This window comes from Mustelus asterias, chromosome 16 (assembly GCF_964213995.1).
Source record: "Mustelus asterias chromosome 16, sMusAst1.hap1.1, whole genome shotgun sequence".
NCBI lineage: Eukaryota > Metazoa > Chordata > Chondrichthyes > Carcharhiniformes > Triakidae > Mustelus > Mustelus asterias.
This window is the reverse complement of record NC_135816.1, coordinates 31,437,819-31,509,907: the sequence shown is the minus strand read 5'-3', so window position 1 is coordinate 31,509,907 and position 72,089 is coordinate 31,437,819.

The following is a 72,089-nucleotide window of genomic DNA, read 5'->3' as shown; positions in this document are numbered from 1 at the left end:
CAATGAGGCTCCAGATTTGGTCAGAAATTATGCTGGAGCCATCGGCAGGATTCACTCCATTTCTTTCACCAGAACAGGTACTTTGCCAAATTCTGGTAAGATCCCCCCTCCCACCTATTTGGTCACACCTCAGTCTTCAATTTTCAAGTGGAAAGAGACCCAATCTGTCTATTCTTTCCTGATATATATACTTACAAATTTCTGGTATTATCCTTGGAAATCCCCACGATCAACATCCTCGGGCTTACCATTGACCAGAAACTGAACTGGACTAGTCATACTAATACTGTGGCCACCAGAGCAGGTCAAAGGCTTGGTATCGTGTGATGAATCCCAAATCCAGTAAAATGAAAAAAAAATCTTATCTCAATGCCTCTTGATCCTTTTTATAATATGATGACCGGAACTGCAGTCAGTACTCCTAACCAAGGTTTGATACAGATTTGGCATAAATTCTATCCTTCTAAAAGTAAAACCTACTGCTTTGTTTGCTGTTTTTTAAATCATTTATGGGATGAGGGGCTAAGGCCAACAATTACTGCCCATCCCTAATTGTACTTCAGAAGGTGGCGATGAGCTGCCTTCTTGAACTGCTGCAGACCCTGAGGTATAGGTACACAACCCACAGTTCTGTTAGGGAGGGAATTCCAGGATTTTGACCCAGCAACAGTGATGGAATGTCAAAATATTTCCAAGTCAGGATAGTGAGTGGCTTGGAGGGGAACCTCCAGGTGATGGTGTTCCCAGGTATCTTCTGCTCCTGTCCTTCTAGATGGTAGTGGTCATGGGTTTGGAAAGTGCTGCCGAAGGAAAATTGGTAAGTTCCTGCAGTGTATCTTCAATGCTGCTACCGGCCATTGGTGGTGGAGGGACTGAATGTTTGTGAAAGGGGTAGCAATCAAGCAGGCTGCTTTGTCCTGGATGGTGTCAAGCTTCTTGAGCGTTGTTGGAGCTGCACCCATCCAGGCAAGGGGACTCCATTACATTCCTTCATAAACTTGCTAACCTGTAACAGAACTTTTAGTGATTGATATATTTGTAGTCCTGGGTCCCTTTGTTCCTCAACCCCACCTAGATTTGTACTTCCAAACAATAAGTGACTTCCTTATTCTTCCTACCAAAATGTACCACTTCACATTTATCTATGTGTCAAACTTCATTTTGCCAATTCTTTGCCCACTTTGCAATGCTGTCCTGTAATTAATTACAGTTTTCTTCAATATTGACCACCTTCCCCCCAATTTGATGTCATCCACAAATTTAGAAGTTGTCAAAGTCTAAATTGATAATTTAAATTGTGATCAGCAGTGGTCCCAGTGGAATACCACTTCCCACCTTCTGCCACTCTGAATAACTACTCTTTCCTCCCACTCTCTGCTTTCTCTCTTGCAGCCAGGTAGCAATGCATTCTGCCACTAATCTCCTGACTTCACATTCTCTGACCTATACATTGGTCTGTTATGTGACATCTTATCAAAGGCATGTTGAAAACCCAGCTGAACCACATCTACTGCGTTACTGAGGTCGTTCCTAATTTCACTCCTAAATAGCCTTGCTCTAATTGTGAAATTGTGCCCTCTTGATCTGACGTTTATTTATGGATTGTTGAATGTTGAAGGCCAAAAAAGGGGAAAAGAAAGAAAGAGTAGCCCTTTAGGAGGGAGGGGCTTACAAGCATCAACATGTTAAATCATTGAGGCAGGCATTCCATTAGCAATTTTTGAAAGTTGCATCCTTTACACCACTGGAGTTCCAATTATATTGTTGAAGGTTTCCTTCGCTTAGAGGTTTACAGCATGGAAACAGGCCCTTTGGCCCAACTTGTCCATGCCGCCCTTTTTTTTTAAACCCCTAAGCTCGTCTCAATTGCCCACTTTTGGCCCATATCCCTCTATATCCATCTTACCCATGTAACTGTCTAAATGCTTTTTAAAAGACAAAATTGTACCTGCCTCTACTACTACCTCTGGCAGCTTGTTCCAGACACTCACCACCCTCTGTGTGAAAAAATTGCCCCTCTGGACACTTTTGTATCTCCCCCCTCTCACCTTAAACCTATGCCCTCTAGTTTTAGACTTGAATACATTTTAGAGCCTTAATGAGCATTTTGTGTACAAATTTTTTGTGCACAATATTTTTGTGCAGATTCTGAGCTTTGGCAATACTTTGGGCGCATAGTAGTGGTGGAGGGTGGGGGCAGGGAGCTGAGTTCATCATGTTTGTGGTAGGCCTCAAGCCTCCCTGCAAATGAAGGCCTCCACCAGGCACATTATCAACCCTTGTGTCTTTGGGACGAGTAGTTTCTCATGTCTTGTGTCCGCTACACATGAGGAATCGTACGAGACGATTTACATCCCATGAGTTGGTTGACCTGACAACTCACAGGTCAGTTGCCAGTGAGTTACGGTCATCACCGCAAACAGGAAACAGATCACATCCCACAACTCTTCGACTCTCATTCTCTTTACACCACAGTTTAGTCAGAAATATCAACCAACAGCTTACACGCAAGCGAAATGTAGCCTTTAAAGGATTACAATAAAACTTTTCAGAGGTTTACTGTAATAACACTGGATTTATACATCAAATGGCAGGAAGGTACAACATGGAGACTACTTGAAAGGCTGTTGCCGTTTTATTGTAGGGTACTATTCATGCACAGGATTTTCACTCTGAATCTGTGGATGCCTTAAATATTTATACATTTTGGAACTCTGAATATTCATATCAATTTTAATTTTGCAAATGTGATGGAATTAAAAAGTAATGCAATTATCATCTTACTGTTGGGCTGGATCGATCCCCTGACTAAATCCCTCTATTCTGCCCCTGAGATCTATTTGAAGGCTCAGCAGGTTTTGCCATTAATGAATTTGTTCAGACATTGTACTTTCTCGTTCTAAATTGCAGCTTAAGTCTGTGGTTGTTAATTGCTCCATGTATCCAGGCTAAAGTATAAAAAATTGAAAAGTAAATGAGGAGATTTTAGCTTCACCTTCCCCGGTGGAAATAATCATGAAAATTGAGCGGCCAATCCAAGGAGATTTTCGTGGCTGGTTGAGGCATCCACTTAAGTCGGGAAGATAATCAGGGTGCTATGACTCAGATAGGACCCCAAAGCAATTTGGACAGCACAATGCTCAGAGCGACTACTGATGGCATAAGCACCAGATATCCTTAAAAGGTAAATTTAAAAGAAAATCCTTGTGAGATGGGGTAATCTTTGAGACATACGAAGGAAAGTTTGGGCCTTCTGCAGGCCCAGGCTTCCTATCAGAAGAACTCTATTGAACTCTCTCACTGCCCAGCTACTGCCACACAACTGTCCATAGCATAGAATCATAGAATCCATACAGTGCAGAAGGGGGCCATTCGGCCCATCGAGCCTGCATCAACAATAATCACGCCCAAGCTCTATCCCCTTAACCCCACGTATTCACCCTGCTAATCCCCCTGACACTAAGGGGCAATTTAGCATGGCCAATCAACCTAACCCACAAATTGTTGGACTGTGGGAGGAACCAGAGCACCCAGAGGAAACCCACGCAGACAAGGGGAGAACGTGCAGACTCCGCACAGTCACCCAAGGCCGAAATTGAACCTGGGTCTGGGCGCTGTGAGGTAGCAGTGCTAACCACTGTGCCACCATGCTGCCCTCATAAAATTTGTTCCTCATATGACGTGTCCCTCACATCATATGATTTATCTCAGTGCCGGTAAATATATTTGTGCAATATGATCATTTATATTGTTTTTCTTTTGACCTGAAGCTGGAAACTCAAAATCAACTTCAATCTGCAAACATCCTTCACCAAATTGCAATTAAACTCTGATTAACTCTGGGCTATGTTAATTCAGCTATCAAGCCTGAAAGGAAAAGAGCTATTTAAACACTGGATTCAATAAAATCCCGATGAGTCGAATCCCTCTCCTAAATTCCAGTTAAATGGAGCTTTGTGACAGCTGTGGAGGCCCCATTCACACGCGAACACATCACCATGTATGTAACACGATATGCCTACGAACAGAGTCAATGTCAAATACAATAGGTCCAAATGCCAAATGAAACCCTGGTAATGCAGTCAATGTGTGGAAAAGTCTTTGTTCCATTTGTTCACACCTTTCATTGGCCTGACCTTGGAAAAAGCTGGAACTCTGCATTGAAAAGTGTTGGGAGTTCGCTCCAGGAAAACTCTGTAATCTTTCTCTGTAGCGTGCTGTCTACAGTTCACCATTTCATCAGTGCCGTCAAAGGTGTTTTTGGTATTTTCGTGCCACAGCGTGAAATCTCAGAGCATCTTGGTGATATCGGCCAGGAAAACAGGCAGGTGAGCGACCAGGCATTCATTTGATTCCTTGAGCTTCTCTGTTGAAAAGTCTATGATTGCATCATCTGTCAGTTCCATTGTGCAGCTTAGGGCATTATCCACCTCTGTGTAAATTTCTACAGTTGTCTCTGCTGGAATTTCCATGCTGGCCTCCTGCAGTGGAGTTGCTGGCGTTGGACTGGGGTAGGCACAGTAAATAGTCTCACAACACCATAGAATCATAGAATCCTACAGCGCAGAAAGAGGCCATTTGGCCCATCGAGTCTGCACCAACCACAATCCCACCCAGGCCCTATCCACATATCCCTACATATTTACGCCTAACCCCTCTAATCTATGCATCCAGGGACACTAAGGGGCAATTTAGCTTGGCTAATCAACCTAGCCCGCACATCTTTGGACTGTGGGAGGAAACCGGAGCACCTGGAGGAAACCCACGCAGACACAGGGAGAATGTGCAAACTCCACACAGATAGCGACCCGAGCCGGGATTCGAACCCAGGTCCCTAGAGCTGTGAAGCAGCCGTGCTAACCACTGTGCTACCGTGCCGCCCAACAGGTTTATTTGGTAGCATGAGTTTTTGAAGCTCACCTGATGAAAGGGCAGTGCTCTGAAAGCTTATGCTGCCAAATAAACCTGTTGGACTTTAACCTGGTGTTGTGAGACTACTTACTGGGTCTCCCGCAGGTGACTGAAAAATGCCTCATCAGTTGGTTGGCCAGCAAAATCCAGAATTAAGAATTTACTGATGACCATGAAACCGTTGTTGATTGTCGGAAAAACCCATCTGGTTCATTAATGTCCCTTAGGGAAGGAAATCTGCCGTCCTTACCCGGTCTGGCCTACATGTGACTCCAGAGCCATAGCAATGTGGTTGACCCTCAACTGCCCTCTGAAGTGGCCTAGTCAAGGGTAACTAGGGATGGGCAGTAAGTGCTCGCCAGCCAGTAATGCCCATGTCTCACGTTGCATGGAGAAGTTGGCTGTAATGATGACAAACTTCCTTCACTTCCACTGTTTTGTCTACTTTCCTGATCCATGGCTCACAAATGCATCGGTGATTAACGGTTTTGTTGGCCTCAGACTATGTAGGTCGTGTCTTCACAATCACAAAGCAATGTAGCTTCTCGAAATTTCCTATCACAAAAAGCAGCCACATGACGGTGCTATCCATGTTGGCACAAAACATTGCAGCGACTTGCTCCTTCCTCCACTTTCCACCATTATATCTTTCACCTTTGAACATCAAAGGGCAGTCTGGCAAAAGATGGTAAAACAGTCCAATTTCATCCCAGTTAGAAATGTCTCGTTGTGCATATTCATTCAAGACCATTTTGAAGCCAATCATCTCTCATTGCTGCCGTACCTGCTGCACCCTCACTGCTCAGCGTGTGGAAGAGGATGACGTGCCTTGTCTTGAATTGGTTTAGCCATCCATCCGTGCAAGTTGCCCGGCTTCTCTGCCAGAGCGGCACCCCTCTCCTGCAGGATTGGACTGAGATTGGAACATGTTCTGCTCAGGCTGCCTTGAAACACGCCAGAAGAATGTCTTCAACATTGGGATCGGCAGATGGAGAGAATGCATGTTTGTCGAATTGTTCCAAGGTCTCGTGTTTCACAATGGTGGACAATCTCGATGGTGGACTCTGCCACTTCTTTGTGATGTCCACTTTCTGCTTTGTGCCAGGGTTTCCCATGTACCGCATCAACTTCACTACCTCTCTGATCGACAACAATTTTAACGTTCTCATAGGCTTAGTCATACTCGTAGGTTTTGTATCTCCTTTCACAGGGGGATCTCAATGTTAAATGATGGCCAGTGCTCCAACTCTTCACGCTCTTGAGTGGTCAAATTCCATTCTGAATGGTCAGTGTGATCACATGACAATTTTGATGAATCCAGAGTTCCAGTGCGGAATTTTGGCATAATATGGCCATCCTTCTCTGGGATTTGCTCATCTGCCGGTGGGAATGGTTGATAACCTCAACACCACCAGACTTTCATGTCATCCGAATCTGACTCATCATGATTTCACTGTGGGCGGCATGGTCGCACAATGGTTAGCACTATTGCTTAACAGCGCCAGCGACCCGGGTTTGATTCCAGCCTCAGGTCACTGTCACCCACACAGGCACTATCTCACTATGTCTGTGTGGGTTTCCTCTGGGTGCTCCAGTTTCCCCCAGCCACACAAAAATGTGTGGGATAGGCTGATTGGCCATGCTAAATTGACACTAGTGTCATGGTATTAGCAGAGTAAATATGTGGGGTTACAGGAATAGGGTCTGGGTGGGATTGCGGTCAGTGCAGACTCAATGGGCCAAATGGCCTCCTTCTGCAATGTAGAGATTCTACGATTTTCTATGAATATCCTGCATTATCTGTAACATCCTATCATTCTAAAACAATGTCTCGTTCACATTTGTGAATGTTGTGCATCGCATACTTCCTGCAGGACACATGTAGAGACCATACCTATGGTTGTGTAGGTCCTAAACTCTAGAGTTCCTCCCCAAGCCTCTTTAACATAAAGTTTATAGTTTATTAGTGTCACAAGTAGGCTTACATTAATGCTGCAATGAAGTTACTATGAAAATCCCCTAGATGCCAAACTTCAGCGTCTGTGGGAGTACACTGAGGGAGAATTTAGCATGGCCAATGCACCTAACCAGCACATCTTTCGGACTGCGGCAGGCAACCAGAGAACCCAGAGGAAACCCACGCAGACAATGGGGAGAACGTGCAGACTCCGCACAGACAGTCATCCAGGCCGGGAATCGAACCCGGGTCTCTGGCACTGTGAGGCAGCAGTGCTAACCACTGTGCCACCGTGCCGCCCATGGCAGTCTCTCCTCCTTTAGGAATTTGCTTAATTTATTTGACCAAATATTTGGTCACCTGTCCTAATCTTTTCTTTATCGGCTCAATGTCAGTTTTTGCCTGTTCACATCCCGGGGGTCTTTATTCAAAAAGGGAGGGAGACAGAACGCAGGAAACTACAGGCCAATTAGTCTGACATCCGTCATAGGAGAAGATGTTAGAAGCCATTATTAAAGATGTTACAGCAGGGCAATACGAAAAAGCAGGGCACTGGTTAACAAGATGTGTAGAGTGACATGCCACAGCGATCAGTCCTGGGGCCTCAAATGTTTACAATTTCTATCAATGACTTGAATGGAGGGACTGAAGATATGGTTGCAAAATTTGCTGATGACACAAAGATAGATAGGAAAGTAAGTTGTGAAGATGACATAAGGAGGCTAAAATGAGACATAGAGAAGTTAAGTGAGTGGGCAAAAATCTGGTAAATGCAGTATTTTTATTTATTAGTGTCACAAGTAGGCTTACATTAACCCTGCAATGAAGTTACTGTGGAAGTCCCCTAGTTGTCACACTCTGGCGCCAGTTCGGGTACACTGAGGGAGAATTTAGCATGGCCAATGCAGCTAACCAGCATGTTTTTCAGACTGTGGGAGGAAACTGGAGGAAACCCATGCAGACACAGAGAGAATGTGCAAACTCCACACAGAGTGACCCAAGCTGGGAATCAAACCCACATCCTTGACGCTGTGAAGCAGCAGTGCTAACCACTGTGCCACTGTGCTGTATAATGTGGAATAAGTGAAATGGTCCATTTTGGCAGGAAGAATAAAAATGAAGCATATTATTTAATTGGTGAGAGATTGCAGAGCTCTGGGATTCAGAAGGATCTGGGTGTACTAGTTTGTATGCTGATATAGGAATAAAATTGATTTGATTTGATTTGCTTTATTATTGTCACATGTATTAGTATACAGTGAAAAGTATTGTTTCTTGCGCGCTATACTGACAAAGCATTCCGTTCATAGAGAAGGTAACGAGAGTGTGCAGAATATAGTGTTACAGTCATAGCTAGGGTGTAGAGAAAGATCAACTTAATGCGAGGTAGGTCCATTCAAAAGTCTGATGGCGGCAGGGCAGAAGCTGTTCTTGTGTCGGTTGGTACGTGACCTCAGACTTTTGCATCTTTTTCCTGATGGGTTGGTGGGGTCCTTATTTATGCTGGCTGCTTTGCCAAGGCAGCAGGAAGTATAGACAGTGTCAATGGGTGGGAAGCTGGGTTGAGTGATGGACTGGGTTTCGTTGACGACCTTGTGAAGTTTCTTGCGGTCTTGGACAGAGCAGGAGTGATACTAAGCTATGATACAACCAGAAGAATGCTTTCTATGGTGCATCTGTAAAAGTTGGTGAGAGTCGTAGCTGACATGCCAAATTTCCTTAGTCTTCTGAGAAAGTAGAGTTGTTGGTGGGCTTTCTTAACTATAGTGTCAGCATGGGGTGACCAGGACAGGTTGTTGGTGATCTGGACACCTAAGAACCTGAAGCTTTTGATCATTTCTACTTCATCCCCGTTGATGTAGACAGGGGATGTTCTCCACTACGCTTCCTGAAGTCAATGACAATCTCCTTCATTTTGTTGACATTGCGGGAGAGATTATTGTCGCCGCACCAGTTCACCAGACTCTCTATCTCATTCCTGTACTCTGTCTCGTCATTGTTTGAGATCCAACTCACTACGGTGATGTCGTCAGCAAACTTGAAAATCGAGTTGGCGGGAAATTTGGCCACATACTCATAGGTGAACAAGGAGTATAGTAGGGGGCTGAAAGCATTGCCTGTGGGGCACCGGTGTTGAGGATGATCGTGGAGGAGGTGTTGTTGCCTATCCTTATTGATTGTGGTCTGTGGGTTAGGAGATTCAGGATTCAGTTGAAGAGGGAGGAGCTGAGGCCCAGACCACTGAGTTTGGAGATGAATTTCGCAGGAATAATGGTGTTGAAGGCTGAGCTGTAGTCAATAAATAGGAGTCTGACATAGATGTCTTTGTTATCTAGTTGTTCCAGGGTTGAGTGCAGGGCCAGGGAGATGGCATCTGCTGTGGACATGTTGCGGCAGGCAGGCGAACTATAATGGATCCAGGAAATCCAGGAGACTGGAATTGATTCATGTCATGACTAACCTTTCGAAGCACTTCATCATGATGGATGTCAGAGCCACCGGATGATAGTCATTAAGGCTCGCTGCTTGGCTTTTCTTAGGTACCAGGATGATGGTCGTCTTCTTGAAGCAGATCTGGACCTCAGATTGTTATAAAGACAGGTTGAAGATGTCAGCGAATACCCCCGCCAGCTGATCCGCGCAGGATCTGAATGCTCGGCCAGGTATCCCACCTGGGCCAGTCACTTTCTGTGGGTTGACCTTCGAGAAAGCTGCTCTGACATCTGCAATGGTGACCTCAGATACATGTTCATCCAGGGCTTCCAGAGTGGAGGGAGTACTCTCTGACCTCTTGCTCAAAACGGGTGTAGAATGTATTGAGCTCATTGGGGAGGGGTACATTGGTGCGATTTTACATGCTTTCATCTTGTAGTCTGTTATGTCTTGTAGACCTTGCCATAGTCGGCGGGGTCCGTGTGGCTAGCCTGAGACTCTAGCTTGGTCCGGTACTGTCTTTTGGCATCTTTGATGGATCTTCTTAGATCATGTCTGGCTTTCTTGTATAGGTCGGGGTCGCCTGACTTGAACGCCTCAGACCTAGACTTCAGCAGGCAGTGGATATCCCTGTTCATCCATGGTTTCCGGTTGGGAAACACACAGATTTGCTTCTTTAGCACACAGTCTTCTACACACTGACGAATGAAGCAAGTGCAGCAAGTAGTGAAGGAAATTAATAGAATGTTATTGTTTATTGTGAGAGGAATTGAATATAAAAGTAAGGAGGTTATTCTTCAATTGTATGGGGCATTGGTGAGACCACATCTGGAATATTGTGCACAATATTGGCCTCCTTATTTATGGAAAGATATAAATGCTTAAAAAGCAATACAAAGAAGGTTTACTAAACTAATACCGGGAATGGGTGGTTTGTCTTATGAAGAAATGTTGGGGAAGTTAGGTTTGTGCCCATGAGAGTTTAGAAGAGTAAGAGGCGACTTGATCGAAACCTTGAAGTTTCTAAGGGGTATTGACAGGGTGGATGTGGAGAGGATGTTTCCTATTGTCGGAGAATCTAGAACCAGCAGTTACTGGTTGAAATTAAGGCGCTGCTGGTTTAAGATGGAGATAAGAAAAAATATTTTCTCTCAGAGGGTTGTGAATCATTGGCACTCTCTTCCTCAAAAGACAAGAAGCAGAATCTTTGAATATTTCTAAGGCAGAGCTAGGTAGATTCTTGATTAACCAAGGAGGTGAAAGGGTCAGGGGTAGGCAGGAATGTGGGGTCAAGGTTACATTCAGATCAGCCATAATTTTATTGAGGGGCTGAGTGGCCTACTCCTACTCCTGATACGTATGTTTGTATGTGTGTTCGTATGGTATCATTTTGCAACGACAGAAATGCAAGTTGTTGTTGTGATGTTGTTGTTGTTGTTGTTGTATGCTATGCCTCCATTTTACTGATCCATCTGAATACCAGCAAGCAATGGCCATCCAAGTTGTGCCCAAGGTGGCAATGTCCCCATCCCTCCCTATGCCACAGCACCCCATCCTGGCACAAACTCCTCCTTGACTTTCCACTTATGCAGCTAGTGTTTGAGAAGAGGCATAGGCAAACATCACTGCTGATGTTTATTTTCATTCGGTGGGATGAGATCGTAATATCTGACAATGGTCAATTGAAATCACATTAACTCTGTATCAGTCACGGTAATTGACACTGAAGGTACACAGCACTGTTGGGCTCTGTTAAAGATTTGACCAGCGAGCCTGGCTTACTGATACGAAATGCACAGGTTCGAACAAGACTTCTTCACCGCACAGGACCTTCAACCGATGCTATACACTAGATACATCGATGAAATTTTCTTCCTTTGGACTCATGGTGAACAATCACTGAAACAACTATATGATGACATCAACAAGTTCCATCCCACCATTAGACTCACCATGGACTACTCTCCGGAATCGGTTGCATTCTTGGACACACGCATCTCCATTAAGGATGGTCACCTCAGCACCTCACTGTACTGCAAGCCCACGGATAACCTCACGATGCTCCACTTCTCCAGCTTCCACCCTAAACACGTTTAGGAAGCCATCCCCTACGGACAAGCCTTCCATATACACAGGATCTGCTCAGATGAGGAGGATCGCAACAGACATCTCCAGACGCTGAAAGATGCCCTCATAAGAACAGGATATGGCGCTCGACTCATCGATCGACAGTTCCAACACGCCACAGCGGAAAACCGCACCGACCTCCTCAGAAGACAAACACGGGACACGGTGGACAGAGTACCCTTCATCATCCAGTACTTCTCCGGAGCGGAGAAGCTATGACATCTCCTCCGGAGCCTTCAACATGTCATTGATGAAGACGAACATCTCGCCAAGGCCATCCCCACACCCCCACTTCTTGCCTTCAAACAACCGCACAACCTCAAACAGACAATTGTCCGCAGCAAACTATCCAGCCTTCAGGAGAACAATGACCATAACACCACACAACCCTGCCACAGCAACCTCTGCAAGACGTGCTGGATCATCGACACGGATGCCATCATCTCACGTGAGAACACCATCCACCAGGTACACGGTACATACTCTTGCAACTCGGCCAACGTTGTCTACCTGATATGCTGCAGCAAAGGATGTCCCGAGGCATGGTACATTGGGGAGACCATGCAGACGCTACGACAACGGATGAATGAACACCGCTCGACAATCACCAGGCAAGACTGTTCTCTTCCTGTTGGGGAACACTTCAGCGGTCACGGACATTCGGCCTCTGATCTTCGGATAAGCGTTCTCCAAGGCGGCCTTCATGACACACGACAACGCAGAGTCGCTGAGCAGAGACTGATAGCCAAGTTCCGCACACATGAGGACGGCCTCAACCGGGATCTTGGGTTCATGTCACACTATCTGAAACCCCCACGACTTGCCTGGACTTGCAAGATCTCACTGACTGTCCTGTCTGGAGACAATACACATTTCTTTAACCTGTGCTTTATGCTCTCTCCACTCACATTGTCTGTACCTTTAAGACTTGATTTAGCTGTAAAGACTCGCATTCCAATCATTATTCTGTAAACTGAGTTTGTGTCTTTATATGCCCTGTTTGTGAACAGAACTCCCACTCACCTGACGAAGGAGCAGCGCTCCGAAAGTGAGTGGCATTTGCTACCAAATAAACCTGTTGGACTTTAACCTGGTGTTGTGAGACTTCTTACTGTGTTTACCCCAGTCCAACGCTGGCATCTCCACATATTGATACGATCCAGAGGGACTAACACTCTTTCCAATAGACCTGAAATAACTTGTCGAATCAATAGTCGTCTAATCAATAGTCTAATCAAAGGTTTTGTGAGAGGGAGGTCATGCCTCACTAACCTGGTGGAGTTTTTTGAAGAAGAGACCAGAATGGTTGACGAGGGAAGGGCCGTGGATGTCGAATATATGGACTTTAGTAAAGCGTTTGACAAAGTCCCTCATGGTAGATTGGTGCAAAAGGCTGGATCTCATGGGATAAAAGGGGAGGTGGCTAGATGGGTGGAGAACTGGCTTGGTCACAGAAGACAGAGGGTGGCAGTGGAAGGGTCTTTTTCCGGCTGGAGGTCTGTGACTAGTGGTGTTCCGCAGGGCTCTGTATTGGGACCTCTGCTGTTTGTGATTTATATAAACGATCTGGAAGAAGGTGTAACTGGGGTGATCAGTAAGTTTGCAGACGACACAAAATTGGCTGGACTTGCAGATAGTGAGGAGCATGGTCAGAAGCTACAGAAGGATATAGATAGGCTGGAAATTTGGGCAAAGAAATGGCAGATGGAGTTCAATCCTGATAAATGCGAAGTGATGCATTTTGGTAGAAATAATGTAGGGAGGAGCTATACGATAAATGGCAGAATCATAAAGGGTGTAGCTACGCAGAGGGACCTGGGTGTGCAAGTCCACAGATCCTTGAAGGTGATGTCACAGGTGGAGAAGGTGGTGAAGAAGGCATATGGCATGCTTGCCTTTATAAGATGGGGCATAGAGTATAAAAGTTGGGGTCTGATGTTGCAGATGTATAGAACGTTGGTTCGGCCGCATTTGGAATACTGCGTCCAGTTCTGGTCGCCACACTACCAGAAGCACGTGGAGGCTTTGGAGAGAGTACAGAGGAGGTTTACCAGGATGTTGCCTGGTATGGAGGGGCTTAGTTATGAGGAGAGATTGGGTAAACTGGGGTTGTTCTCCCTGGAAAGACGGAGGATGAGGGGAGACTTAATAGAGGTGTATAAAATTATGAAAGGCATAGATAGGGTGAACGGTGGGAAGTTTTTCCCCAGGTCGGTGGTGACGTTCACGAGGGGTCATAGGTTCAAGGTGAAGGGGGGGAGGTTTAACACAGATATCAGAAGGACATATTTTACACAGAGGGTGGTGGGGGCCTGGAATGCGCTGCCAGGCAAGGTGGTGGAGGCGGACACACTGGGAACGTTTAAGACTTATCTAGACAGCCATATGAACGGATTGGGAATGGAGGGATACAAAAGAATGGTCTAGTTTGGACCAGGGAGCGGCACGGGCTTGGAGGGTCGAAGGGCCTGTTCCTGTGCTGTATTGTTCTTTGTTCTTTGTTCTTGTTCTAATACCCTGATTAATAAGAAATTCCTAGATGGACAAGCAGTGGAAAGTTATTGCTCTACACTGGCAAGCTGGTTATACTGGTCAGCCCTGCGATATTAGTTGACTAAATGCAACATGACGCCTTTGATTGCTAGTTCAGGTGTTCCACAGTCTTCACTTTTGCCAAACTTTGCCTATATTCTTGGAGTTATATTAATGGTGTCCGTCCTATTGCAGAGCTTGAACTCCATGTCAGACAAACGGAACCATAATAATGGAGATTTTATTTCTAGTTAGGCACTTAGTATAATGCTAAGTAACATAATGATAAATTTTATTATCCTATACCAAGATGGGCAAAAATAAAGTCAATGATTGAATTTCTCAGAGGGATAAGCAATGTATAAGCCCCTGAAAATGAACAATGAAATGCCATAGCGTGCAACGCTATGGAAGAGGCACTGGAAGACCTCAGAGGAGACAATGAAGTCCTTAGGGAAGAGGCAACAGAAGACATGGAAAGCGGGCACTGCAAAACCCCAAGAGAGGGCAACACTTTTATTGGTAGTCTTTAACCATGTACAGTTCCAAATGTAGTCTTGCATGGAACTCTTCTATACGGGGCTTGCTGCTTACTGAATTCTGTCTTAGACTGTTCTTTGGCCATGTGCCTCCATTCATCACTCTGTGAGCAATGTCACTTTCCAGTTCCACAGTGAGCCTTACTTTGTTGAGCACCTCACATTATAATGCATACAGGCATACATCACAATATAACACAATTTTATGTCTTGATAGTTCGTCCACAATCTCGGTCTGTCACATGTGAAGGAATGGCTGTGGTACTCTGTGTCTGGTACTTAGGTTGTGTGATAAAGTATGTTCTCTTTCTGGCATTTCAATTTGGCTTCATTATCATCGATCATTTTATTATGTTGGTTCTTGTGCTTTTCTATTCAGGTGACCATTTCAGCAATCTTGAACTTCTCAGAGGGATAAGCAGTGTATAAACCCCTGAAAATGAACAATGAAATGCTATAGTGTACAAGGCTGTGGAAGAGGCAATGCTTATTGAGTTCTGTCCTGGACAGTTCTCTGACCATGTGACTACGAAAGACCCCAGAAAAAGAGCGAAAGAAGACAATAAGTGACCAAATGAAGGACAATGAGAGAATTGCAGATTGGAAACAAGTCAACACTTAGTCAGACACAGACCTAACCAACAGTGAAGCTGAAAAATTGCTTTGACTGAAGTTAAGTCAAATAGAAATGAAGATTCGATTTGTGAAATGTGTATGTCCAGTAAGAACAGAATGGACTCACCTCAAAAGAAACATAGAAATGAAAGACCTCAAAACAAACTAGGAATTATTGAACATAAAAAGGAATCGGCAAAAGCTCCAGAGAATACATTAAAACAACAAGATGAAGACTGACAGCAAACTTGAAAACAGAAGTTGCAAAAGACTTCACAATGAGGTTAAGTAGAAAGAGAATTTAATGGGACAATGTAGGATAAGCTAAATTCCATGAAAAACAACTCAAAAATAAGAACAAGTCCAGTGAAGAATTGAACCAGGAGAATAAGAACTTGAAGAAGGAAGCTAGACAATGGGAAATGAATTGAAGAGGTAAAAGAAATTGAAATTGACAGCAGAATCAGCAACTCAGACAGAGAAAGAAACTGAGATTACATGCTGAAACAAGATGGCTGAAATGGTCACACGAATAGAAAAGCACAAGAACCAATATGATAAAATGATCGATGATAATGAAGCCAAGTTGAAATGCCAGAAAGACAACATATTTTATCACACAACCTAAGTACCAGACACAGAGTACCATTCCTTCACATGTGACAGACCGAGATTGTTGATGACCTATCAAGACATAAAATTGTGTTGCATTGTGATGATGTATGCCTGTATGCATTATAATGTGAGGTGCTCAACAGGGCAAGGCTCATTGTGGAATTGGAGAGTGACATTGCCCACAGAGTGATGAATGTGGTCAAATGGCCAGAGAACAGCCTAGGACAGAACTCGGTAAGCAGCGAGCCCGTATAGAAGAGTTTCATGCAAGGCCACATTTGGAACTGTACATGGTTAAAGCCTACCAAAAAAGTGTTTATGTTTGGACACACAAGCCCCAAGATCTCATCAATGAGCCATCAAGGAATGTGAAATATTTACAAGTGAAATTTAAGTTTGAAAATAGTGTCATCATTATGCTCTGAAAGTCTTATATTCATGGAAATGGTGTTCAGCAGTAAAATTGTGGGCATGATGCTGATCCTCCATTTTTCTCTTGGTTCTGGTCCCTCTTCAGGTTCCTCTGTTAAAATGGTTAAAATTCCAACCTTAGTCTCGGTAATTATAAAACCCAGCTCATTCACTAATGTCCTTCAAGGAAGGAAACCTGCTGACCTACTTATACTCACAGACCCACATTAATGTGGTTGACACTTAACTGTCCTGTGAAAACGCCGAGCAAGTTGTATCAAACTGTATCAAATTTTACAGAAACATCAAATAAAAGCAAATGGACTGCCTGGCATTGATCTAGGCACCCAAAATGACAAGGACATACTCAACCAGACAATCCTGCAAAGCACCCCTCACTAATACCTGGGACATGCTAAAATTGGAGAGCTGTCCCACAGACTAGTGAAGCAACAGCCAGACATTATCACACTTACAGAATCATACCTTATAACCCTCACAAAAGGTTGCTGCAGAAGATTGGGGTACACGGAGTTAGGGGTAAGGTGTTGGCATGGATTGGGGATTGGCTATCTAACAGGAAGCAGAGAGTTGGGATAAATGGGTGCTTTTCTGGTTGGCAGTTGGTGACCAGTAGCGTGCCGCAGGGATCGGTGCTGGGCCTCAATTGTTTACCATTTACATAGATGATCTGGAGGAGGGGACTGAATGTAGGGTATTCAAGTTTGCTGATGACACGAAGGTGAGTGGGAAAGCGAATTGCGTGGAGGACGCGGAAAGTCTGCAGAGAGATTTGGATAGGCTGAGCGAGTGGGCGAGGATCTGGCAGATGGAATATAACGTTAGCAAATGTGAGGTTATCCACTTTGGAAGAAATAATAGTAAATTGGAATATTATTTAAATGGAGAAAAATTACATCGTGCGACTGTGCAGAGGGACCTGGGGGTCCTTGTGCACGAATCGCAAAAACTCAGTCTGCAGGTGCAGCAGGTGATCAAGAAGGCGAATGGAATGTTGGCCTTTATCGCGAGGGGGATAGAATATAAAAGCAGGGAGGTCTTGCTGCAACTGTACAAGGCACTGGTGAGGCCGCAACTGGAGTACTGTGTGCAGTTTTGGTCCCCTTATTTGCGAAAGGATATATTGGCCTTGGAGGGAGTGCAGAGAAGGTTCACCAGGTTGATACCGGAGATGAGGGGTGTAGCTTATGAGGAGAGATTAAACAGATTGGGTCGGTACTTGTTGGAGTTTAGAAGGATGAGGGGTGATCTTATAGAGACATATAATATAATGAAGGGGCTGGATAGGGTAGAGGTGGAGAGATTCTTTCCACTTAGAAGGGAAACCAGAACTAGAGGGCACAGCCTCAAAATAAGGGGGGGCCGGTTCAGAACAGAGTTGAGGGGGAACTTCTTCTCTCAGAGGGTAGTGAATCTCTGGAATTCTCTGCCCATTGAAGTGGTGGAGGCTTCCTCGTTGAATATGTTTAAATCACGGGTAGATAGTTTTCTGATCGATAAGGGAATTAGGGGATATGGGGAGCAGGCGGGTAAGTGGAACTGATTCGCTTCAGATCAGCCATGATCTTGTTGAATGGCGGGGCAGGCTCGAAGGGCCAGATGGCCTACTCCTGCTCCTAGTTCTTATGTTCTTATGTTCTAACCCCAAATGCCTACATCACCATCCCTGGGTATGCTGTGTCCCACCAGCAGGACAAACCTACCAGAGATGATGGAACAGTGTTGGGAGCGGGTGAGGCGATGGCATTAGAGGTATTATCATTAGACCAGTAATCCAGAGACCCAGGTTCAAATCCCACCATGGCAGATGGTAATATTTGTAGATACAAATCTGAAATTAAAACCATGTCTATTGTAATTAAAAACTCATCTGGTTTCATTAACATCCTGGTCTGACTCCAGGTCCATGGGGATGATTAGTGATTACTAATAAGTTGTTGTCCCTTAGATGAAGCACTGAATGCAGCAAAGGGGACAGAATTTACTCTGGGTGGGGGGCTTCAACATCCATCACCAAGAATGACTTGGCACTATTGGTGTCCGAATCTGGAAAGACATGTCTGCCAGACAGATGGTGAAAGACCCAACAAGAGTAAAAGACTTACTTGACCTTCCCTCACCATGGGGCATTAAAAATGGGACAAAGATGTTCCAATTCACAGCACTAACATATTCACTTTGACAAGCATGCAAATTCATCCCAAACTACAGAAAGCGAGTTAAAACAGTAATTTCATTGCCAGTTTCTCTGGAGTTCATTAGCGACTTTAGCTTTGATCTGATGATTTATCACTGCATCTGAACCTCTTGATCAGTTGATTGACTTGTAAAACCCTTTAAGGATAAATCCCTGTATTTTCTTCTTAATTTCTCTTCCAATGTTGCTGTTTCAACCATTGTCAGAAGTCTCACAACACCAGGTTAAAGTCCAACGGGTTTACTTGGAACCACAAAATTTCAGAGAGCCGCTCTTTCATCAGGTGACTCACCTAATGAAGGAGCAGCACTCTGAAAGTTCATGATTCCAAATAAACCTGTTGGACTTTAACCTGGTGTTGTGAGACTTCTTACTGTGCCCACCCCAGTCCAACAACCGCATCTCCACATCATGGCAACCATTGTCGATTGTCAGAAAAACCCATCTGTTTCACTAATGTCTTTTAGGGAAGGAAATTGGTCATCCTTACCTGGTCTGGCCTACCTGTGACACCACAGCCACAGCAATGTGGTTGACTCTCAACTGCCCTTTGAAGTGGCCTAGCAAGCCACTCAGTTGTTCAAGAAGGCAGCTCACCGCCACCTTCTCAACTCAGGATGGGCAATAAATGCTGGCCAACCACTATGTCCCACGAATGAATAAAAGAAAACCTTTATGATGTACAGAACAGAAATCCTATGCAACCTTGCCCCTCATTCTTTGATTTTTGTTTCTCAATGCACCTCGCCCTTCTGTTGGCCTGATGCCATTGAAGGCATCAAGAATTACAACTTAAAGGCAAGGGGAATTTCAACTTGCTCCCACTGCTTCACCATACAGTATCGCGGTGCTCCCATGTGCGCTACCACCAAGCTTCCGATACACTGCTATAACCTTTCTAGTCACTTGGTGCAACCCACCAAACACCACTCCAATTCAGAATGGCTTTGAAGTGGAAAGTAATCACACAGTACCGCTTCAATGGATCCTGAACGTCTTTGTAGTGCAAATTCAAAGAAAGAAAAATAACATTATAAATGGTTATGCAAGAAAGAAAAAATGCCATAATTTGTAAACTATTCACTAACTCCATTAAAAATGAGGAACAAGTTAAACATGCAGCCCACACTGTTATTCTATTTTTGAAGTTCAGCATATTATCCAAAATTACATTTCAAACGCTATATAAGCTTTAGATATTTTGCACAGACATCAAACACTGAAATCACACATTTTGCACTAAGTGATATTGATCTTTCTGCTTCTTGTTGCTCACAGTGGCTCAGTGGATCAAGGCGCATCTAGGGAGGAACCTTGAAATGGCTGCGGAGGCAGAACCGGAGGTGGATGGGCCCTAACACTCCCAACACTGCCTGGTCTCCTGCTCCCAGTTCCGGGCCCTTTTTGTTCCAGGAGGATTGGGGGGGTGCTGGGTAAGAGTTGGTGACAGTTACCTGCTCACAAACAGCGGGAAGTTCATAAGACCAATTAAAGTCATTCTGTAGAAGCTGACCGGAGTTTTCCAGTGTGGGTCCCCACTGAAACTGAAAGATGGCCAGGGAATGGAGGAGGCATGCTAGCAGCAGACACCGGCAGGGGTGGGTTGCTTGCTCACATTTCTTCCTGACAGCAGATAGGGGATCCACAAACTAGAGTTTGGCTGCTTTTGCATGCCATACAGACCAGAAATGAACCTAACTTCAATCCCAAGGTGTGACGGCCTTCTTTAGTTTTCGTATCTTTAATACTTAGTGGCTTCCTCGCTTACACTTTCTCCTCTTATAAGATACATGACTTTTCACTGTATGTTAATACATATGACAATAATAAATTAAATCAAAATCTTCTATTTCCTTCAGTTAGAATTTTTTTAAATGCAGATTACATATCAGATACATGCCTGACTGCCTGTCATAAAAGGCCTTCTAATTCTTCCCTACCTCCCACCCGCTAAAGTGAAAAAGGCTCCAATGTATGTTTACAGTTGCAAAATCATAAAATGTGCTCTAAATGTGGTCAGCAGTTTTGGTCTACCAGGCTATGTTGTGATTCAAGGCAACTACACTGAACTTTTCCACTTGTGCCTAAACCTGTGTGATTGTAACATTGGCTGAGAATTTTCACTCCAGCTGATGGCGGGCTTTGTTGCAGGCGAGACAGGAAAGTTTTGAGAGCAGTCAAAGCTCTCCAAATTTCCCTGTCCTGCCCACAACAATGCTCGACTGAAAAACCCTGCCCCCCATTATCCCCATTTTAAGCCCGTGCCAACGTTGAAAGCTTTGGTAATGGAATCTTTTAACCACCATCTGAGCAGGCAGGCTGAGCTTCAGTTTAATGTCTCGTTCAAATGATAGAACCTCCAACGGCATAGCACTCCCTCAGTACTGCACTGGAAATGGGTTACAGGCAGTTTGTTCCGACCCCCTCTGTGGCGTGTTTTCTGGTAGTGGAGGCAGCCCGCTATTGGCCGATGGGTGGGATCTTCCAATCCTGTGATGTCTACGGCCTTTTGCATTGTTCGCCATTGGCAAGACCGGACGAACCTGCTGGCTGTAGCAGCTGGAAAATTCAGCCCTACATTAACAAATCTCTAGAATAGGGTTCTAACTTGTAACCTTCTGCCTTACTGCTTGGGATGTTTGTACTAACCCAAACCTTGAATCTGTGTGAAGCTATTGTGCAAAAGCTCCTTCTCTACTCAATGCAATCTGTGTTTTTATAAATTCTTTCATGTGATGTGGACATCGCCACCAAGGGCAGCATGTGTTTCCCATCCCTATTTATCTTTGAGAAGGTGATGGTGGGCCATCTTCTTCACCACTGCAGTCCATCTGGTGCACGTACAACTACAGAGCTGTTAGGGAGTTTTATTCAAAGTATCTTTGTGTGCCCTGACTGAGATTAACAATTTAAATCGCAATTTTTCACTGCATTAGGTACAGTTTTATGCTGCATATTTGTATCAGTAAGAATTACAAATAGTTAAACTAATTTCATGTAGGATCTTGACTTGGCAATGAGAGAGATCACGTACCAACCGACTCTATAATAGCTTCTTCCCTGCTGCTATCACTCCTACCTCGCATTAAATTGATCTTTCTCTACACCCTAGCTGTGACTGCATCACTAAATTCTGCACTCTCTCCTTTCCTTCTCTATGAATGGTATGCTTTGTCTGTATCGAGCGCAAGAAACAATACTTTTCACTGTATACTAATACATCTAACAATAATAAATCAAATCAAATCAAATCAGAAAAAGATAACTTTCACCCCAATTTTCTGGGCTACATGAACTATCATGAACTGTGATTGAATATATCACTGAGTGTCGGTTTAGGTATTTTTACGCTTCTTGTGTCCATCTTTTACAGGAAGAAGGTGGGGGAGAAAGACAGGTGGGATTCTCTGGAGCTCAGATCGGAATCTTTTACACAGAGAATTTCTTTATACTTTAAAGAATGAAATGGTAACAAATCATCTCAAAACATTGATCATGTGAAGTGTGGTCACCTTTTTATAGAAAGACTACCATTCTTTTTCCAAGCAACTTTTAAAACACAAAGTGGTCAATGCTAATCACAGCAGTTTTAATACATGGACTTTATGGAACTGTCACTCAACAGGGTAAGTAGAGTCCCTGCAAGTGCAATGGCCCAATGTGAATGTAATACATCTGCACCTCACTGTCCAAGGTACCAAACATTCCAGCATCCCAAAGGGACCATTCCCTCCACAACACACTGGCCCATTCCTCTATCAACCCTAATACCCCATCCCCCTTTCACAGCACCTTTCCATGCAAGCGCAGTAGATGCAACACCTGCCATTTTATCATGTCTTGACTCACCGTCCAAGGCCTCATTAGTCACTTTACAGTCATCTAGGCTCAACATTGAGTTCAATGATTTCAGACTGAAATCTCTGCCTCTATTTCATTTCCATTTCTTTATGGTTCGATCTTGGTCTTGCACCGTAAACCTCTGACCTCGTCCATGGCTGGGATGCTCCGGTACTGCTTCAGTGAATGGATTTTTGGCTGAGTGCCAAATTCTCTGTTCTCACTGACGGTGGGGTGGGAATGGACACGATCAGAGAATCTCGGCTGTTTTTTTTGTCTTTTATCTTTGCTTTTGGATGGCAACTTTTCATTAATCTGCCACTCACACCTCCTCTACGCACAACTTTTGCTTTGCTAATGTCCCATTACTACTCCCTTTGGCCAAGCCACAGCAATTTTTCTTTTGTCACTTAATGACTCCAATCTTCCACCCAAACTTTCCTTGTCTCCAGTTTCCACCTTCCCACATTTGACCTATTTAAAACCTATTGGATTGGATTCTCCCAAAAAAGTGTTGAATTTGTGTAAAAGCTGGAGTAAATCCTGCTGGTTTTTCAGTGGGAGTTTCAAAATGAATCTCCCTCACTCTGTGCACTGCAGAGTGCCTCAGTGTGAATAGCATTAACAATCAGGGAGCGGGGTCGATTCCCGTTGGAGAGGTCGGCATAGTGCTGAGCGGGCAACTGCACATACGTCGATCTGTCAAAGCGCAGGTTAGTGCATAGGCAGTAGCTCCACACTGCCGGCCTCCTTATCGCTAGCCAGCTCAATCGCTGGCTAGCCCTGCGACCCCCATATTGCTGGCCCCTCCGAACCCCCCACAGCCTGATCGCTGGCCCATCGGATGTGTCCAGGCCATCCCTGACACCACCCCCCCAACCCCCTCCCCTGCCCGCCTTGATCTCCCCCATCTCTCCCCGCCCCACTGGCAGCCCCAACCATCCCCCCCAGGTCCTGACACCCCCCCTGCAACCCTGCAACCCTGACCCCCCACAGCAGGCCGCCCCCCCCCCCCCCCCCCCCCCACCCCCCACCCCGATGGCCAGCCCCGATTGCTGGACTCCCTCCCTTTGTCAATAATCTTCCTGCAGAGTGGCAGCGGGACCCCCCACCCCCACCCCACCCCCACTGATCTCCCCCACAGAGGCCCCACCCCCCAATGAAGCCCTGCCCCCTCTTGCCCTGCCCCCTTGGCATTGCCCAATGCCCGGTGTGCAGTGCCAAGGTACCACCGGGCATTGGCACTTTGCCCCTTTGGCAGTGCCGGGGGCAGGCTAGCACTGCCAAGCTAACAATGCCCAGGAGGGCATCCCCCTTACCCCCTACCTCCTGATGGGCCTCAACGGCTCCCCCTTCACTCCAGCAGGGCCGGGTGCCAACTCCCTACAAGTAGGGAGCTGCTGTAAACCCCACTGGAGTGAAACACTCCTGGTGAGGATGGAGACACGAGCGGGCCCAGGGACTTTAGTCCTGGGCCCGCGAATGAGATGCAAATTTCCATTATCATAAATTATATAGCTCTGCACCAGAAATTGGCGCGGAGCTGACAGCGCTGTAAGTCCAGTGGCCGGAGACTCACTGAGGCCGTAACGTCCAGTGGGGAGCCCACATAATGGCCTCCGCTTGAGGCTCTTGGCCCACTGCGCTAGTAAAGCCCACATTATCTTTCTAACTTTGTCCAATTCTGACAAATGGTCAATTTTAAACATTAACTTTGTTTCTCTCTCATGATGCTGCCTCATCCGTTGAGTATTTCTGATTTTACTTAAAATGAATGGCTTGCTCGCTAAATAAGCTGATTTGACTGATTCAAAAATATCCACACTTCTGTCAATTAAACACTATGGTAAGAGTAGTAGACATTCATAGAATTATAGAATGGTTTTGCACAGACGCAGGTCACTTGGGCTCCTGTGTCTTTGCCAGCTCTCTACAAGAGGGATTCAACTAATCCCAACCTCTGAATTTTTCTTCTAGCCCTGTACTTCTATTCAAATGGGCAGCACGCTGGCACACTGGTTAGCACTGCTGTCTCACAGCACCAGGGACCCGGGTTCAATTCCAACCACGAGTGACTGTGCGGATTTTGCACCTTCTCCCTGTGTCTGCGTGGATTTCCTCCGGGTGCTCCGGGTTCCTCCCAAGGTCCAAAGATGTGCGGAGTAGGTTGATTGACCATGCTAAATTGCGCTTTAGTCTTGAAGATTAGCAGGGTAAATACATGGGCCTACGTTGTCGATGGGCCTAGTGGCCTCTTTCTGCACTCTAGGGATCCTATAATTCTATAACTTTCCAATTCCCTTTTGAAAGTGAAGATTGAATCTGTCCCTGCCACACTCTTCAGGCACTGCATTCCAGATCCTAAACATTGGCTGTGTAAAAAAGGTTTTTCCTCAAGTTGCCTTTGGCTCTTTGGTCCTTCAGTCAGAAGGTACAGTGTTTGAACTCTGCTCCAGACAGTTTCTGTGGTTAGAGACTGGAGCTCTGATTCTGAATTCTGGATTGACATTGAAGTGTGTCCAGTTTTATGGGTATGGAGCTTTTGTTCCCCCTCTTCATCAAGGTTTGAGAGCCCATAAACCTTTCTATCTCTAGGACTGAGCACCTATTGCCTGGTGTAACAGTGGTTATGACAGTGGAAGGAGTGTGTGCATTATGACCTGTTCAACTGAAATTCAGAACTTCAGTTGGATATAAATTTACTCAGTGGGCATGTTCTGTTATCTCAATATTACTTTTCTTCCATTCACCTCCTCCTTATACCTTTTGAGAGGTATTAGCAAACATTATCCTTCCCAGGCCTGCTACTGAGACTGATCCCGAAGCAATGAAAATTCCAGTGCGATGTTCTCACTTTTTCAATCAAGATTTAATCAAAGGCTTCTCCACCTGTACAGGTGGATATAAAAAATGTATCACTTTTTGAAAGAAGAGAAATTAGTTCTTCTTAGTGACCTGATAAAAACTATAATTCAACTAATAGTAGATGAGCAGCTCATCTCGTTGCTGCTCGCAGATGGCAGAGTGTGCAAGTTGCCTTGTTTACCTTGGAAACTAAAGAAACCACACTGCAAAAATAACTGATTGTGTAACACTTTAGAGTGTCCTGAGGTCATGAGAAAGGCAAAATGTTTGGGGAGCAAGCAAATGCATGGGCAGAAGCAGAAGTGGTTTCGCACAGTACCTAGTCCTCCAACAGCAACTTAACATCTATCAGGACATTAACTGTTTAGAATCGTAGAATTATAGAATCCCGACAGTGCAGAAGAGGCCATTTGGCCCATCGAGTCTGCACCGACTCTCCGACAGAGCATCTTACCCAGGCCCAACCCACCCTTTCCCACTGCACTATCCCTGCAACCCACGCATTTACAATGACTAATCCATCTAACCTACACATTGGACACTAAGCAGCAATTTGCCATGGCCAATCCACCTAATCTACACATCGTTGGACTGTTGGAGGAAACCAGAGCACCTGGAGGAAACCCATGCAGACATAGGGAGAATGTGCAAACTCCACATAGACAGTGACCCAAGACTGGAATTGAACCCAGGTCCCAGGTGCTCTGAGGTAGCAGTGCTAACCACTGTGCCACCAAAGTGTGGCGAGATCTTTGCTCCCATCTGGGGAGGACGCCATGCCTCTGAAAGTTGCCGGTCAATCAAATGTCGGGCTGGTTTCTGGTCCCAGCAACTGGGAGTGCTTCCTGTGAAGATCATTGCTGGAACCGCATGGGAAATTAAATGGGATGTAGGGATGCGTTATCATCAGGGTTCGGCTTGCAAGCTTCAACAAGGACAGTGAGGGAGATCGGGGGCTGAGTTAGAAGGGAAGGGGTGGATGGGAAAGACGGGGTGATCAAAGCATTTGGGGGCCTCCAGTGGAATCAGAGAACCAACAACGGAGGCACACACTCCTTCCTCCAAATGCTCAGTGTTATCTGCCATGTATCCCACCTCATGAAATAGTGGCGGAGGCTTTTAAATGGACATTAATTGGCCATTAAAGGTCTCCAGTGGCATAAGAGTGGATGCTGCATCTGACCCCTCCCAAGCCAAGAAAGGTACCCATGACATTCTTCAGCCAACCACATCCGCTCCCCCCTCCCCAATAAAACAGCTGACAGGAAAGTGTAAAATTCTGCCCCACATAAATTTAAGTTCCTTTGTTACTTTTCAGAATGCCTAACCTTCTCCCACAATGAACTCACAAATCACCACATGCCAAATCATGGATAGGAACTTGCTTCCTACCTCCCATGCATTATCAATGTCACTTCAACAACCTATTCTTGTGTACCTTGCCAATAAGTATTTATGCGGTGTACTTGAAAGCATATTTAAGTCTTACAGGACACAATATCCTTCCATTTCATTGGTAGCGGTGGTGTTGTTATGGGAATGTTTATGAAGTCAAACCACATAACGTTTGAGATACAATCTACACTGTGCTTTAAATTTAGATAGTAATCTAATACCCCTACATGAATACAAAATAATCTTACTAAAATTAGATCTCAAGGGTATTATCTGATGGCTTGAACAATGCATTCCATCATATAAAAGCAGAATATGCCATGGATCAGTGTGAAAGACCTATTTATGTTCACTGGTCGGGTCAGCTATAGAAATCCATTGTGATGTGTCACTCCTGAGTTATGAGGCCATCCTCCGAAGGCAATATGAGTGGATATTTCATCTGGTCCACTCCAGCCCCTCTGTCAGTGATGATTTCTGTATCTGGAAAAGTGACAAAAAAAGTGGCATTAGAAACAGCATCAAAAATATTTCCCAACTACAGTTAAAAGAAGCTATGGACATATTCCAGAATGTTTGAATGAAATTAAAATTTTAAACATCATTGATACTTTTGAGTTTCTTTTCCATCATTCACAAACCTTTATACAACATCTCCATTCCAGTTGTCTTCAAGACTTTATGGGGTTGTCATGTTTGTGGCATGAAATACATACATACATAATGCTACATTTCATTATGCATATATGCATGATGGCACAGTGATTAGCACTGCTGCCTCACAGCGCCAGGAACCTGGGTTCGATTCCCGGCTTGGGTCACTGTCTGTGTGGAGTTTGCATGTTCTCCCCATGTCTGCATAGATTTCCTCTGGGTGCTCTGGTTTCCTTCCACAGTTCAAAGACACGCAGATTAGGTAGATTGGTCATGTTAAATTGCCCCTTCGTGTCAAGGTGACCAGCAAGATAAATACATGGGGTTACGGGAATAAGGCCTGGGTGGGATTCTTGTCGGTGCAGACTCGATGGGCTGAATGGCCTCCTACTGCCCTGTAGGAATTCTATGATAACCATCTCTTAAAACTTGTAACCTGATTTCCCATATATAAGGAAACCTCATCAGTATAAACTGATGAAAATCAGCAAGGCAGTTCCTATAGTGTTATTTAGAGGAAATATTTGTGCTGTGCACTGTGCTGCTGGTAGGTTGGACGGACAACTGTCCTAAAACCTTGATGATCTTATTCCATAACTTGCTGCTTGTACAGGAGTGCATGGCTGTCTGAGTGAATTATATCTCCTTTTTGTGGAGAAACTTGTCACCTGTCACATCAGCATCACTCAGTTATTTCCTGCCTCATCTGCATTCTTTGTTTTCTCTGGGCTCAGTGCATCTTCTTCAAGGTCTCGCTGCGATGAGTGATGGAGGACAAGGAAACAACAGAGTTGGAAACCCATTTATCAACGTCATGGGGTCAGCTTCCTGTTGGAGGCAAACGATTTGTGAATCCATTGCGGGAGTAAACATGCATTGGCCATAATGCACACTTATTGGACTCTGGGAACACTCCAAGCAGCTCTGTTTATAACACATATCACGTGTAAAATACCCAAAATTAGTTTCATTCTGTGATGCAATGAACACTTTCTGTCGAAAAAAAAGACAATCGTTGTTTCAAAAGCCTGTGAATAAACAAATACACAAACACAGTTAATACTCAAGATTGTTGCCGCCTTGTTTGAATTGCTAATTAGCAATTTTCTGAGGTCAGACATTGGAAAATGCTAAAAATTGGTGGCTTTCTTGTTTGGCAGAGTGGAGGTTGGATCCTGGTGCATGTGAGGAAAACAATGAATGCACAAACACACTATAAACGATCACCAACTGTCCCAGCAGGACTGCAGAAAACTATGACTGAACATACTTAGCGATTATATCTGTTTAGTCCTCAATTGATTAAAGTGGGTGGAAATGGATAGTTTGTATTTTTATAATTTGTAATGTTACCTGAGGTTGATTGGCCATGCTCAAAATTGCCCTTAGTGTCCTGAGATGCGTCGGTTAGAGGGATTAGTGGGTAAATATGTAGGGATATGGGGGTAGGGCCTGGGTGGGATTGTGGTCGGTGCAGACTCGATGGGCCGAATGACCTCTTTCTGTACTGTAGGGTTTCTATGATTCTATGAGATTTTGTCACTGTTTTCCTCGGATAGGAATGATATGAAGACTAAAATTAGACTTTTAAACCGGTGGCAGTAAGTATTAGAATGAAAAACTGATTAGGAAAGTGATAATCTATATATTGCTACATGACCTTATTGGGAGTTTGCCTTTGGAAGTCCAGCCAATCTGGACTTCCCAAACTAAGTCTGGAAATCGAATTCCGATCTTGTTCATTGCCTTGCCTTCGCTAAAGCACTGGAGACAATAGGCGTATAATAGCAATCTGCAATACTGCAGGGCGGGGTGGGGTGTGGTGGGGAGGGGGTGGGCAGGGGGTGTGCGGGGGGGGGGTGTGGGGGAGAGAGAGAGGGAGAGAGAATGTAGATACTTAGTCCATCTCCAGATGATTTGACTTGTAACATCACCACAAACAATACATGTATATCCCAGAGCTGCGTCACAATGGATTAGATGTCTTTCTCTCTCCCTATTTGTTAAATCAGGAAAATGAGCATCTGATGATTGGCGAGGGACCGGGAAGCTTCTCGACGACTAACATGGGAAACCAGTGCAAACTTCCTGTGCTTGGGCCACTAGCCAATGTCTGCCGGGAAAATAGTTCTAACTACTAATGGCATCCATTTCCACTCTTGCCATTAAAGACAGAAAATATACATTGGAGTAATTCAAAGGTGCACAAGACCATCTATAAAAGGCATCCTGATATTGAAACTCCCTATTTAAATACTAGGCTATGAAAGCACAGTGGTTAGCACTGCTGCTTCACAGTGCCAGGGACCTGGGTTCAATTCCTCCCTTGGATGGCTGTCTGCGTGGAGTTTGCACGTTCTCCCTGTGTCTGCGTGGGTTTCCTCTGGGTGCTCCAGTTTTCTCCCACAGTCCAAAGATGTGCGGATTAGGTTGATTGGCTGTGCTAAATTGCCCCTTAGTGTTGGGGGGCTAGCAGGGTAAATAAGTGGGGTTACGTGGATAGGACATGAGTGGGATTGTTGTCAGTGCAGGCTCAATGGGCCAAATGGCCTCCTTCTGCAGTACAGTGATTCTATATCCCCAAGAACTTCCAAGTTCCCCTTACCTTTGCTCACATAAGTTTTTCCCCCAGGAGTATAAACTTTGGCTGACTGTTCCACTCTTTAGCCTGGGGACACCAAGGCCAATCAGGGCATTCTAATTTATGGCCTCGGCCTGGCAGAGTTGGCACCATTTAGCTCGATGGCTCATTTTACATAGGCAGGTAACTTTCATATTCATACCTGACCCAAAATTCTGGCACAAAATCTTTTCTATGAACCCTACCCAAAATATTTCTTTAGAAGTGTAGAATATTGGAAAGAGAACAAAAGGATGAAAGAAGCCGGAGAAATATGAAAGGAAAATGCAAATTAAAAGGAAAAGAGAGATACATCCAGATTAAGGCAATTTCATTTCAACAAAAATAGAGGCATGGGAAAAAGCAAATGAAGAATTAGGTAATTGAAAACAATATTTTCAATCTTTGTGAATTTGCCGCCTTTGAGGAAACATTTTCTTTTGTTTCAGTGACTTTATTTCCATAGCTGATTCGATAAATGTCTGAATACACTTAAAAGTCACAGGGGGGGAAGTAATTCTTACCTATACTGTGGGCAAGCTGTGGTAAATGCACAGAAAAAGTTTAAGCGCCATTCTTGTGAAGGCTCGCACATTGTAAATAGCCTTGCGTGTTCAAAAGATTTAGTGTACCTCGAGCCTTTTAGGTGCCATTTTCTGCTTTGTAAAATCAGTGTGAGGGGTGCTCAGGTGCCATGCCTGTGGGTTCTCTGATGTCTAGTGTCAGTGTGAAAAGTGTGCACTATGCTTCGATTGGAAAGACCTCTGATGTCTCTTGTCCATGTGCGAAATGTGCAGCACATCTTTGAGGGGAAGATCTCTGATTTATAATAACTGTGAGAACCGGTGAGGGAAAGTTCTGTGATTAATTATGTGCTTTTCTAAATCTACAGAAAAGCTCTACGTGCACCATTTTGTGAGCTCTGAGTCATTCCAGTGAGAGGCCTCCTAACATCACTAAAACCGATCAACTAATCATTTACCTCCCTTGCTGTTAGTGCCACCTTCCTGCACATAAAGTGTCTGTTGCATTTGCAATGAGTGAAGTTCAGAAATAATGAACTGTTGGTGGAGCATCTTGTGACATTCTGAGGATGTGAAGGATGATGAATAAATACTTCTTTCTTTCCCTTCTCCTTTTTACTTTCGACTGTCCTGGAAGAAAATATCTGGTTAATATGTGGCACCTCCCATAATAATATAGCTGAGACCGTGAACTTAGCAACTGGATGAGGTGAAGGGAAGAGAAACTGAACCTCTACCCCTTTGTCCTTTCATGATGCTATTCTGGGTAATGGGGTAAAATTTCCAGTCCTGCCCACTGTGGGAATCATTGCAGGTGGGACAGATGATTTGATGAACGATTTAAGGATCTATTGACCTTGGGCTGGAATTTCCAATCTTGGATTGGGTGCGACAGGAAAATTCCATCCAATGTCTCTAAACCAACAACATCAGTCTCTCCAAATCAGAGTAAAGAACACAACTTTTAGATACTGCTCCATCTTTATGGAAAACAAATTATTTAACATGTGTTTGTCAGGAATAATAACTGTTTTACTTCCGTGAGAAGGCTTGTGGTTGTTTTTCGGTGATCTCATGGTGTAAGCAGTAGTGGAGACGGCATCTTAACATGACCAATGTCCTGACAGCAAAAATGCACTTCAGCATTTGGCTGCTCTGCGATCGGCCATTGGTTGTGGACATATGGTTACACTCTTGGTTGATGCTTTATTGGAAAATTGCCATGTGTTAGGTTACAATTAGTATTTTTCTGAATGTTGTTACCATATTTTTTTTAATTTTTTCATGAAATGTGGGCGTTGTTGGCTGGGCCAGCATTTATTGCTCATCCCTAATTGCCCCTTGAACTGAGTGTCTCGCTCGGTCATTTCAGAGGGAAGGTCTGTGGGTCTGGAGTCATGTGTCGGCCAGGCCGGGTAAGGACGCCAGATTTCCTTCCCTAAAGGACATTAGTGAACCAGATGGGTTTTTCTGACAATCGACAATGGTTTCATGGTCATCAGCAGACTTTTAATTCCAGGTTTTTTTTATTGATTTCAAATTTCACCATCTGCCAGGATTCGAATCTGGGTCCCCAGAGCATCACTCTGGGTCTCCAGTTACAATACCACTATGCCACTGCCACCCCCTTAGCAATTTTACAATAGATTGAACTTATACTGATTTGCAGTCCATTCCAATTGGAAGCCAACATAAACAGACTGGAGGGATAGACACAGAAGTAACCTGCACATGGGACAAACAGCAACAGTAACCAACGAGAAGTTGGAAGCATGTGTAATTGAAAGAGGAGTTCAATATGGTTGTTGTTTATCACCAGTCCTCTCCAATGTCTATGCAGAAGGAATGATTAAAGGAGTGTTTGAAGACTAAGAACCTGGCATTAACTAAAGTGAGGCGTGTGAGAGAGGGGTGTGGTGGGGTGATGGTGGACTGATAACAGTTTTATGCTTGTAACAGACTTGCACTTGTAGCAAGCACAGAATCAGAATCAGTAGGCAGACTAATAACAGGAGGTATGATCTTTTGGGATGAAAGTGAACATTGGTGAAACCAAAGTGATGCACATCTCAATATCGCGAAAAAAATGTTCATAAAGGGAATTAGAACAGGTGCAAGAATTCAGCTACCTTGGAAGCATGAAATCTGCAGATGGAAGGTGCACCAAAGAAATTAAAACCAAGGATAGCAATGGGAAAGGCTGTAATTGCTAAGAAGCGATGAATGCTAACCACAAGCTGAATAAACAGTTCATGTAGCACCTTGTAAAGAGCTTGATTTGAAGTGTGAATTTGTATGAATGTGAAACTTGGACCTTACAGTAGGAGGGAGACCAACTTACTAAATAACTTTGAAATGTGGGTTAGGAGAAGAGTAGAAGTGACCAGCCAGACTGAAAAAACTAACAAATGACAAAGTGCTATGGAGGATGAACAAACAAAATAATTTGATGACCATAATTAGGAGATTCGTTGTAGGGCAGCTTTTAAGAGGAAACAGACTTGTAAGAGACATTTTGGACGGAAGATTTCAAGGAAAAATAGAAAGGAAGAGAATTGATATTCTCTTGGCTTGAAAATTGAAGGAAATTCTTGGTGAGCGAAAACACTGGCACAAGAAGAAGGGACAGCCTGTTCTGAAAGCGAGTGGCTTTTGCTACCAAATAAACCTGTTGGAATTTAACCTGGTGTTGTTAGACTTCTTACTGTGTTTACCCCAGTCCAACGCTGGCATCTCCACATCATGACAAGATAACGAGACATGGAAAAACCCCACAGTGAGCCAAGCAGAGCCCACAGAATGAGAATAATGTTGACTTATAATTAGTTTCCTTTTAAATACTGACTGAAGAAATTGATTAACTGTTTGACAGGAGAGAAAGATTGTGTTGTAGTACAGGCAGTCCTCGGATCTATAATAAAATTTCATCCTGTTGTAAGTTGAAACATAGAGAGCAGGATCATGAGGCCACACTCACTGTGCATGGGAATGGCGGTGTGGGCACAAAAATGCGGAGAGTTTGAGAAAACATGATTCTCGCTGGTGAGATCACATTTGCCAATTTTTAACTAACCTCGCTGGTGGAGTGATGTGGAAATGCAAGGGAAGAGCAGGAAACTCATTTGAGGGCATCAGCATCTCATTAGTGGGCACTCGCTCTGAATATCGAGGCCGCACTGAATATTCAGCTGGCGCTGATGCTGACATCACGTTGGCGTCATTTACCACAGCTCTACATAAGTGTGAACCTGGCACATTCGCCACTAAGGGGGATATCAGAGGGTCACCTTCCCTTCATATAGGGTTGCCCCTGACTCCAAGTGGATGTGTGGGCATTGCTTCCCGGTTCCTCCATGTTGGGTTAGTGTTCAAAGTGTAGCTGAGTGGGTGCCCTTCCTTGTTGGGAGCTGCAAACTGGGTAGCTGGTGGTCACAACTGAGGGACAGCATTGGGTGTGACTATGAGGTCCTGTGGCCAGGCTGCAAGAGCAGTGCGGGGTTACCAGTGATGCGGAGTTACCCTGCCTCATAAGGCATAAAGACCCTCTCACTGGGGGAGGGGGGAGCACGAATACAGCTCACTCTGTCAATGGTGTGAGTCCAGAGCCTGGCAAGGATGCTTAAATCCACTTCTCCACAAACACTGACTCAATTTTTTTTTAACGATTTGGTGAATAGAAGTGTGACTTGAGTAACTGCACTCCAAAGCCTTCTTAGCACTTGGGTTTGTTTTAAAAGTGGCAGTTTGCTGAACACACGATTGATGGAGCGCAAATGATTGAAACAAACAGAACTTACGTTGTGCAAACAGTAAATAGAGTTCACAATGATATCCAGTGTTTATAGCAGCACTGTGAGGGTCACCATAATATTCCAATCAATCTCATGACTAAAATGTACAAAAGTACATTGTTCAAAATGGACTGGTTATTAATTTTCAACCATTTGGGCACCCTGACCGATTGGGCATGTGCCAAGAATATCACCTGAAATAAATGGTGTGCGACAACATCGTCTCAAAATTATAAACGCTTTGAAATAATAATTAGGCATGCATTTCATATTTTAGCACAAATACCATGAAATGACTAATTGTACCAACGTTAGATTAGACATTAGTCCTCTCTGATCTTTGCCGATTGTGCAGATTGTTGTTTGAAATTGGGATGAGCATCAGAAACTGATGTTAAAACAGATGCGCAGTACTGTGCTGACCTCAATCCAACGCCGGCATCTCCACATCAAAACAGCTGCATACAGACATTTTCCCAACATCTGGATGTATAGGATGTCGAGTGCAAGGCATCGAGAGAATGAAGGAGAGGCATAAGCAGAGCTGAACAGTTCAACATTTTGGATATAACCTGTAAGGGATTTTCTTTTAATCCACATCAGCTATTGCTAAAATAGTTCAATTGATTTTACAAAGGATGAAGAAATCTCCCAGGAATCTCCAAGCAATTTAGAATGCTGATTGGAGTTGTACAGAAGTTACAGCCAAGAAACAGACCTTTTGACCCACTTGGTTTATGTTGGCGTTCATATTCCACGCCAGCCTCCTCCCAAGTGGGTGGCATGGTGGCATTGTGGTTAGCACTGCTGCCTCACAGACCCAGGTTTGACTCCAGCCTTGGGTGACTGTCTGTGAAGAGTTTCCACCTTTTCCCAGTATCTGTGTAGGTTTCCTCTGGGTGCTCTGGTTTCCTCCCACAATGCAACGAGCCATAGAATCATAGAGCTCAGAAAAGCCCATCAAGTCTGCATTGACAATAACTACCACTAAAGGTGGGTTAATGTGTAGGTTAAGTGGATTGGCCTTACTAAATTATCCCTTAGTGTCCAAAGATGTGCAGGTTAGGTGGATTAGCCATGGTAAATGTGTCGACTTACAGGGAGAGAGTTGATGCAGACTCGGTGGGCTGGATGGCCTCTTTCTGCATTGTAGAGATTCTAAATAAATAATCCCACCCTGCGGCCAAAACCCTCTATTCTGTTTAGCCTTATATATGCATCATGCCTCTCTTAAATGCACCAATGCTGGCTCCTTCAATGGTTCCCCGTAACACAGAGATTCAGAGTCTCACCCACACTCTGTGCAAAGAAATTCCTCTTAAATTATTCTCTTCATCAATTATATTCTCTTGTTCCGTACTCAGCTACAAGCAGAAACAGATTTGCTATCCACCTCTTTATAATTTCATAGATTCCTGTCAGGGTCTCCTCTTACCTTCGCTTCTAGCCTACTCAGGCTTTCTTGATTATTGAATTCTCTCATTTCCGGTCAGATCCTTGGGCTGGATTTAATGCAGCAAGGTCCAGTTCATCATGGGAAAGGCCCCGCATCAGTGTGTCAGTGCCAACAAGACCTCTCCCAGTTAAATGGGAGAGCAGAAGGGGCTGACAGCAGATTGCGAGCTGTCGGCAATAGGATGTCAATTTGTTTTATTAATGAGCAATTTAGTGATGGCTCGGGGATAAAATGGGGGCTGCATGGCTTTTCCAGGCCCTCAGAAGACTGCCCAGCAAAACCCTTTCCAAACCCCGAACCGCTTCACTCAGTGACCCACATCCCATCCTCAGTCACCTTTGGCCTAGTTCTCAGGTGAGTGGAGAACTGCCAGCAGTCCCTGATCCCCCCCCAGCACTGGTGCCAAAGATGAACTGCTGACACCACAAGGGGTTGTTTGGGGACCATACCTAATTGACATGGGAGGCATGAGGAGGATCTTTTGAACTTATCTTTCAACAGATTCCCTCATGCCGACTATGGTTCACGCCACCTTTGAACTGCACCTCTTTGAAAGCTGGCCCAAGTCCATGAACATTGTGGTGGACTAGGGCATGCCTATCCCCCCAACATAACCCACCAGGTCGGGAGTGCAAGGTGTGGGATTTTGACCTGAACCAGCCGTCACTCTTAAAAGGCACTCCCAAAAATTTGAAACCCCAGGAATGGGGTCAGAAAACCAAGAATCAGGCCCTGCCTGCCATTTCTAAAGGGCTCCCGAGTCACCCCAACTTGCCAAAAAATCCAGGCCGACCTTCCTGCTTATGTACTGTATTCCTCTAGAAATTAATCTCTTCTGTATCCTTTACGGCTTTATCAACTTGCACTGCTAAATTTAGAGGTTTATGTATCACTGTTCTTAGTGCTCTGTGGCTCAGTTGACATGCTTGTCTCTCAATGACAAGGTTCTCGGTTCAAGTTCCACACCGAGGCTTGAGCACAAAGGTCAAGGTTGGAATTTTACCGGCACGCCCGCCCGAGGCTTGTAAGATCGCGCCCGAGGCCAACAGAGAATGTCGCTCTCCGAGCCTCGAACGCCTCGACTTCGGGGCAGGCGTGCCTGTAAAATCGGGGCCCAAGATTCCCTCTGCAGTGCAGTACTGCACTGTTAGGCACGCTGTATCTGATGAGACATTAAACCAGGGCCCCATTTACCTGCTTGGGTGAACGCGAATGATCCTGTGCACTATTTTGAGGAAGAGCGGGGGGAGTTCCATCGCGGCCTGACTGATATTTATCCTTCAACAAACATCATATAAAGCAGATTACCTGGTCATTATCACACTGCTGTTGTGGGAGTTTACTGAGTGTAAATTGACTGCTGTGTTCCCTACATTACATCAATGACAACTTTTCAAAAGGTACTCGATTGGCTGTAATTTGAGATAGCTGGTGGTCGTGAAAATATATAAATGCAAGTCTTTTTCTTTCTTTAGATTTCTTACTTCTCTATCCCATTTAGTTTTTTTTGTCTCCGCACTCCTTCTACCCAAATGAGTCTTACACTTTGTTACATTGATTGTAACTTGCCATTTACCCACCCATTCTTCAAATATTCCACTCATATAAAGCCTGGCATGTTTATTTTGACATGACTGCTGGCTGCACAAGGTGAGGGCCAAGGCCCAAAGACAATATAAACCAACTTCTTCTTTTCAAATGGCTTGTGGTTTGGAAATATCGTGCTGCTGTGTACTTTGAAAGACTATAGCCCCAGTAGTAGAAGGCGATTCAATTAACACAGCTATTGAATGATAAATCATCACTGGCTTTGGCAATTGTGCTAGATTTTAACTTGGTGTAAGTGATGTGAATTAAGTAAAATTTTGCCCTGCATCTTACCCAGGCTTTCTCTCCTGCCCTATCCCCACAACCCCGCACGTTTACTATGGCTAATCCCCCAAACGTACACATCTTGGGATACTAAGGGGTAATTTAGCATGGCTAAACCTGCACATCTTTAGACTGTGGGAGGAAACCAGAGCACCTAAAGGAAACCCACACTGACACGAGGAGAACATGAAAACCCCACATAGTCACCCAAGGTCAGAATTGAATCCAGGTCCCTGTGAGGCATCAGTGCTAACCACTATGCCACCGTGCCACCCCTGTGCCACTGTACCAGCCTATCTATAAGAGTCAGCCTCCTTCAAACCTGATTGTATCATCAGTTTATACTGAGTAAGATTATAAAAAATGGAACCAGACTGCACAAAGATGTGCAAAGTTCATTCTGGTGCATTGCAACTTTAATGTCTTAACAGTGAGACTCCACTTTTTAAATAAAATCCACAAACTCCAATGCTCAAAAACGAATTCACCCAAGAGGGTGTGGAAGTACCATGTCCCAGCAGAAAATATCTTCAGTTCATTAAGTGAAGTACAAAACGTGGGATGGTTTGCAAGTTTACTTCTGGACCTGTGATTAATTTGATCTACTCCATATCCATTTACTATTCCAATGTATAAGGTTGCAAAGCACCTGTTGGAAATATAACTGCGGCTCAATTGGCAAATCAACTCAGGAAACGTTAGACAAATTAAAACCTAGTCTAAAATTTGGGTAACAACAAAAGCCTAGTTGTCACCTAGTCAGCCCCCTAACCCCCTTACTACCCCTCCTGACACCCTCACCCAACCACCCAATTATGCCACAATCTGATCACCTGACTACCTGCCCCATCCCAACCCAATCCAACCCAACCACCCCAAATCCAATCAGACCAATTAAAACCCTGAAGCAACCAACATGACTACCCATCTATGCCCTACCTGCTGCTACCTACTCAGCCACCTCATCCACCTCATCCACCTCACTCAATCACCCATCTACCCAACCTATGCACTTACCCACCTCACCCACTTACTCATCTCACCCACTTACCCACCTCACTCACTAGCCATAGACCAACCCTATCCACCTCACCCATTTACCTACATCATCCGCTTCACTCACATATCCCTACTCCACCATCCCAAGTCACCCACCTAACCATCGCACCCAACTACCCACATCAACAACCCATCAGCATTGCCACCTCAGCCCCACTCACATACCCACCCTACTCACATATCCACCTGCCTACCTCACTCATTTACCCATTTACCTATTCATCCATTCATCTGGTGATCCATTCATCCATTCACTAACATTGAAGCTGGAACTTGACACCATAAGGCAGCCAGAGCTGCATAAAGGGGCCATTTCTTCTGCACTGATCCTCTTCACGGGCCTCTGCATGGATTTCTCTGCTGAAGGCATTCTTCAGGAGGTTGCATCGGAAGCCAGGCCCTTTTAAATGTGACCAGGTAGGTGCACAGCTTTCTGACTGGTCAACGTTGAACGCCGCGCTGATCAGAAACTTTGAGCTCAGGCTTTTGGTTCACATCCCACTCCAGGAATTGAGTGCAAAAATTACAGCTGACAGAGTGTGGTATTGAGGGAGTGCTGCACTGTTGAACATGCTTCATTTTGGATAAGTCACTAAACCAAGGCCTCATTTGTTTGGTCTGCTGGATGTAAAAGGTCCCATGTGGCACTATTTTGAAGATGAGTGGGGGAGTTGTCACCGGAGTACTGACCAGTCAGCATCACTGCATGAAAAACAAATTATTGGGTCATTATCATTATATATTACTGTTTGTGGGAATGTTCTCTGCACAAAACTGTTACTAATTTTCCTATATTCCAGCAGTGACTACACTTCACAATACTTCACTGGCTGTGAAGTATTTTGAGAGGTCAAAAGAGCATTTAAATGCCAGTCTTTCCCTTTAATGATAGGGCACAGAGGGCAGGATTTTCTGGTCCCACCCACCACCGAGATCGTCCAGTCCTCTCAATGGATTTTTGGCTCAATCCCCGAACGTCCTGCGGTGGATCCCACCACAAGGCCAGAAAAACCCCACCGAGGTTTTTCACACAAATCTAAAGCCATAACTGCTGAAAAATAAAATTTCTGGATGTGATCCCCAAGAAAGGGCTAAATAATCTGGAGTTGCGTGGATTAAAACCATGATTTTACCAATAGTCGTGATAATTCTGGCATTTGCATGTGCAGAGTTGTATGACTGTTGTCCAGAATTGGATATAAATGAGATGCAACTTCCTGTTCTTCAAAAGGTGCTGGAATCCCACTTGTATGTCACTGGCATGCTTCAAAATTATTTGTGTGGTATTCATTAGCTCCAGCCTAATTTAAATTTGTTTACCTATCTGTGCCCTTTATCAATTTAAGAAGACAGGCTGTGAATCTACTTCTTCAAGGCTTGTTCACCATCCCATCAGCAGTTCCCCTTCAGTCAGTTTCTATGAAGCATATTAGAATGGTTAGGAGGAATTACAGCCAAGATCAGGGTTTGTGTTGGATATAAAGCCTTGGGCGAGATTCTCCGGTCTCTCAGCCACATGTTACCCGCCAGCGGGAGGTGCTGCGTTGTTTGCTAGCGGCGGGATTCTCTTGTCCCGCTGCCATCAATGGGAATTCCCATTGACGTCACCACACGGTGGCGGGAAACCCGCAGGCGGGGTGCGTTGCCAGCAGGACTGGAGAATCCCGCCGGTGTGAACGGCCAAAGAATTCCGGCCCATATGTTACTATGCTGTAGCACAAATCATTTGCTTATAGCCACCAGAAAGTGAATCTCTCCTCCCTCTCATTACATAATTTCTCTACACAATATCATAGAAGCCCTATAGTGCAGAAGGAGGCCATTCAGCCCATTGAGTCTGCACCAACAACAATCCCACCCAGACCCTATCCCCGGGTATTTACCCTGCTAATCTCCCTAATCTACACATTTTGGGACACTAAGGCCAACTTAGCATAGCCAATCAACCTAACCCGCACATCTCTGGACTGTGGGAGGAACACAGTAAGAGTTTTAACAACACCAGGTTAAAGTCCAACAAGTTTATTTGGTAGCAAATGCCATTAGCTTTCGGAGCCCTGCTCCTTCGTCAGATGGAGTGGAAATCTGCTCACAAACAAGGCACACAGAGACACAAAATCAAGTTACAGAATACTGATTAGAATGCGAATCTAAGAATGTGATAATAATTAGAATGTGGGAGGAACCCAGAGACCCGGAGGAAACCCACGCAGACACAGGAAGAGTGTGCAAACTCCACACGGGCAGTCACCTGATGATGGAATCGAACCCGGGTTCCTGGCACTGTGAGACAGCAGTGCTAACCACTGTGCCACCATCATCCATTTTCTCAGTTCCCTCTTTCAAGACATATATATTCAATGGGGCACCAACTTGTGTGTTTTCATTCATTTAGAGGTAGACAGGAAGTCAACTTTGTGTGATAGCATCATAATAAATACAGGCTGCATGTCTTATGCTTCTCCTCTTTGCCCACAAAACAAATATCATCCCAAAAACGCCTAGATGAAGGCGCTGCCTTGTAAAGAGCAAACTTAAAGCTTAATACGAAAATGACGACACATTTGAATGTTTTTGTGGGATAAGGGAAGACTCATGCAACTTGGCACTGCCACCTGTACATTTCTTATTGAAAGAAACAGTTGCAGCTTTCTGCTTCTCAAACACTTCCATCTGTTTATCTCCCTTGATTCGAAATCCTCCAGCTTCCTAATCCCGCATACTGCGCACAGTTTACATTCCACATTCCTGAATAGTTGAGGTCATTACTGTAATTATATCGCACTTAGAAATCGTGTTTCGTTCTTCCACAGCTACCTTGTTGTTTTGTTTTCCACCTCAAGAAAACCAGCGGGATACTTTAAAGAGTCGCGATTCGTGGTGGTTTTATTTTAGAATGGGTGGTTCTGCTCTCAGGCAGCTTTCATTCCCTCCCCCTGATGCTGTCAGTGGGATTTTCTTCTGAACAACTTCCATCCCACTGTCACATATCTGTGTAAAATATCAAGAGGTATCAGTTTTTTTTCAGCTATCCAAACTCTGCATGGCGTCTTTGGATTGTTTCCACTCCCCACCAAAACAAAGATTGTTTCTGCTGAAGTCTGTGGCCTATATTACCCACAAGTGAAAGGTTTCCTTCAGCAATACAGCAGTCACATGTGTGAGGGACGGAGAAAATAATACACGCACGCGTGTGTAATATCTCTTGGGGCTTAGGAAGAAAGGATTTGCATTGTTGAGAGCCTTGTATCGACTTTCTCAGAAGTGCGCCAAAAAAAGAATGAGGACATTGTGTGACTCCTGGTTAAAATACAAAGGAACACTCCAGCAAAGACTTGTAAGAATCAGATTTATGGGCCAAACCTCAACTTTACAGATCCTTTCTTTGAAAATTGAAATTTAACTTTGTTCTTCCATGCAATTGGATTTATTTTTCTGTATATAGATGGATTTTTCCTATGCACCATCATGTGTGTGCTAGAGTCTGCCTAGAATTATTTCTGGAGAGCTGGAACACTGAATAGTTACACAATTCTGTTACAGTTCTGGAATCCTACATTCTTCAACTTGGGCTGGATAGGACATTTAGATAAAATCTGTTTCAAAAAATTGCACTCCTAAATACTGCTGATTTAATACGAAGACTATGACAGTCTTCAAATTCCTACATATTTTATTAGGAAGTTAGATGTATCAGGAGCGGGGCAAACTGACTTTCTTCAGCAGGAGACTAAGGAATATTGCTGTAGCTTTCTTGGCTCAAGAATTGGCTCCATATTTCAAGACATTTCCTTCTTTCTTCTGCTGATTTTAGCTCTGAAAATTGTGATTTTGTGGAACTGGCTTGCAGTTTTTAAAACTCTTTCCCCATTCTCACAAGTGCTAATGATGCTAGACTCAAATGTGTCCTGTGGCATCCAGCCTTGTTTAGGATATCACTGAGCGAAATATGTTGCATGAAGTGTTTCCCAAATTTACAGTGGGTTATTATACGTCTGCCAGGGTTTTCGAGAAAGGAGCATAACCCTGCCAAAGCCATCCTCCTTCAGTCATTACACCATGAAACTGTTTCCTCAATCCTTAGCATTTTGGGTTATTAGTGTACTTTGGGATAACTCACCTTCAGGACAGCACGGTGGCACAGTGGTTAGTACTGCTGCCTCACAGTGCCAGGAACCTGGGTTTGATTCCCGGCTTGGGTCACTGTCTGTGTGGAGTCTGCACGTTCTTTTCGTGTCTGCATGGGTTTCCTCCGGGTGCTCCGGTTTCCTCCCACAGTCCGAAACACGTGCTGATTAGGTGCATTGCCCCTGCAAAATTCTCCCTCCGTGTACCTGAACAGGCGCCGGAGTGTGGCGACTAGGGGATTTTCACAGTAACTTCATTGCAGTGTAAGCCTACTTGTGACTAATAAATAAACTTTAACTTTGTAAGTTGGGAACAGGGAGAACAAGTGAAAGAAGACTCTGAATGTTACGCTAAAACACAATGGCTGGTATCTTCCGGCCATTCACGCTGCGCCGCCACAAGGATGGAGAATTTGGCGCTTGGCCAAATCTCCGTTCGCTGCAGCGTGACCAGAGAATCCAGCCAATGTGAATGGCTGGAAAATTTTGGCCCATTTCTTTAAGAAGAAGACTTAATTATGCCAATGAACATCTTCAGATGCGATCCAGCAAAAATTGTAGTGCAACGTTATGCAGTTGAGTTCAGTGTAGTTGGCTGGACAAATGGCTTGCTTCTCTAGTCAACTCTACTCTACTCAGATGCATCAGTGGTGGAGGTGTTTAAGGTGGTGGATGGGATGCCTATCAAGCAGACTGCTTGGCCTAGGATGCAGTCCAGCTGTTTAACTGTTGTTGGAGCACCACTTATCCAGGTGAGTGGAGAACATTCACCACAATTCGGAATTGTGCCTTCCAGATGGTGGTCAGGCTTTGGGCAGTCAGCTGGTGAGTCACTTGCTTCAGAATATATAGCCTACTCTTGGAGCCACTCTATTTATATGGTTGGTCCAGTTAAATTTCTTGTCAATGATGACTTCTGGGATATTGATGGTGGGTGATTCATGAATAACAATCCTGTTGAATGTTAAGAGGAGGTGGTGAGATTCTCTCTTGCTGGGAATGGTCATTGCAGATTATTACTTGAAGGGTGTAAATTGAGAGAGGTGGATACTCAGCGAGACCTTGGTGTCCTTGTGCATCAGTCGCTGAAAGTAAGCACGCAGATGCAGCAGGCAGTAAAGAACACAAATAGTATTTTGGCCTTTGTAACGAGAGGATTTGAGTACAGGAATAGAGATGTTTTACTGCAATTATATAGAGTGTTGGTGAGGCCACACCTGGAATGTTGTGCGCAGTTTTGGTGTCCTTATCTGAGGAAGGATGTCCTTGCTATAGAGGGAGTACAGTGAAGGTTTACCAGGCTGATTCCTGGGATGGCAGGTCAGTCCTATGAGGAGAGAGTAAGTTGGTTAGGATTATATTCACTGGAGTTTAGAAGAGGGGATCTCATAAACACTTTTAAAATTCTAACAGGATTAGACAGGGTAGATTCAGAAAGAATGTTCGCAATGGTGGGGGAGTCCAGAATTAGGGGTCATAGTTGAGGATAAGGGGTAAATCTTTTAGAACTGAGGTGACAAGAAATTTCTTCACCCAGAGAGTGGTGGCTGTGTGTGGAATTCACTACCACAGAAAGTAGTTGAAATCAAAATGATGTCTGATTTCAAGAAATTAGATATAGCTCTTGGGGCCAAAAGGATAAGAAAGGGGATAGGCCATGATCATAATTAATGACGGAGCCGGCTTGAAGGGCTGGATGATCTACACTTGCTTCTAGTTTCTATGTTTCTATGATTGTTAATTTCCACTTATGACCCCCAAGTCCAAATGTTTTCCAGGCTTTGCTGCATGTGAGCTTGGACTGCTTCATTATTTGATGAGTTGCACAGTTGCACACTGTGTAATCATCAGCAAAAATTGGAGGGAAGGCCATTGATGAAGGAGCTGATGTCTGCATCTGGGACACTACCCGAGGAACTCCGATAACAATGTCCTGCGGCTAAGATGAATGGCCACCAACAATCACGAATATCGTCCTTTGCGCTGGGTGTGACTCCAGCCAGTAGAGAGTTCCCCCCTCCCCCAATTCCCATTGACTTCAATTTTACTTGAGCTTAATCCCGGTCAAAAGCTGCCTGAAGTTTCATGGGGTTCTCCTAATTTCCTACCATAACTTTAGCATGGAATCAGCAAAAAAACTCTACAGAAGAATCTGCATAAATCCATTGTTATTTTTAGTTGTTTCTGCCATCTTTCTAGACGTTTCCACATCTCGCACCCCTGCAGAATTTCCAGATAATTGCCCCTCTAATAACCTACTGATGAGATGTCCGAGTATTAGAGTGATGGAAATCTTTCCGTATGTGTTACATAGTGAGACTGGAGTCCACCCAGCCAGAGATTTCCATTATTTACACGGTTGTCCCTTTTAACTTAAGCACTTGCGATTTGAGTTAATAGTTCATTATTAATAAAGATTGACAGCAAATTACATTTTGCTGCTCTCAATTGTGAGCCAAATGTCGGAAATTGAGATTTACTAGTGTGTAGAACCTGTCTTTTAGACACTGTGGTTAGATTACAATTAAGATATTTTCCAAGATGTTTTTGGCTTCCATCCCAGGGGACAATGTTCAAACTCATTGTTCCTTTGACTCTCTATCACTGAGAAACCAACATGTTATTCTCATGCGCCTTGGAACCTGGTTGCAAATTGGCTTTGACAAACGCTTGCAAAAAATTGGTATGACCTGCGTTACGGGTTGGAAAACGGTGTGGGCCTGAGGCAGAAGATTTTTTAAATTATCTTGAGGAAGAATTTTTCACCGTGTATTTTATTGTGGTCTTTTTAGAGTTTGCTTCATATCTAGCTGGGAAGAAAGGTGCGTAATCGATTTCCAGACTTCTATCAATTCCGTTCTGTGACCAGCAGAGGTGGTCACGTGTGGCTCTCCCTCCAGTTTTAATACTTTTTTTGTTCTTTATTCCATTCACTCCTTCCTCAATCGTATAGGCAATGTCCGCATCAAACACAGCCACTCAACAGCATTAGGTTTTGGAGGCTCCAGTGCACTGTAGCATCATTCTGCCATTAACAAGCAAAAGAAAAAGTGAGTATGATGAGCTCTTTCAGGTTTAATGATGTTTTTTCTTTTCCGGACACGAGGATAATTTCCGACTAAGTTGTGCTGATGACACACATTTGAATTATAGAGCACTGCAGAACCACATATGTTTAACTGATGATAATTTTGGAATAAATTGAAACATGCATAATCTTGGTATATTTTTAATATCTTGCTTTGCATTTTGTCTTTGCTGTGCCACAAACCACCTTGGCCAGGAGGGACCTTCTCTGCCTCGTTGTGACTGCTACTCTGTAACAATTAATCTCAAAGGTCCATGATTTATTACTCCAACTTAGTGAAGAAAATGTGTTACCTATGTTTGGCTTCTATTGAAAGCAGGCACGGTGGCTCAGTGGCACTGCTGCCTTAGAGCGCCAGGGACCCAGGTTCAATTCTGGCCTCGGGTCACTGCTGTGTGGAGTTTGCACTTTTTCCCTGTGTCTGTGTGGGTTTCCTCCGGGTGCTCCGATTTCTTCCACAATCCAAAGATAGAACATAGAACATAGAAAGCCACAGCACAAACAGGCCCTTCGGCCCACAAGTTGCGCCGATCACATCCCCACCTCTCGGCCTATCTATAGCCCTCAATCCCATTAAATCCCATGTACTCATCCAGAAGTCTCTTAAAAGACCCCAACGAGTTTGCCTCCACCACCACCGACGTCAGCCGATTCCACTCACCCACCACCCTCTGAGTGAAAAACTTACCCCTGACATCTCCTCTGTATCTACCCCCCAGCACCTTAAACCTGTGTCCTCTCGTAGCAACCATTTCAGCCCTTGGAAATAGCCTCTGAGAGTCTACCCTATCCAGACCTCTCAACATCTTGTAAACCTCTATCAGGTCACCTCTCATCCTTCGTCTCTCCAGGGAGAAGAGACCAAGCTCCCTCAACCTATCCTCATAAGGCATGCCCCCCAATCCAGGCAACATCCTTGTAAATCTCCTCTGCACCCTTTCAATGGCTTCAACATCTTTCCTGTAATGAGGTGACCAGAACTGCGCGCAGTACTCCAAGTGGGGTCTAACCAGGGTCCTATAAAAACATAGAACATAGAACATAGAACATTACAGCGCAGAACAGGCCCTTCGGCCCACGATGTTGCACCGACCAGTTAAAAAAAAAACTGTGACCCTCCAACCTAAACCAATTTCTTTTCGTCCATGAACCTATCTACGGATCTCTTAAACGCCCCCAAACTAGGCGCATTTACTACTGATGCTGGCAGGGCATTCCAATCCCTCACCACCCTCTGGGTAAAGAACCTACCCCTGACATCGGTTCTATAACTACCCCCCCTCAATTTAAAGCCATGCCCCCTCGTGCTGGATTTCTCCATCAGAGGAAAAAGGCTATCACTATCCACCCTATCTAAACCTCTAATCATCTTATATGTTTCAATAAGATCCCCTCTTAGCCGCCGCCTTTCCAGCGAAAACAATCCCAAATCCCTCAGCCTCTCCTCATAGGATCTCCCCTCCATACCAGGCAACATCCTGGTAAACCTCCTCTGCACCCTCTCCAAAGCCTCCACATCCTTCCTGTAATGTGGGGACCAGAACTGCACACAGTACTCCAAGTGCGGCCGCACCAGAGTTGTGTACAGTTGCAACATAACGCTACGACTCCTAAATTCAATCCCCCTACCAATAAACGCCAAGACACCATATGCCTTCTTAACAACCTTATCTACTTGATTCCCAACTTTCAGGGATCTATGCACACATACACCTAGATCCCTCTGCTCCTCCACACTATTCAAAGTCCTCCCGTTAGCCCTATACTCAACACATCTGTTATTCCTACCAAAGTGAATTACCTCACACTTCTCCGCATTAAACTCCATCCGCCACCTCTCGGCCCAACTTTGCAACCTGTCTAAGTCTTCCTGCAAACTACGACACCCTTCCTCACTGTCTACCACACCACCGACTTTGGTGTCATCAGCAAATTTGCTAATCCACCCAACTATACCCTCATCCAGATCATTAATAAATATTACAAACAGCAGTGGCCCCAAAACAGATCCCTGAGGTACACCACTTGTAACCGCACTCCATGATGAATATTTACTATCAACCACCACCCTCTGTTTCCTATCCGCTAGCCAATTCCTGATCCAATTTCCTAGATCACCCCCAATCCCATACATCTGCATTTTCTGCAGAAGCCTACCATGGTGAACCTTATCAAACGCCTTACTAAAATCCATATATACCACGTCCACTGCCTTGCCCCCATCCACCTCCTTGGTCACTTTCTCAAAAAACTCAATAAGGTTAGTAAGGCACGACCTACCTGCCACAAAACCATGCTGACTATCACCTATCAATTCATTACTCTCCAAATAACTATAAATCCTATCCCTAATAATTTTTTCCAACATCTTGCCGACAACAGAAGTGAGACTCACCGGTCTATAATTCCCGGGGAAGTCTCTGTTCCCCTTCTTAAACAATGGGACAACATTCGCTAACCTCCAATCTTCTGGTACTATACCAGAGGCCAACGACGACCTGAAGATCAGAGCCAGAGGCTCTGCAATCACTTCTCTTGCCTCCCAGAGAATCCTTGGATAAATCCCATCCGGACCAGGGGATTTATCTATTTTCAGACCCTCCAGAATATCCTGCACATCCTCCTTATCAACTGTAATACTGTCTATTCTACTCCCCTGCAACCCAGTGTCCTCCTCAGCTATATTCATGTCCCCTTGCGTGAACACCGAAGAGAAATATTGGTTCAATGCTTCACCAATCTCCTCCGGTTCCACACATAACTTCCCTCTGCCATAAAGCTGCAGCATTATCTCCCGACTCCTAAACTCAATCCCTCGATTAATGAAGGCCAGTACGCCGTACGCCTTCTTGACCGCATCCTCCACCTGCGAGGCCGATTTAAGAGTCCTATGGACCCGGACCCCAAGGTCCTTCTGATCCTCTACACTGCTAAGAATGGTACCCTTCATATTATACTGCTGCTTCATCCCATTGGATCTGCCAAAATGGATCACCACACACTTATCCGGGTTGAAGTCCATCTGCCACTTCTCCGCCCAGTCTTGCATTCTATCTATGTCTCGCTGCAACTTCTGACATCCCTCCAAACTATCCACAACACCACCTACCTTGGTGTCGTCAGCAAACTTACCAACCCATCCCTCCACTTCCTCATCCAGGTCATTTATGAAAATGACAAACAGCAAGGGTCCCAGAACAGATCCCTGGGGCACTCCACTGGTCACTGACCTCCATGCAGAGAAAGACCCCTCCACAGCCACTCTCTGCCTTCTGCAGGCAAGCCAGTTCTGGATCCACAAGGCAACAGCCCCTTGGATCCCATGCCCTCTCACTTTCTCAAGAAGTCTTGCATGGGGGACCTTATCGAACGCCTTGCTGAAGTCCATATAGACCACATCCACCGCTCTTCCTTCGTCAATGTGTTTGGTCACATTTTCAAAGAACTCAACCAGGCTCGTAAGGCACGACCTGCCCTTGACAAAGCCGTGCTGACTACTTTTGATCATACTAAACTTCTCTAGATGATCATAAATCCTGTCTCTCAGGATCCTCTCCATCAACTTACCAACCACTGAGGTTAGACTCACCGGTCGGTAATTTCCCGGGCTGTCCCTGTTCCCTTTCTTGAATATAGGGACCACATCTGCAATCCTCCAATCCTCCGGAACCTCTCCCGTCTCCATCGACGATGCAAAGATCATCGCCAAAGGCTCCGCAATCTCCTCCCTCGTCTCCCACAGTAACCTGGGGTACATCCCATCCGGTCCCGGCGACTTACCAACCTTGATGCCATTCAATAGTTCCAACACATCCTCTTTCTTTATGTCCACATGCTCGATCCTTTCTGTCCACCGCAAACCAGCAGTACAACCACCCAGATCCCTTTCCACCGTGAATACCGAGGTAAAGATGTGTGGGTTAGGTGGATTGGCCTTGCTAAATTGACCCTAGTGTCAGGGGGATTAGCAGGGTAAATTTGTGGGGTTACGGGAATAGGGTCTGGGTGGGACTGTGGTTGGGACAGACTCAATGGGCCAATGGCCCCCTTCTGTACTGTAATGATTCTATGGATAACACATGAATGTGACATCGGATCAGTAACCCTTTGTGGCAGATGACAAGTAACACTCTGAAGTAAAAATAATTATAAAAATACTTGAAGCACTCAACATATCAGTCAGTATATGAGAGGGAAAAAGATGGAGTGCGGTTTTGACAGTGATTTGTTGAGTGCTTCTAGTATTTTTTTGCAACTCAGATGGAACAAAAGAAAGGGACACAATTGCAGTGAGGCACCCATCAGGTACCTTGTGCAGCCTATGTCCCTGAAGTATCATTTAGCAATAAATCCACAGTAAATAGGAGTTCAAGAATAAATTTTGCACATTTAAACAATTTAAATCTGTAGGAGAATCAGATAGGTCACCACACTACAAAATCTGATTGTCCTATTTTGTTGCACTGGATTAACTTATTGGAAACCAACACCCCACTTGGAAAATGGTAGGCGTTTGAAGAACTATAATTGTAAGATCATTAGAGTTATTTGTCATAAATTCTGCTGTAATGATGAAACATGGGCCATGTTTAGATGTGTAAGTGGGGCCGCTGCTGAACTTGGGCCAATATCATAGCCGTGGAGGAAGATAAAGCCTGAGGAATTTCCCAGCAATAGTAACTTGCTTTTTGTCAATTTAATTACTAGAATGCTGGGGTGGTGAGACAGAAACACACAGGCGACATACACTATGAAAACAAATTGCCTTGTTCTTAGCACCAAAGGAAAGAATTTTAAAAAGTCAAACACATTTAAATAACAGGTGCCAATGGAGAAGGAGATCAGATTGAATGCAAAGTAGGCTGACAGTTTGTCATCATCTACTTTAGGCTACCACCCACGACCAGACCTCCAATGAGGTTTGCTGCACGGGTATTTCACCTGCATTGGTAGCACTACAAAATCTCACCCAATTAATAATTATTTATGTCTACATATCTGGGCGGTGACTGTCGCTGGGTTATCTAATGTAGTGACTTTCACAGGTAAGCCTGGCCATGTCCTCACCATTCTCCGCACTGCAGGGGTTACAGCACAGCACTCAGGAGCAGGAATCTAAATTGATTATTTTTTCTTCCCAAGCATGGGGATTAAATGTTGTACCACCGTCAGCAAAAAAATCTACAAACTCAACACAGAACAAAGCTCAGTAATGACGCTACTTGCAGAGGGACGTTCTGTTGTAATGTGATCTCATAGGAGTTGCTCCATGAGATCCAAACTGGAATGAAGCCCTGTCAGTGGAATGTTGGTTGCTATCATACTGGTCAAATACAAATCCTATTTGAAAAATATTGTAAGTGATCTCAGAAAGTAGGTTGACTTATTTTCCTAAAAATTGTGAACATTACTAATTTAAATTGATTTAATTCCACTGAAGCATTGCATCGTTCAGGACCATGAGTGTACTAACCCAAATATGAAGCTGAGAACTGCATGTTTCATAGCTTGTTCTGCTCAACTCTTCATCTCCACCATTCCAATGAGGAGTGTGCATGCGGAATGCTAGTTATCACCCCACAGTGAATGAGAGGGGAGAGAGAATCATTGCCAAGTCACTGTCTAAAATGCAATATTGGTAAAGGCCTGAGAGAGGTTTGTCTGCCTACCCTCTTAGCTGCAGATAACGTATGGCAGAGTCAGATGTGTAAGGGTAGGATAGAGGAAAATAAGGGACTTTCATATACATAGAATGTTTCAGCGCCACCACTTGAATTCTGCATTAACCTCATTGACAGTGATATATAATGGGGAGGCAATGGCCTAGTGGTATTATCGCCAGACTATTAATCTAGAAACTTAACAGATGTTCTGGGGACCTTAGTTCAAATCCCGCCACATCAGATGGTGGAATTTAAATTCAATATAATTCCCTGGAGTTAAGAATCTACCTATGACTATGAAACTGTCGGAAAAACCCATCTGGTTCACTAATGTCCTTTAGGGAAGGACATCTAGTGTCCTTACCTGGTCTGGCCTACATGCGACTCTCAACTACCCTCCAAGGACAACTAGGAATGGGCAATAAATGCTGGACTGCCAGTGACACCCATGTTCCACAAATTAACTTTTTAAAAAATATGCATCAGATGCTAGGGTAGACTGTAAGATATCTTATGTATGTTTTACGAATAAGAAACTACTATTAACGGTAACAGTTAGATGTAGGCAGAATGGTGTGAAATTGTATATCCCCACTTGATGAGGTAGTTGGAGAAACAGGAGATGGTTAGTTCTAAGTGTCACAAAATATGATTCTGTAAAAATAAATTGGGAATGGGAAGAAATTTTGCACTTGGTGAGGAAAAGGTTCATTCATAAAAAAAATTGCTTTAGTTTCCAAGATCCAATCATTTCTAAGTTGACCACCCCTGCCAGAAATGATGCCCTCATTCATGTAGAATGTCTGGAAGTGTCTGATCATTGGTCAGAGAATCAAATTGTCAAAAATCAAGATAAAATGTTGATGTTAAAGCTGGAGTGTTCAAAATAATATTGACAGCACACAAACAGACACATGCAGGGTTTGATAAGCCTAAAAAAGGAACTCTTTAAATGTTTGTTGTTGTTTTTGATAGCGGTGTATGCAAAACTGTCAAAGATGTCTTCCTTTGAAATCTTTTCAACGTATACCACCTTTATAAAGCGAACAATGTCAGATCAGGCACCCAAATAATCACATTTGATCTTTCTGACTTGTTCACAAAGTGTAACTTTTGTAGCAGCCCAGGCACTCACAATCTCACATGCTCTTCAATAGAAGTCAGTGTCACAAAGATTTTAAAGCTCATCTGCATTAGAAAAAAAAAGTGAGAAACCTACAACCACAATCTACCTTTCAAGTCGACCAAGATCTGAAGTTACTCATACCTTCCAGTACCTTTCAGAGTTTAAACAGGAAGCCAGGTTTTTCCTACAATGTCAACAAGTCCCGTAAGAGTTCCGTTTCACAAAAAGCATAAAAAGTTAAGTTTCTGTTTTTCAATTTTTGTGTACAATCTACTCTATAGCTGTGACGCGTTGGGCCTGATTTTAACTCTGGGCAGGGGGGTGGATTTTCAATGAGATAAAATCTCGCACATTGTCACGCTACAGGAATGAGAGTTCTCACTCGCTATTTTCTTCCCCCCTTGCTTGAGCTCTATTTGTGACTGGAGGAGGCGATGGCCTAATGGTGTTATCGCTGGACTATTAATCCAGAAATGTTCTGGGGACCCAAGTTCGAATCCCACCACGACAGATGGTGGAATTTGAATTCAATAAAAAGAAATTAAGAATCTGCGGATGACCATGAAACCATTGTTGTTGTTGGTTACTAATGTCCTTTAGGGAAGGAAAACTGCTGTCCTTACCTGGTGTGGCCTACATGTGACTCCAGAGCCACAGCAATGTGGTTGACTCTCAACTGCCCTCCAAGGATAACTAGGGATGGGCAATAAATGCTGACTAGTCAGCAATGCCCAAGGCCCATGAAGGAATAAAAAATCTTCCTGCTGCTTCAGGGAGGGAGCGGGACCTGAAGGAACACTCTCCAGCTTTTGGGAAGCTGTTTCAACAAAGGGCAGAATTTAATGAAGGTGATGGGAATCTCACCTGCCAGGTGGCGAGCTGGCAAGAAAGCTGCTTTTCAGGAAGACCCACTGCATTAAGTGCCAATCAGGAGCTTAACTGGGCACCAGTGGGCATTCTCCCAAATCAGGAATCCTGGGGCAGATGTCCCACCCACAGTGCTATTGCCCAATCAGAGGCTGGCAGTTTTTCATTGCTCAACAGTGCCACACGGGAAATGGGTGATTCTCAGCCCTTCCTGATTCTGGTCCCCAGATCAGGCACTGAGTAGTTTTACACATTGGGGCCCCTTCCCCCATGGGGAAGTCCTCAAGCATTTTGCTTTTTGTGCACCCTGCACAGTAAGTATTCTGCCTGAGTACATACCAATGGCAGGAGGATGGAATCCTTAAATTGGCAGTATTGCCTCAGTTGGCAGTGGGGCAGGAAGGCTGTCCACAAGCCTTCTGCCATGGACTTATTCATGGTAGAGATGGGAAAACAGTCAAGTACTCCCTGCCATCCTCTCCCCTAATTAAATGCCCCCATACGACCAAAGCCACTGGGGAGGGCATTAAATCATGCCCGCAATGATATTGTCAGCTTGCAAGTAATGGGATATCTCTGTTCCCTATGTCCCCCATCCTTCATTGCTTATATCCCTGTGCTCACTCTCCTGCTGACAACTCTGTGCAGTGCACTGCAGCTCTTTAAATGAGTCTTACTTAGTTTTTATCTTCACGGATTAATCTTGTCTGGTTAAAATTGAAGTTACAGGCTCCAACAATTGCTTGGGAGGTGAATGTGCTACACAGTGTTATACTTAGCTTTACAGATTCGGAACAGCCCAGATTTAATCACAGCCAGGACAGTAATGGAAGCACTAAAACTAATTCCAATGTGCTTGGTGAGGTGAAAAATCAGTTAAGATCCACATTCTTGTTTGTGATTCAATGACATCTTGTGCAAAGGGTACAGGCATGGGGTTGGCTGTGAATTTTCCCTTGGTTAAATTTATGCAGACACTCAGGCCAGAAGAAGCCAAATTTGGAGATGGGCAGTGGAGAAATTTAGACAGCTTTGTATCTGATCAGCTCTCTGCCTGAAATATCAGTGTATTTGTCACAGACGACAAAAATGACCACACTCATGAAACAAGAGGAAGATAAAATGATCACAATTCCACAATACTCGTAATTCTATGATGCGCAATTTCCAGCTTTCTCAGATATTGAATTAATTTTGGTGATGAGTGCTTGCATACATTTGACGATAATCGTTTTTTCGCGCACATGAGGAAGAAGAAAGACCTCACACCATTTTTGTTATGTTTTTTTTCTTATTTGTTCCTTCATGGGATGTCAGCATGTTTACAAGACCAGCATTTATTGGCCATCCGTAATTGTCTTTCAGAAGGTTGAGCCTTCTTGAACCATTCCAATTCATTGGTGTAGGTACACGCACAATGCTATTTGCCATTGTGGTTTGATAATTGTGAACAGCTTGAGACAGGGTATTTCTAACTCCTGGAAAAAAAACCCACCCTATCCACAGTAAAGGAGCAACAATATAATTTCTAGCCGGGATGATGTGTGGCTTGGAGCGTACTCTCCAAGGTGGCAGTGTTCCACGATTATACTGCTCCTGTTCTTTCAGGTGGTAGAAGCCATGGATTAGGAAGGTGCATTAGAAAGAGGTCTTATTGCAGTGCAGTTTGCATATTGTACAAACAGCTGCACCTCTAAGACTCTGGTAGAGGGAGTAGATGTTTAATGTGGTGGGTAGCATGCCCATCAGGTGGGCCGCTTTGTCTTGTATGGTGTCAAGCTTTTTTTTTGGAGAGGCACTCAGGTAGGTGAGTGGAGAGTATTCCTGACTTGTGGAATCTAGATGGCGGAGGGACTTTGTGGAGTCCGAAGGTGAACTACTTATCACGGAATTCTCAGCCTTGTGTCTTACTCTTGTAGCCTTAGTATTTATATGGCAAGGGTAGCATTGATTGCCATCCCATCCCTAATTGCCCTTGAGAAAGTGATGTTGAGCCATCTTCTGAACTTTGCAATCCATCAGGTGCAGGTACAACCACAGTGCTGTGAGGAAAGGAGATCTAGGATTTTGATCCAGTGAATGTGAAGAACCAGCAATCTACTTCCAAGTTAGGATAGTGTGTGGCTTGGATGGTAACTTAAAGCTGGTGGCAATCCAATGCACTGCTGCCTTCATCTTTTTAGGTGGTAGTGGTTGTGGTTTGAAATGTGCTGTTGGAGAGTACTGGTGAGTTGCTGCAATGCATCTTGCATACAATAAACACTGCTGCCACTGTCCATCACTGGCCAAGGTTCTAAATGTTTATGGTGGTGGATGGGGTGCCAATTAAATAGGGTGTTCTATCCTGAATGGTGTTGAGCTTCTTGACTGTTGTTGGAGCTGCACTCATCCAGGTAAGTGACAATCCTGACTTGTGCCTTGTAGACAGTAGACAGGCTTTGGAGAGTCAAGAGGTTAATTAATTTCCATTCTCTGGCCTGCCCTTGTAGCCACTGTATTTATATGAGTGATAGTCCAATTTCTGGTCAATGGTAACCAAGATGTTGATTGTGGGGCATTCATTGATGGTAATGCCATTGAATTTCAAGGGCAGATGGTTAAATTCTCTCTTGTTGGAGATGACCATTGACTGGCACTTATGTGGAATGAATGTTACTTGCCACTTACCAGCTTAAAACCTAAATGTTGCCCTGGTCTTAATGCATACGGACATGGACTGCTTCAGTATCTGAGGAGTTGCGAATGGTGCTACACGTTGTGCAATCATAGAACATAGAACAGTACAGCACAGTACAGGCCCTTCAGCCCTCGATGTTGTGCCGAGCTTAGTCCGAAACCAAGATCAAGCTATCCCACTCCCTATCATTCTGGTGTGCTCCATGTGCCTATCCAATAACCGCTTGAAAGTTCCTAAAGTGTCCGACTCCACTATCACAGCAGGCAGTCCATTCCACACCCCAACCACTCTCTGAGTAAAGAACCTAGCTCGGACATCCCTCCTATATCTCCCACCATGAACCTTATAGTTATGCCCCCTAGTAACAGCTACATCCACCCGAGGAAATAGTCTCTGAACGTCCACTCTATCTATCCCCCTCATCATCTTATAAACCTCTATTAAGTCGCCTCTCATCCTAGCTCTAGCCCTAGTTCCCTCAACCTTTCCTCATAAGAACCACCCTCCAAACCAGGCAACATCCTGGTAAATCTCCTCTGCACTCTTTCCAGCGCTTTCACATCCTTCTTATAGTGAGGTGACCAGAACTGCACACAATATTCCAAATGTGGTCACACCAAGGCCCTGTACAGTTGCAGCATAACCCCATGGCTCTTAAACTCAAACCCCCTGTTAGTAAACGCTAACACACTATAGGTCTTCTTCACTGCTCTATCCACTTGAGTGGCAACCTTCAGAGATCTGTGGATATGAACCCCAAGATCTCTCTGTTCCTCCACGTTCCTCAGAACCCTGCCGTTGACCCTGTAATCCGCATTCAAATTTGTCCTACCAAAATGAATCACCTCACACTAATCAGGGTTAAACTCCATCTGCCATTTTTCGGCCCAGCTCTGGATCCTATCAATGTCTCTTTGCAGCCTACAACAGCCCTCCACCTCATCCACTACTTCACCAATCTTGGTGTCATCAGCAAATTTACTGACCCACCCTTCAGCCCCCTCCTCCAAGTCATTGATAAAAATCACAAATAGCAGAGGACCCAGCACTGATCCCTGTGGTACACCGCTGGTAACTGGTCTCCAGTCTGAAAAATTTCCATCCAGCTCCACCCTCTGTCTTCTATGAGACAGTCATGATGTGGAGATGCCAGCATTGGACTGGGGTAAACACAGTAAGAAGTTTAACACCAGGTTAAAATCCAACAGGTTTATTTGGTAGCAAAAGCCACAAGCTTTCGGAGCCTTAAGCTCCTTCTTCAGGTGAGTGGGAATTCTGTTCACAAACAGGGCATATAAAGACACAAACTCAATTTACAGAATAATGGTTGGAATGCGAATACTTACAGCTAATCAAGTCTTAAAGGTACAGACAATGTGAGTGGAGAGAGCATCAAGACAGGTTAAAGAGATGTGTATTGTCTCCAGACAGGGCAGCCAGTGAGACTCTGCAAGTCCAGGCAAGTTGTGGGGATTACAGATAGTGTGACATGAACCCAATATCCCGGTTGAGGCCGTCCTCGTGTGTGCGGAACTTGGCTATCAGTTTCTGCTCAGCGACTCTGCACCGTCGTGTGTCGTGAAGGCCGCCTTGGAGAACGCTTACCCGAATATCAGAGGCCGAATGCCCATGACCGCTGAAGTGCTCCCCAACAGGAAGAGAACAGTCTTGCCTGGTGGCCCATGGTTTGTCCTGGCTCTCAGCTTCCACCCTAGCTCCCTAAATTCCTGTTTTAAATCCCCGTCCCGTCTCTTACCTATGTCGTTGGTACCGATGTGTGCCACGACTTGTTCCCCCTCCCCCTTAAGGATCCTGAAAACACGGTCCGAGATGTCATGGACCCTGGCACCCGGGAGGCAACATACCATCCCGTGAGTCTCTTTCGCTGCCACAGAACCTCCTATCTGTCCCTCTATCGAGTCCCCAATAACTATTGCTCTCATCAGTGAACTATTGCAATCATCAGTGAACACCCCCGCTTCTGACCCTATGATGAAGGAAGGTAATTAATGAGGCAGCTGACAATGGTTGTGCCTCAAATATTACCATTGGGATCTCCTGCAGTGATGTTCTGGGACTGAGATTGGGATCTCCTGCAGTGATGTTCTGGGACTGAGATTGGGATCTCCTGCAGTGATGTTCTGGGACTGAGATTGGGATCTCCTGCAGTGATGTTCTGGGACTGAGATTGGGATCTCCTGCAGTGATGTTCTGGGACTGAGATTGGGATCTCCTGCAGTGATGTTCTGGGACTGAGATGATTGACCTCCAACAACCACAACTACCTGCCTTTGCGCTGGGAAGGGCTCCAACCAGGGAAAAATGTTCTCCCTGATTCTCATTGGCTCCAATTATGATGCCATTCTTTTTAACGCTGCCTTGATGTTAAGGCCAATCCCATTCATTTCACATCTTAAATTCCACTCCTTTGTCCACGTTTGGACTAAGGCTGCAACGGGGTCTTGAGCTGAACGGCCTGGTGGAAGCAAAACTGAACCTTGGTGAGTAGGTTATTGCTCTCTAAGGACTGCTTGATAGCACTGTCAATAACATTTTCCACCTCACTGCTGATGATTAATAGTTAGCTAAATGAGTGGTAATTGGTCAAGTTGGATTTGTCCTGCTTTTCGTGGACATAACTGAGCAATTTTCCACATTGTTGGGTAGATACCAATGCTGTAATTGTACTGGAACAGCTTGGGTAGGGTGCAGCTGGTTCTGGAGCACAAGCCTTCAATACTATAGCCGGGATTTTGCCAGGGCCCATAATCTTTGCTGGATCCTGTACATTCAACTGATCCTTGCTGTCATGTGGAGTGGATCAAGTGGGTGAAGAGTACCATTTGCCTTGTTGGGGACCTCAGGAAAAGGCCAAGATGGATCATCCTTTTGGCACTTCTGGCTGAAGATGATTTCAAGTGCTTCATCTTCTGCATTGCTTTGTTGAACATCTCCACTCCCCCCACCCACCTCTCCCCACCCCCCTCCCCCCCATCCCCCCAACACACATACATCATTGTGGATAGGGATGTTCATGGAACCTCTTCCTCTACTTCATTGTTTAAACCACCATTCCTTACTGGATGTCATAGGACTGCAGGGTTTTGATCTGATCCACTTAGTTGAAAGGTCAGTCACAAGGGGACATAGTTTCAAGGTGAGGGGGCAGGAGGTTTGAGGGGATGTGAGGAAAAACGTTTTTACCCAGAGGGTGGTGACGCTCTGGAATGAACTGCCTGGGAGGGTGGTAGAGGCGGGTTGCCTCACATCCTTCAAAAGGTATCTGGATGAACACTTGGCACATCATAACATTCAGGGCCATGGGTCAAGTGCTGGCAGATGAGATTAGGTGGGAGTTTAGGTGCTTCTAATATATAGGTGAAAACTCAGTGGGCCAAAGTGCCTCTTCTGTGCTGTATGGTTCTATGATTCTGTGACTGGTTGTGGGATCACTTAGCTCTGTCCATCACGCAGTTTTTCAGTTGTTTTGTACACCTGTTGTCCAGTGTATTAGTTTCACCAGGTTTGGCAGGTCATTTTTAGGTAAGTGTGGGTTCTCATGGGGTCTTAAATCATTGCTGAGGATTTCCAGGGCTATGTCCTTACTGTAATTAAAACAGAAAATGCTGAAAATACACAGGAGGTTTGTTAGCCTCTCTGGAGAGAGAAACAAGAATTAACATTTAGGTCTATGACCTATCATCAGAATTCACCAGACTGTATACCGATATGCTGCAAGTTCAGGTGGGTCTGTCCTGCCAGTGGGACAACGGATAGTGATGGAAGAGTCTAGGTATGATTTTGTGAGTATGATTGTGTCAGACCGTGTCTCTGCGACAGCTTTCCCTGTCCTGACACAAGTCCTCAGATGTTACTGGCAAGGACTTCACAGGGTCATCTGAATAGGATGTATCTTTGTTGATTCCAGTTCCTAGGCCAATGCAGGCCAATATCGGATGGTCCAGCTGGTCCTATTCTGTTCAGCTTTTCTCCAGTGGGTTAATGGCTTGCAAGGCCACTTCAGAGGACAGTTGAGAGTCAACCACATTGTGGTGGATCTGCAATCACATACAGGTCAGTCCAGATCAGGACAGCAGATTTTCTTCTCTAAAGGATATTCATGAATCAGACACATTTTGACATCATTCCAATAGTTTCATGATCACCTTTACTGAGAATAATTGGGTAAATTAATATTCCACCAGCCAACAAGGTGTGATTTGAACTCATGTCACTGAAGCATTCGTCAAGGCTTCAGTCTGAGCTGCTGCACTCCTTGAAGGAAGACAGGAGTCCTCAAGTGACCCAAATGGGCCAAAGAAATTTTCTTTTAGACTTTGGCTTCTGCTAGAGCCATTACAGCTAAAGAAAATAACTCACCCCAATGCACAATTACCGTAATCTGATGGAGGTCTCTCTCTTGCTCTCTCAGATCCCTTAATCCCTACGAAGGGCCTTGAAGGATTCACCCCAGGACTCAAGTCAAGACTTAAGGTTTAGAAAGAACGGATTTCCCCAGAGAAGCCATGGATCTCCATTGAAATGGGAAGACTCCACCCCCACATCAGTCTTCCTGACCAATCTAAATAGGATGGAATCCCAGAAAAATTGGAATTTAGCCATCTTCCGTGCCTCTCTGTCCCCATCCATCCCGTCAGAAATTCCCTAAGCAGCTCTTGTGTTTTGGAGGAATACACATTTTTATACAATTGATTTTATGTACGTTTAAAATGCTCTGGTTATTGGAGTGACTTAGATACTGGCCTTTCACTGTTGGAAACAGGATTAAAATCCAGCTCAGTTTGTTAAAATGAAAGTCTATTAGATAGCTGGAATGGGCTTATGTGAGATAAGTTTTGTCAGTCTTAATTCAGCTTCTAATGAGCATGGCCTAAGCAGAATGCTGTTACCAATTTGGCACTAATTGGCAATCTCACTCAGGAAGGACACAGGATGTGGCTGGCACAAAAAAAATGCGGCTGCAATAGAGGGTGTTCTTTTGAGACTGAAACTCTTGAGAGAGAACAGAAAGAATTTTATTTCAAGCTGGTTGTACTATACCTGAGTTCAGAATACTTGCTGCTGTCATCAGTGTCAACTCAAATAGCCAGATGGCGAGGGATAGACCTATGGGGTTCACTATAAACCTGAGATGCTAAAAATAGATTGCTCTAGCACATAGCACAGAGACAGAAGAACATGTCCCCAAGCCATGCTGCATTTTATCTGCCTTAGATTAATTGAAAAATTGACAGTGGTCAGGAGTGGGGGTTGATGGTGGGCTAGGTGGAATATCCAGGGCATTTTTAAAGTAAAGTAAAGTTTAAAGTAAAGTTTCTTTATTAGTCACAAGTAAGGTTTACATTAACACTGCAATGAAATTCTCCGAGTCACCTCACTCTGGTGACTGTTCGGGTCAATACACATAACCAGCAGGTCTTTCAGACTGTGGGAGGAAACTGGAGCACCCGGAGGAAACCCTCGCAGACACAGGAAGAAGGTGCAGATTCCGCACAGACAGTGACCCAAGCTGGGAATCGAACCTGGGTCCCTGGCGCTGTGAGGCAGCAGTGCTAACCACTGTGCCACCGTGACACCCTAACAAGACTTAATATTCTTTTGTTTTACAATATCATTTGTTGTGACCTTCACTTTGGGAAACTGTTATGACCAGGTGAGAAGGAATGAACTGACTCCCCTCTACTCAATGTCCTCCACTGGGCACAACAATGGTTTCAAGTTTATTTTTCGTGAGGGAATGCCTTTTCAAATCAGAATATATTTAATTATTTATGCAGTGACAAGTACGGAGCCAATAAAACAAGATTTCCTTGAGTTAAAGACAGAACAAACTTATTACCCACAAAACCCCAGGGGAAAAAAACCTGTGATCACACACACAGTGGTATCCGTATCAAGGGAAGTTAGAGTCCAAGAAAAAGTAAAAAGAATATGGGGTTAAGTGTCCTTTGTTTCCCTTCAGGTGTAGATTTTAAACATTGCAGGTGACTTAGATTAGCTGGTTTCCTGGATCCAATGTAGAAGATGTTGCAATTATTACGAGATCTTCGTTCACTGGTTGGTTTCTGATAGTTGACTTCTTGAAACGGATAACGCGCCTTTTTAAAAGAGAGAGAAGGAGAGAGTGCAGATTTTTGGACTGTTTCCTTTGCTGAAAACTATATCGACACTCCCTATGTCACTTGCAACCTCCCTGCAGTGGCTAGAGCCTGCCCGGTTATACTTCACCCATTGTGTATTTCCAAGCGGCTTTGGGTGGGTTTGTCTGTGGCAACTATTGTTTCAATATCCAGTTCTTTGCATTTTAATGTCTCTTCCTTAGATATTGATGAGTTAACATGGATCTTTGAATTATAGTCTCTCACTTCACACTCCCCTGACAGTGTATTGTCTGTTTCTTCATCTTCACCTTGGAAGGAGGCCTTATATTTTTAAGTTGAATTTTCTGTCTCATTTCAAATTGCAACATTTTCAGTTAGTTGAAAATTATACTTTCAAAATTAAAGGGGCTTAGCTTCATAGCATTACTAATGCACCTGTCTGCTTTCAACATCACAAGTATATTTCATCAATTAATTTATTCCATCCTTCATTACTGTGATTAAATTAAACTCGATGATTATTGAACCAGACAATAAGATTCCATCTTTAGCACCCGGTTATGTGAGCCCTGCAAGAAGAGCACTAAAGAATAAAAAAATCATAGAATTGCACGGCAGTCATTCAGCCCATCTTGCCTGTGTCGATTGTTTGAAAGAATTAGCCCCGCTCTTCTGCCCTTCCTCCATATTCCCCGGCTTCCACTTGTAGCTACTCTTGCCAGGAGATCTGCTGTCATGAAATGACACACTTGCCTGGCACCACTCTCACATTTCCACCATAGCTCATCTGCAACCACTCTGTGATATCCATCACCCAACTACACCTTGGTCGAGACCTCTTTCTGCTGCCCTCCTCTTTGATGTCTGTAGCATTTCAGCTCTGATCAAATGACTGAAACATTGACATTTTCTTTTCTGGCTTTTACTTTTTCAGAGTTTTTTCTGCTGCTCTGATTTCAAGCATCTCTTCATTTGTCTTATGGTGTATAAATGGAATTTTCAGTTTATGTCACGTTTCAAAGGCTTCTGTTTCCTTTCACTGATCTTGATTGTCCATTTTTATTCTGAGGCACAGGAAAATAACTATAATGTAGCATCCAATGATTCACCTTGTTAAAAGTTTGTATTTTCTTGATAATACATTGCTTATCTTCACAAAATTACTTCTGGCTGACTCTATCCTCCTTCTGACTTCAGCATGGCATAATCGTTTGTCCTTGGTGGACCAACTTATCTATTTGTTCCACTGTGACACCACACACTTCAATCCTCACTCTAGTTTCATTGACTTTATTCCCTCTGACTCCCATTTTTTTTTTGCTTTTTTGGTATTTGTACATAATCCTATTCTATGCTACTAGATTTTTCTCCCTCTATCCCTGTATGTTTTTTTCTCTTTTCAGTTGATGTGTTAGAATGCCAAAATATTCTATTGTAAACCATTGAAATAAAATGTTTTGATTCTCATATTCGTTGAATGTAAATGTAACCAAAGTGTATTATGGGCCAGCAGACAAGCTATTATAATTATTTACATCTCTCCTGTTCGAAAGAAGAGTGAGGAAGAAAGAGAGAGAAAAAAAGAGTGATAAAAAGTAAAAATAAAGGAGAGAGACAGGAAAGATAGAGAGAAAGAAAAAGAGGGAAGAAGAGAAAGAAAGAGTGAGATAGAGAAAGAAGGGGGAAAAAAAGAAATAAATGACTCTCAAAGTATTTTCCAACCACCCGAGCAGCAGATGCGGCGTTGGCTTAATATCTCATCTAAAAGATGGATCGTGGTGCAAATACTTAATATTCTTGTATAACATTTCTTTGTCTGCTAATTTACTTCAGGTATAAACAAATTTATTTTCATTAGGATTAAATGTTTCTCTTCGAACAGTGGAAATGAGATTCCACACCAACATATTAAATGATCATTTACTAATATCACAGTAACCATTTCTAGCTTTCTGGTTAATATAATGAATGTTGCTCACAAAATCAAGAGGGCTTGTTTTCAGAAATTGGGAGAACATTAAATACCAATGCATGCCCTCCCTTCACATGATCCTTGCCTCTTTGGCCTCTTCCTTTGCTCTGCTCCCTCTTTGGTTGTTTTGGCCCTAGATATGAAATCTTTTGTCTGCACCCTGCCAGTCTCCCTTTCCACCTTCAAAAATCTTTTCAAAACCAAGTTGCTTCCTTTAACCCGTCTCCCATGGTTCTCTTGTTGCTTGTTTTTGCTTCTATGAAATATTTTGCCACATTTTATTACATTGAAAATACTGCAGAAATGTAAGTTGCTGTTGCGATGAAACTTCTAAATGAACACCATTTGCCTTATTTTTCTCTGCATACCTTAACAATTTACTTAGAAAAAATTCAGCTACAGCTTGGAAAAGGTTGATCTAAGCCTTAGCAAAAATATTTGATATAAAACTTGAGAAATCTCATTATGTCCTCTTTATTATTTTATGGTTTCATGAACTTTCCTCATAATTCTGGTGCCAAGTCCCAATTCTTAGCTTATTTATCCTTCTTTGTCTTCCTGTCAGGGCCAAGGCATTCTCCTTTGGTTAAATATCTCGGATTGTACATAATATTCACAATGGCAACTGACTATTCCTTTGTATAAGTCAACTATCACTTGGCTATATATAGTCTATGATGTTATTGCTTATGTTATGCTGTACTGGAGGATTTCCTGACTTATAATTAAGTCATAGCTTAGTCAGAGTTTCTTCTGACTAAATGCAGGGAAGATCGAAGCCAATTTTTTCTGGCCCCAACCATTGGCTGGAATTTGTCAGGCCAACGGGCATCTTGCTTGCCACTCTGTTCCATAGGGGAGGCATGATGAGATCATGTCCCCTTCAGCCACTTCATTGGCTGCCATCTGGCCGTCCCTATGATTGAGGTCACTGGTGGCACAACTCCTGCCCGCCGAGTGTTGCCGGTCAATCAGAGGTTGGCAAATCATCATTGCCATCAGCGCCAATGGGCTGGTGTGTGCTGGGGGCAACCTTTAAATGTGCTGCCCCAATAGTTGCAGTGCTGTGGTGATGGGACGGGTGAATCAGACATGGCGCAGCCAGTGACATGGCATAGAACCTGATTTTCAGGAAAAACTCACCCATAGGCAGGTGTTCCTGGTATCAAGATTGAGGCAGTCAGGAAGAAGGCCCTAGAATTGAGGATCATTGCTCTTCCTCTGAACCCATTTGCCAATTATTGTCAAATTATGGTCAGGAAAGTGGCTGAGAATTTTTGATTTCATTTTGATTTGATTTATTATTGTCACAAGTATTAAGATACGGTGAAAAGTATTGTTTCTTGCGCTATACAGACAAAGCATACCGTTCATAGAGAAGTAAACGAGAGAGCGTGGAATGTAGTGTTACAGTCATAGCTAGGGTGTAGAGGAAGATCAAATTAATGCAAGGTAAGTCCATGTAAGTCTGACAGCAGCAGGGAAGAAGCTATTCTTGAGTCGGTTGGTACGTGACCCCAGACTTCTGTATCTTTTTCCCGAAGGAAGAAGGTGGAAGAGAGAATGTCCGGGGTGCGTGGGGTCCTTAATTATGCTGGCTGCTTTGCCGAGGCAGTGGGAAGTGTAGACAGAGTCAATGGATGGGAGGCTGGAATTTTATACCATCAGAGAAAGAAGACTTTCATCCCACCATGTCTGTCCTGGTATCACCATGACAAACCATCCATTTCACTTTGTCCCTGTGTGTTCATTATAAATGAAGTTTTATTGGTTTTTAAAAGATGTTCATTAATAAACGATACATGAAAGGAACAAGGCATGCAATCACAGAAGAGATACCGTTTGCATGCAATTCGGCCAGAGAGTATTGTAATACAATGGTGAAGCTTCTAATTACCTGCTTTATTTATTTACCTGAGTTTTCATTGCAAGGTTTTATGAGAAATATTATAATTTGCACTGCACTGTTGACAAGGATTAACTGCAACCCTTAAACTCATACAGTTCTAATTGACAGTAGAAGATGTATACGCTCCTATAGTACGGTAAGGTAGGTGGTTCCTCCACCTCCAGATATGAACGTGTAGTCCAGACAGACACCAGCACAGCTCTGATAGGGCAAGTTCGGAGGCAGGTGGGTTCAAAGCTCCATGCTGCCAGCTAGCATACCAGTTTTCAGACTCTATGCTGCCCCCAGACTGTTATGGACTGAGCCTACGGACTAAGGATGCATAAAGAATCATGAGGCAAGCTTGGTAACTTGAACACTGGGAGCTCTTTATTAGAAATGTGCCACAGTTGGATCTCAGACTGTCCAACTGGGTCCCACACTAGGCGGGGCTAATTGCCCAGGAGTCGCTTGCCCTGGACTCTTAAAGGGGCAGTCTGCGCCCCATACCTTAAAATTCAATACATACATATATCACACAGACTATTCCCCAAAGGTGTGATTGGAGTTGGCAGAGTTAAAAGTAAAAAATTATTAAAGCTGATTGACAAAAGCCAGCTAGAATTTTCCAATTGGTCCGCAGGGCCAATATTATCTAATATAGAAACATATAGGGTAAGCTGAAAGATAGCCATGTGGGTAATGAATTACCCAACCTGAACATTGGACAGAAAATTTAAGTACAACACTTAACTGATGACACATGGAATCCAACTGAAATTGTCAGCATCTGCCCAGAACCAAGACCATATCGGGTACATACACTAAATGGCAATGACAATATGATGAAACCGATGTCAAATCAGAACATTGGCCCAACCAGAAAGATCGAGCTATCCTATTGCGAACAGAATATGGTCTAAGATGCAGCACAAACAAAGCAATCCTAACCAGCATTCTGAAAACATACAGCAGCCTCCAGAAAAGATCACCATAACCAAAGCAGGACTGAGAAGCAAAACATTCTTGTGTTTCAGGGACTTGTAAACTTACTGCTCTATGTTAAATTACATTCAGACAAAATGTTATTTTCTTTTGTTTTCATGTAAACAGTCTGGTTCTTTAAGGGTAAAATTTTAGTTTGGTAAAAAAAGGGGGATGTTGTGATAAGATGTGCATGCATCTTTCAGGGAGTCTACCTCAAACTACTGTCATCGACAGTCCCATGACTTGTAGTTAGTCTGCATTCAGATGTGGTAGAAATCAGGTGTACTAACCTTAGCCTCCTAGTTAACACTATCTTTATATAGACCTATCTTCAAATTTAGCACCAACATTATTGTTTCACCAATCGTTGTGTAAGATTAATATGTTTACATTGAAGGGAAGAAAAATGTAAACACTGGAAAACAGCCTCCCAACAGCGCTATGGGTGTACCTGCATCAAGGACTCCAGAGGTTCAAAGAAGTTAGCTCACCACCACTTTCTCAAGGTCAATTAGTTTAAATTTATTAGTATCACAAGTAGGCTTACATTAACACTGCAGTGAAGTTACTGTGGAAATCCCCTAGTCGTCACACCCCAGACCCTGTTCGGGTACACTGAGGGAGAATTTAGCATGGCTAATACACCTAACCAGCACGTTTTTCTGACTGTGGAAGGAAACCAGAGCACCCGGAGAAAACCCATACAGACACGGGGAGAACGTGCAGACTCCGCACAGACAGTGACCCAAGCCAGAAATTGAACTGGGTCCCTGGCACTGTGAGGCAGCAATGTTAACCACTGTGCCACCGTCCAACCCATTCAGAAAATAATTAGGGTCAGGCAACAAATGCTGGTCTAGCCAGTGATGCCCACATCCTGTGGAAGAATAAATTTTAAAAAGCCATTCTCAGCAATATGAAATGTGGAACCATTACCGTTGGCTTCTGGGAAATGGATTTTTAAATTGGATCACGATTTACGTGCCCGATTCTCCCATTGCGACCGCAACTTTTCTGGTGGGTCCAGTCAAGAGAATCGCATGTTGGCCATTTTGTGGGATTTGCGCATGCGCCGGGAACGCATGCGGGTCTCCCTGAGCTGGAGAACAGTCTCAGTCGGGACCGTGCTGGAAACTGGCAGGAAGTGAGGGAAGTCATTTGAATCCATTTTTAATGTAGTTAATATATATTTTGCATGTGATTATTGGGTCTGGCATGGAACTTGCCGGACCCAATAGCATTTCCCACCTCGCCAGGAGTACTTCATTCCGGCGGGGTTTAGAACATAGAACATAGAAAAAATACAGTACAAACAGGCCCTTCAGCCCACAAGTTGCACCGGTCATATCCCTACCTACCTAGGCTTATATATAGGCTTACCTATAACCCTCAATCCTATTAAGTCCCATGTACTCATCCAGAAGTCTCTTAAAAGACCCTATCGAGTTTGCTTCCACCGCCACTGACGGCAGCCGATTCCACTCACCCACCACCCTCTGAGTGAAAAACTTACCCCTGACATCTCCTCTGTACCTACTCCCCAGCACCTTAAACCTGTGTCCTCTTGTAGCAGCCATTTCAGCCCTGGGAAAAAGCCTCCGAGAATCCACCCGATCTATACCTCTCAACATCTTGTACACCTCTATCAGGTCACCTCTCATCCTTCGTCTCTGATCAAAGAACAAAGAACAAAGAACAGTACAGCACAGGAAACAGGCCCTTCGGCCCTCCAAGCCTGTGCCGCTCCTTGGTCCAACTGTAGAGTAGCTCCCACGCTTGGGAGCTAGCGGGAGACCCCACTGGAATGAAAGGGGGGGCAATCGGGGCCCCCTCGGGGTCAGGTGGTGGGGGGGTTGGTACCTCCTGGGCATTGGCACCCTGGCAGTGCCAGCCTGTGGCCCGTGGCATTGCCCAAGGGGCAAAGTGCTCATGCTCAGGAGGGGGCACCTTGGCACCATCCACCAGGCATTGGGCAGTGCCAAGGGGGGGCCTAATGTGGGCGGGGCCCAGGGGTGATCAGTGGGGGTGGGGGTCCCCCGCCACTCAGCATTGAGATCAGTCTGGAATGGAAGCAGGGCAGTGATTGGGGCGGGCTGGAGAAGGGGGTGGTCCGCTGGGGGAGTGGGATCTGCCTCCCGGGGTGGGGGGGGAGGGGGGGGAGTCTGACCCCAGGGGGGATCAGTGGGGGGGATCTTCCCGGGTGAGGGGGTGGGGGGATCGCCACTGCTGGAGGGGTGGGCTGGACATCAGGGCGCTCTTGATGCACCATCAATTTATGAGGACTCCAGCGAGTGAGTAAAAATAACAGGCTTTTAATCGCAAAGAACTGGAACACACCCTTGTAGCTAACTTGGCCCAGACTGAGGCAGGGGGGAGGAACCGTCACCTTTATACCTCGTCCAGGTGGAAAGGGAGGAGTCTTGGGCCAGGTGCAGCAGGGGTGTGTCCAGGCATATAACATGTAATTACAGTGGGTCACCACATTCACCCCCTCTTTAAAAAAAGAGTCCAGCGGGGGTGAGATGGGTGGAACAATATATACAGAGGCACGAAGATATACATAGAAGAGTCACGGCTGAAGTAAGATGTCGACACTCACAGGTTCAGCCTGTCGGGCGGCTTGATCCGTCGCTGCGACCGCCATAGTGCTGGTTGAGGTGTTGTTTCAGGTGGCAGGGTGAAACCGCTCGAGTCCGCCGTCGTCCCTTCTGGTCGGGTACTGTGCGGTGACTCCGGGGGCTCAGGCGGGCTGCATACAGGGAACAAAGACGTAAGCGGACCCGGTGCTACCTGAACAACAGAGGCGTCTAGGGATGTGGGATGGAAGGTCACAGTGGGCTCCGGGGCACCCGCAGGTGCCAGGACCGGATAGAGACCGTGTCCTCCCGCCCATCGGGGTACGCCACATAGGCATATTGGGGGTTGGCGTGGAGGAGCTGGACCTTTTCGACCAGGGGGTCCGACATATGGGGCCGCACATGTCTCCGGAGCAGAACGGGGCCTGGGTACGTCAGCCACGACGGTAGTGAGATTCCCGAGGAGGACTTCCTAGGGAAAGCAAACATCCGCTCATGGGGGGTGGCATTGGTAGCTGTACACAGGAGGGACCTAACTGAGTGCAGTGCATCAGGGAGGACTTCTTGCCAGCGGGTGACTGGAAGGCCTTTAGACCGTAGCGCTAGTAAAACGGCCTTCCAGACTGTCGCATTCTCCCTCTCTACCTGTCCGTTTTCCCTGGGGTTATACCTACTCAAGGCTCTGCCTTTAGAGAGCAGGTACTGACGCAGCTCAGCACTCATGAAGGAGGATCCCCGGTCGCTATGGATGTAGCTAGGGAAACCGAACAGGGGCCCTGACAACCGTGGCTGAAGTCATATCCGAGCAGGGAATGGCGAAAGGGAATCGGGAGTACTCATCTATAACTTTGAGGAAATAGATGTTGCGGTCAGAAGAGGGAAGGGGCCCTTTGAAATCAATGCTGAGGTGTTCAAAAGGGCGGGTGGCTTTTATGAGGTGTGCCCTGTCCGGCCATTAGAAGTGCGCTTACACTCCACGCAGACCGGGCAGTGTCTGGTTATAGACCTGACGTCCTAAACAGAAGGGGCAGGTTACGGGCCTTAATAAAATGGTAGAGCCTGGTGACTCCCGGGTGACAGAGGTCATTGTGGAGAGTCTGTAACTGGTTCACTTGTGCGCTGGCACATGTTCTGTGAGACAGAGCGTCCGGAGGCTCATTGAGCTTCCCAGGCCGGTATAAGATATCATAATTGCAGGTGGAGAGCTCAATCCTCCACCTCAGTATCTTATCGTTCTTAATCTTGCCCCTCTGCGCGTTGTTGAACATAAAAGCCACCGAACGTTAGTCCATGAGCAAAGTGAACCGTCGGCCAGCTAAGTAGTGGCGCCAGTGTCGCACTGCTTCGACGATGGCCTGAGCCTCCTTCTCGACAGAGGAGTGTCGAATTTCTGAGCCTTGGAGGGTTCGTGAGAAGAAGGCCACGGGTCTGCCCGCCTGGTTAAGGGTGGCGGCCAAGGCGAAGTCAGACGCATCACTCTCCACCTGGAAGGGGATTGACTCATCCACAGCGTGCATCGTGGCCTTCGCGATGTCCGCTTTGATGCGGTCGAAGGCCAAGTGGGCCTCTCCCGACAGGGGAAAAAGGGTGGATTTGATAAGCGGACGGGCCTTATCCGCATAATTAGGGAAGAGAAGAAGCCCAGGCATCTCCTCAGTGCTTTGAGATTGGTGGGAAGGGGAAGTTCCATGAGGGGGCGCATGCGGTCAGGATCGATGCCGATGACCCCGTTCTCCACTACATACCCCAGGATGGCGAGGCAGTGAGTGTGGAAGACACACTTCTCCTTATGGTTAAGGAGAGCGGCCGTGTGAAGGAATTTATTGAGGTTTGCGTCGTAGTCCTGCTGATCATGGCCGCAGATGGTGACGTTATCCAGGTACGGGAAGGTGGCCCGCAGCCCGTTCTGGTCCACCATTCAGTCCACCTCACGCTGGAAAACCGAGACCCCATTGGTGACGCCGAAGGGGACCCTAAGGAAGTGATAGAGGCGGCCATCCGCCTCGAAAGCAGTATATTTGCGGTCCTCCGGGCGGATGGGGAGCTGGTGGTAAGCCGATTTGAAATCAATAGTGGAGAACACCCGGTATTGTGCGATCTGATTGACCATGTCAGATATGCGCGGAAGGGGATACCTGTCCAGCTGCGTGTACCGATTGATGGTCTGGCTGTAATCGATGACCATACGGTGTTTCTCCCCAGTTTTGACCACCACTACTTGTGCTCTCCAGGGGCTAGTACTGGCCTCAATGATCCCTTCCTTCAGGAGCCACTGGACCTTGGACCTAATGAAGGTCCTGTCCCCCGCACTGTACTGTCTGCTCTTGGTGGCAATAGGCTTACATTTGGGAGTGAGGTGTTCGAATAGTGAGGGAGGGGTGACTTGAAGGGTCGAAAGGCTGCAAGTGGTGCACGGTGGGCAGTCTAGGAATTGTGGGTTGCAGACGGAGAGCGGGGGAAGAGGCCCATTGTACTGCAACGCGACACTCCTGAGATGGGTCAGGAAATCGAGCCCCAGGAGTACAGGAGCGCAGAGGTGTGGCAGCACCAGGAGCTTGAAAT